Below are 72,089 nucleotides of genomic sequence, written 5' to 3'. Positions count from 1 at the left end.
TTGATAAATAATTGATCATGGTTCACTAAGGAAAGATCAAAAATCAACAATTCAAAAAATTTCTAAATTAGGGTTTTGTATAGGAAAAGTCAACTGAACTTTGATCAGCCATAACTCTCACATGGAACATCAGAAATTTCCCACCCAAAGCTCATTTTGAAGGAAATTTGATTCTCTACAAAATTGTCTCTCACATGCTAAGTCCAAAAATGTTTCATTTGAGAGATATGGACTAAAACATTATAGGTCCTTTTCAAAAGTCAACAAAAAGACACCTTTTTCAAAAGGACATAAAATGAGCATGGAAAATAATTTTGATATGAGACCAAAGACACTGGTTAGAGGACTCTCTAAGGTTTCTAAAAAGTCCTAGAACGCTTCCATACCTAAAAAATTGAGGGAGATAGGCCTTGTCAAAGTTGGGTTATTTTGGAGGGAAAAATGTGAAAGAATTTGAATATTTTTGCAAATGGGCCTAAGATATTTTTATTCAATCTTGATCCACAAGTCATCTAAGGCCCAAGAACCAATTGCCACGAAATTACATGATTTATTAATGAATTTTTATTCATTTAAAAGATGGTTAAAATCAAATAAATCAAAAGGAAAATCAAGATATGAATTAAATACACATGGGAATCAATTTCAATCAGCATTCAAGTCATATATTCAATCCAATTTCGTGAGAAATAAGATTGGTTGGAAAAAGATTGAAATTGAATAAGTTTAGAAAAGTTTAAAAACCAAATTTCTCAAGATTGCAATCTTTGATTTAAGCAAGATTCATTCAGTTTTTGGTGACCTAATGCATCCCTATAAATGCCCAAATGTATTCAGAAGCAAGGATTCGGATTTTTTGCAAGCATTGGCAGCCTAAGGGAATCCTAAACCGAGCTCATATAATTCAAAGAAAATTGAATGTGGTTCTTGGAATTGGAGATCGATTGAAGAAGTTTTGGAGATCCAAGCATATTCCTGGAACATCACTGAGTGATCTACGATCATTACCAAGCCCAGACACGTTACCAATCCGCCATAATAAGTCACGGGACTTATGGTGACGCACAGGAACCGTGGGTATAGCCCCCTGGAAAAAAAGCCAAATGAAGAAGATGATACAGTCTGGGCGCGAAGGCTGTTTGAAATCTGGGATTAATCTTTTTTATAATATATTATACTATGCGTACATCTTGTTAACAGCTAGCTAAACATAGCCCAGTGGTGAAGCAGCGTATTAAAGGCGTTCGTCTGCAAGGGCAGGGGTTCGATCCCTGCCTCTTGCGTTTTGTTTCCTTATTTTTTCCATGGTAACATTACTTGCAGATCCAGTGTGTTAGAGCTTCGCACGCATACGATGCTCCTTCCGTGTTCCAGCCGTCAAGATCACATCAGCTTCAAATCCAACGTCTCCAGTCATGCCAGCGCATCATATACTCAGGGAAGCACCACACCATAAGATTCACGCTAAGTCCCTCTTAACTCCCTTTTTATTTTTTATTTTTTATTATTATTTGTTTATTTGTTTCATAAATACTTATATATCTTTTAAAAATTCTTTTTAACATAATAGGTAATTAAAATATTTATTTACTTATATTTGTTATTATTGGATAATTTTAACTATTTTAAATCAATCTAATTTATTTATAATTGTTGGTTTAATAAATCATGAAATTTTATATAAAGGCCATATATTTAATCGAAAATTATTTTTCACCGATTTAATTAATTAGGTTGAAAAACCAATAATTGATTAAATTTGATATTTTTATCCGTACCCTAATCAGGGTTTACGACGAATATTCTAATACACTGAACCTATTATTTTTCTGTGTCCTTTCCAGGTTTGCTTTTCCAATACACTCCGACTATGCGCCACGCCCTTCATAAAGTTAAGTATTAATTTATTTCAAGGTCTATTTTGTTTCCGTTGATTTTAGGGTTTGCCCTTATATTTCTTGAACTGTGCATACGTTCACCTATCATCTGCCTTTGCCATTTTTCAGGGTAACTTTGAGCTTCCTCCGACTGTCAACCATGTCAGATCAAATCCAAATGCAAAGCTAAGTATTGTTTATTTATTTATTATTAATTTCTTTATCCTTTATTTTATTAGGGTTAACCCTAATTGTCTCCGAACCGATAATGCACTCACCCCCTCTTGTTTGCCATTTTTCTTTTTCAGGGTTTGTCAAATGTCAAAGCTACGCCATTGGTAACCCTAAACCCTAAATCTCTTCTTTTATTATTACTTATGTCAAACCCCGTTGGGGAATCCGCTGGTTTCATTTTCCCCCTCCCCTTATTGCTTTATATAACTGCGTGGTTAGTAATTTAGGGAGTGCAGCTCTGAATCAATTAGAATCACTAATACAAGATAAATAACTGAACTGAACCACATGATTGTTGCACACACGCACGCTTTTATGGTAATCCCTCTGTTGCCTTGTTGCCTGTTGCCTTGTTGCCTGTTGCCTTTGTTTTTTGCAGAATAAGCCAAGTCCCTCGAATACGAGGATACCTCAGCCATGTTGCCTCGATAAAAGGTCACGACCCTAAATGATGCTTCCTTCGATACACAAATGACCTCGACCCTCGGAAGTTGCCTACGGAAAAAGGCTGAGGTATCTTCTGGTTGCCTAAACGAAAAGGCTTATTCTGATCCTTGCCTTAGACTACCTGCCCTTCTATGGCATGGGACAGTCTTATGGCAAAGGATAATTCGACGACCCTTCAACCTCCAAATGAAAGGCTTCCTGTCCTCTATGGCAAGGATAGACCCTTTCCTCCTGAAAGGCTAAAAGAGACCTATCATATAAGTTTAAGGTAATTGCTCTTAACTGCCTTGCTCTGGCTAAAACTTTTTTTCATATTCTTTCTCATAAACCTTCAAAAGGGCTACGCTCATTTACGAGCTAAAGTCCCTATTCTTTTTCTTCTACATTTCTGAAACAAAAAGAGCAAAGCAATTAAGAGCCCATGGAAAACCATGGATGCAAAGGGTGCCTTACACCTTCCCTTTGCATAATTACCCCCCGAACTCAAATCTTTTTAAAAGGTGTTTTCCTGTTTCTTTTAGCCTTTCCGATATTTGGATAAAATAAAAGTCGGTGGCGACTCTTGCTTACCGCGACATTTTGATTAAAAAGTCAGTTCACCGTATTACACTTAGTTTTGAGATGATCTCGTTTGTGCTCCAGAGATGGACGCTTATGTGAGAGATACGTGATGACATAGATGAGTATCGTAGGTTGAGTATAACGGGTTGGTAAGTGTATGTTTGTGAAGAGTGAATATATTTACATTCCTGATAAGTTATTTCTCTTCTAAGAATGTGTTTATTCTTTTCTTGTCTATATCTTTGTTTACTTTTTGCTCATTCAAACCCAAGCTCGAAACCGTAGAAACTGTTGAATGGCATCTCTCCATCTCTGAGGACGATAATTCCCGGATCAATATTTCCAAATATTTTTTCGTTGCTTGCCCTATACTGCATTCAACACCTATAGAGATTCAAATTCTAAGACTGAACGCCTCACACAAGATTTTATTAGTTATCATCAAGCAACCAAGAATAAAGATACATAAAAAATGCCCATAACTTCAGTAAGGGACAAGACTGAGCAGGCGTTTTAACTAACGAACAAATGACATTGCCCAAGATTGATGGGTAACCTCTTTTAAAAGGTGGAAACATGTGACAAGAATCACCATGAGTGAAGACATGACGTCACTGAACATAATAGTCAAAGATGATGATGATCTGATAATGACCATTAGTATCATGTACTAATTCTACCAAATTAGCTTATTCTTGGTTAACTTTTTTGTCTAATCACCTCATATTCAGACAATCACTTGGTCTTTGATTTGGAACTACAAGTTACTTAAAAACATTCATTATTTTGTTTGGATCATCATGCATGAGAATTTTCCTACCAACTATATACGAGTCACTCATCACATATCAATAAAGTCATCTTGTTATAGATGTGGTGCAACTAATGAAACCATCTTACTCACTCTTAGAGATTGCCCTAAGGCCATGTAAGTTTGAAAAAAATAGTTTTCCATCTCACATTGATTTCTACGAGGATGATATATATGAGTGGATGAAAATTAATGTGATCGCCAATCATGGCCCTTTGCTTCTCATTTATTGTTGGATGATTTGGAAATATCGTAACGAATCCTTCAAAGACAATAGTTGCTCTCTCTAGAATATTCTTAGCCAAATAACTATTCTTTTACACTCTGCCAAGCAGAATTTTGGTAGTTCTAATAAGATATCATCTCCCGAACTTGTGTCTTGACACCCTCCTCCAGAGAATGTGACAAAGGTCAATGTAGATGGTAGTTTCATTGGTAATTCAGGGCCATATTTGGTTGTCTTTTAAAAAACTCTTCTGGAGATTGGATCACAGGTTTTGAATAAAGTTGTGGTTTCACCTCTAATATTAATCTCGAGCTTCATGCCATTTCTCATGGCTTTGATATTCCTTGGAATCATGATTTTGAAAATGTGATTTGCAAGTCTAACTCTTAAAAGACAATGAAGTTTATTCTAGAGGGTGTGTCATCTACTCATCCTTTTACGTCTCTGTTGGATTATATCCAATCTCTTATTCATAAAGAGTAGCAGTTTGTCCTTGTACACACTTTACAGAAAGATAATGCTAGTGCTGATTGAATTGCTCAATTGAGAGTCCCATCTATTTAAAAACTAAAAGTATTTGCTAGTTACTTTGTTTCGAGAATTCAATTTCTAATAACTTTATTTTTTGTTGTTTCCTTTTTTTTTTTGTCATTGAATTTTTTTTACTGATATGAAATTACCACAACCAGCTAAAAAACATTTAATTGTCAACTAACTACAAATAAGAACAAGAATAAAAAAAAAATGTTAGTTGCACCAAAAACACACATAGTCATTGTCACAAACTATTGCTATACACCCACATCTCACACGTGGGTGGTGGGCATGAATTCAAAAGTTAACAAAGATACTATCATCGCTAAATACAAAAAACAAAGATTAAGATTAACTACTCTTAGTTTCAACGATTTTGATATTTTTATCTTTATCTTTCTCTTAACTAAATACATCATCTCTCATCTAATTAATTTATTTCCTAACTACACCAAAAATACAAAATATTATAGAGAGTCAATCTATTCTCAAAAACAAAAGACAATACCTTTATGAATAAATATAACTCTAATATAAAGTTCATAATGGATATGTATATTTTTGTTTGCGTGTTGAGTCTCATAATATTCGTACTAATTACATCTATGAACCTGCGTGAAGTGTTGGTGTTACGTGAACAAAGGTATAGGGTTACCCTATGTTTTGTGGAGAGAAGTGCACCGCGTGAATGTTGTGGACTCATCACGTAGGTGATACGTAATTATTATGCTCCATAAATTTGATTCATCGACAAAATTTCGACACGTTCAATTATAGTTTTCATGTTGTTTTGTTAGATTTAATTTAGGTTGATGTAGTAATCTTCTTCTAATCAATTTGAAAAATGATTTTTTCTTTACCCACCTTCACCCCCAGCGAAAAACTCATTTTACCCCGCGGAAATGCATTTCCGAAATATTTTTTTTTTCAAAATTTTTCCAGACTTCGGAAGTGCATTTCCGAAAAAATCCCAAAAATTAGGATTTTGACTAATTCGGAGATGCATCTCCGAAACAACAAAAAAAATCTAAAAAAATTCCAAAAATTAATTTTAGGATATTAATTAATTCACATATCATAAATTTGATATAATTTATCAATAATGAATAATAATAATTATATATTTTGATATAATTTATGAGTTATGAATAATAGTTATTATATATTTCTATCCTAATTCATATTTTAAAATTTAAAATAATTTTAATTAAAAAAATTAAAATAATTTCACTTACAAAATAAGTTATAATTTTTTATTTATATATTTATAATAATTTTTATATATTTATAAAAAAAATTAAAAAAATAGTGTTTTAATTTATATATTTATATAATAATTATAATAATTATTATATATTTATAAAATTTATTATATATTATATATTTATATAATAATTATAAAAATTAAAGAAATGAGTGTTTTAATTTATAATAATTATTATATATTTATATATTTATATAGAGGAGTGCTCAAATTACACCAATATATTACACTTATAATTACACTCATTTATAACCTTTGATATTATTTTAATTCACTGGTTAGAAACAACAAGTTAGTGATTCATGATTCTTACTTAAAATAGTTTTTTCTACTTTTGGTAATATATAATTTTTATCTTATCAAATCATAATTAATTCTTATAAAATTAAATAAATCTCTCCAACTTTTTCTAACACATAAATAAATTTTATTTTTATAAAAAATACGTGCATAAATAATAAACAATTAATTAAAGTAAATAATAAAATTGTTTTAATTTTAAATAGAATAAAAACTAATGCTCAAAATGTGCATAAATAATGAATAATAAACACATAAATGTTACAATTATATTTTTTTCACAATAAAATACAATTATATATTATATATTTATATATTTCACTTACAAAATTAATAATTATGATTATATATTTATATATTTCTATTCGGATTCATAATTAAAATAATTTTAATAAAATAATTTTTAACTTTAAAATTGTTTAGGAAATTTTGATTCCCCTTAATTTTATTGATTTACCTTCGTTTTATTGATTCACTTTCATTTTATACCTATTAATTGTATTGATTCACCTTGATTTTAATTTTTTAATAATTATTAAATTATTTCGGAAGTGTATATCCGAAACATTCCAAGACCAATTTGGTCTTGGAATATTTCGGATATGCATCTCCGAAAACACCTCTCTCTCCTAAAAATGGGTGTTTTCGGAAATGCATCTTCGAAAACTCAAAAAAGGGGGTGTTTTCGGAAATGCATCTCCGAAAATACTTTTTTTTCGTGTTTTCGGAAGTGCATTTCCGAAAACACTTTTTTTTTCCAATAAAAGTACGTTTTCGGAAATGTATTTCCGAAATAAGAGGTATTTTGGTAATTTCGCCAGAGGTGGGTAAGAAGGTTAGGAGGTGAGTAAAGAAATTTTCTTGAAAAATTGAATAAATTTGTATTTTGATATCTAAATGGCTCTTTTTGGTTATTTTTATTTTCTTTCATTTTGATAATGTTTTAGTATTTATTTTAATATATATAAATCTTGTAGATATAAATTTAATATCACATCTCTTATTATTTTTATTACTATTTATGCATATAACAAAATTTATAAATAAAATGAAATCTATATTTTTAATGCCGAATTTAATATATAAAAGAAAAAAAAATAGTTTATCAAAATACAAAGAACAATGTTATTGGTTAGTACAAGAAATACCAATATGATAATATAAAACACAAAAAAAAAAAAATACACCCAAAGCATTACAAAAGAAATTTCAAATAGAACTTAAAACAAAAACAAAAAAATCTCCATCTCTATAGGAGAAAGACTAGATCTCAACTCATCTCAACCACAATTGAGAGAAATAAGGTGTCATTAAAAATAAACATCAAGAACACTCCATCACTAGAAGTAGGTCAGCAATTTTAGAATCTCTATTAGTTTAAACAAAGGATATGGTTCTCTAGTCAAACAAACAAAAAAAATACATGGGTTTGCAATAGACATGCAAATATACCATTTCCAAATCATAAAATGTCCATTCCTTCCACATCCTTCACATTTGTTGACGAATCAGAAAAAGTTATATTCTAAAAATCTAAATGAGTCAGACAAAATAATTCAAAATCATATCAAATCCATCCTAACTCTCAACCTTTCATCCAAAGAGATAAATGAGGTTGCACCGCTTAAATATCAGAACCTCTTGCTAAAGAAAAAAAAAGGATCATAGTCGTTAATCGATTTCTCTACTATGTGTGTGTACGGATAATGGGCTTAATGTGATTGCGCTTGAATGAAAAGAGTGAAAGAAAAAAAGAGAGATATAGGTTGAGTTATAATGGCATGATTCGAATTGGTTTGTATAAGGAGGGAGTTTTTGAACATTGTGTCGTTACGGTGTCCTTGGTTTTGAATATCTAGTACCTATCGATCTAACATTAGCCTAGTGTAACACCCCAAATTCTACCCGAAAAATATAATAAAATCAGAGTATAAATTTCAAACAAGTTCATTTGAGGTATCACATATTCGTCATTTCAAAAACAGTTACGGCTTATTTGCCTTCCCTCATAGATACATAGCACAAAAATTTAAAACGATAATCAAATCATTACTAAAAATCACTTTGTTTAAATTCAATAATTAACTTGCAGCGGAATCAACAAACTTCATAAATATTCAATTCAAGTCGTAGCATCATTGCACGGTAACTTTAAGTTACAATTTAAAACATAGTTCACTTAAAAATTCAGCAAACAACATAATAAATAAAACAATCTCTTTATCCCCCCGAGTGCTACGTATCAGAGCAAGACACCAAGTCGAATAACAGCAACTAAAGACTTCATAAAATCACTTCAAACTTCCACCGCTATCTTGAGTACCTGTCAATTTCCCATGGTAGGGAAACATCATTCAGAAAGGGTGAGATATCTACCAATATAAACAAACGCATGATAAACAATATATTAGAATTTAATCATACGAAATTATCACGTTACAGCTTTCAGACTACATTTATAATAACAATTAACCTGAACAGTTATAATTAACAAAAATAAATAACAACAACATATTAATAGTTATAACAACTATTTCTCATCTTCCAGACAATACCTGTCACAACACGTCATTAGTATAACAATTTATAATTACAACTCCATATTATCACAATTTAACAACAACTCAAGTCACATCACATCACAATTATATCACACTCATGCCACATATAATGAGACTCTACAACTGCACATGCATGTGGTACCCAGGGCTTCAGCCCCCATCGCCAATTGCCAGTTAAACAGAGGCATCAAGGCATAAGCCTTCGTCACTAATTTGCCAATCCAGGCCGTCGCCAAAAATGCATATGTATATGAATGCAACAAACACACACAACAAACAACATCATCGTCACAAGGCATAAGCCTATACCGTCGCTATACTAATAAATAGAGGTATACATCGTCACTGAAACATCCTTCAACTTCGCATAAAACAACAACAATTATCACCACAACAACAACTAATTTCATCGAATCAACACGACAGAATCACAACAAATAATCAGGAATAATTTCCTACGAATTTAACCCCCACATATCATTCATCATGAGTCCGGTTATAGAGTTAGAACCCCACCCCTTACCTTGTATTCGGAGTCCGTTCTACAATTCTACCGATCGAAGCCATCTAGCCTTAGCTCCCAAACATTGCCTCTTTTAATCAGAATCAAAAGCTGAAAATTTTCCTTAATTTGCAGCTACAGTGCGATGATGATATCTCACAACTCAGACCTTATTTTGAAGATCCCAACGGTCAAAAGTTAGATATAGGTGTTGTGAACCTACCCACAAAATTTGGTGATGATCCAACGGTTAACGAATCGGGGATCTTCGATTTAGTGAGACTGCTGCAAGAAAAACGGGAATGAATTTCTCTCCTATTTTCTCTCTTCTCTACAACTTCCCATAACCAATTCCCCAAGACTTTTTCTCTTCTAATTAGCCTAATCCTTATCTTAACCTAATTTCATTAAACCTATTGGGCCTAACATTCACACCCCACGTTTTACTACCACCATCACTTAATTAAGTCCATATAGTAAGTCTAGTATTTCTTCAATACTATTTCTACAACTTAATCAATTAATTAATCGACTAATTAATCATAAAAACCCATGTCAACAATTCTCAACACTCCACAAATTCAATAATTAAATTCGAAATAATTTGAAATTATTTAATTATATAATTAATTAAATACCGGGTGTTACACCTAGCATCCACGTATGATTAGGAGTCGTGTCGTGCCTTTGTTTTAAAAAAAAAATGCTTAATCATTTTCTTTTACCGTGTTGGTTGATTGCTTGAAGACAAGCAATGGTTTAAGTGTGGGGGTATTTGATAACGCGAAAATGTATCACATATTTGGCTTGATTTATATAGATTATTTCCCTATTTTATTTTAATTAAGTTGCTTTATGTTGGTATTATGCTGGTATTTTAATGTGTTTAAGGAATTTAATGTTTACAAGACTTGCTTGAGAAAAGAAGTAAAAAACGAGAAGAAATGAAGATATATATATATATATATATATATATATATATATATATATATATATATATATATATATATATATATATATATATATATATATATATATATATATATATATATATATATATATATATATATATATGATGTGAGCCCCATGCCACATTTAATATCACATAATGTAATGATATCACATATAATGTGACACTAGTCACATATTTGCCAACCATGACGGGCGGCAAGGAGGCCGTGGGACAAAGTGACGAACGTCACTTTACCTTGACAAACGGCAGGCCATGAACTTAGGACCTTGATAAACGGTAAGTCCAATTTCTCTTATTTTAATGGCCACGTAACTCAAGTTTGGAGCAAAATGGCTCAAACCAACTTTGATCAACGCACTTCCTAGATTCTTGCAGCCACTCAATCAACAATGAAGCATCCAACAGACCACGTTGCTCCTATATTTTCTCAACCTAGCAGAGGAAGCATGAATATAAATAGACAATATTTTACCAGCAAAATCTTCTCCTTTGCGTTCTATTTTTTTCATAGTTTTTAGGCAGTTTTTCTACCATGTAAAATTGGTAGTTTCTCACATCGAGCAACTACCACACCATTAATATTAGGCCTACAATTTTGACACGCTTTTATCAAATCTTGCCGTCATTAATATAGATCCTTCCATTTCATTTGTTCTTGTTCTCAGGTTCTATTTTTACTCGCATTATCATTATTATTATTATTATTTATCGTTTTGTTTAATTTAATTACCATGTTGTTCTTAATTGTAATCGTTATGCTTTATTCATGTTCAATTAGTAGTATGTCTGGCTAAATTACCTAGATATTGGTATGTAAATTAATCTAACCAAAGGGATCCGAAATAAATTGGCCAAAATAATGTTTAATTAAAAATCACTTTTTTCTGGTTTAGTGTCCAATTGACAATATTAAATGTTTGTTACGAGAGTAGAAACGGACTAAGGTTTAAAATCAACAGAGCAAGAGTTTAATATTTAAAACCAGATAGTGGATACTAGGCATTAGGTTTAAGGTCAGCGAGAGCTTATTAAAACTAATTAGATATTTATTTGTTTTCAAAAAGTGTTTTTAAACTCGACGAGACAGCGAGAGCGTACGTTAGGGAATATTAGCATAATCTAAGTCAATAGAGCGAGAGTTTGAGACAAGGGTTTTTAAGTAAATAATATTTACATGAAAAGGGCATTTTATTAATTCTGTTGTTTTCAAAAAACGTTTCTAAATCTGATGGGACAGCGAGAGCGTAAATTATGAGTTAGGATCGTAGTCTAAGTCAATAGAGCGAGAGTTTGAGAGGAGGACTTTTATACGAACATATTTAATGAAGATTTTTGATTTGATAAAGAACCTGACCAATGGAACTTTGGATCACCTAAGTTAGACGAATTACATACCGATGTCTGCGCATCAATATATTATCCAGATTTAAGATTTTAGTTTCCCCTTACAAAATAATTAAAGTATTACTAGCATTAGCTTTACATAGTAACTTTAGATAACGGTAGATCGATTCATAGTCCCTGTGAATTCGATATCTTTTAAAACTACACGACACGACTGTGCACTTGCAGTTTTTCGACTAATAGACACGTAAAGTCGCGATCAAGTACCCCTTATTCTCTATATCTATATATCTTTGCTATTCAAAAAAAATATTATCATTAAATTATTAAAAAAAAAATTACATGATCAAACAAACCAGAGCAAATTAGCATTCAAAATTTGTCCTCAAGGTCTTAGATTCAAATTCTGCTAAGCCCAAATTGCCTACTAAAAAAACACTCAAAGTTTGCATCATTTAAAAATATCAAACAGCTCAATCTCATCTCATTGCATATAGCAATACAGTTTTTTCAACAAAAATCAAGTGACACATCTACTATATAAGATGATGTTAGCATTTTTAGTATCATGATCTTAGAGCATCCACATCCATGACATTTATTTTTGTTTCTTAAATGAATCTCACTTAATTTTTTTATATTACTTCACATTTTTTAATAAATTAAACCATTCAATTACATTTTTTAAATATCCATATATTCATTTAAAAGTTAAAAAAAAATATTTAAAACACAGTGGTGTTTTTTTTATCAGTGACTTTATTATACCACCCATTAAAAAATCAATTATCCAAGACACTATAATACAATAGAATTTATCAGTGTGAAGCCACTTTAAAAACCACGCCATGTGCATCCTCTTAACATATTTTTACCCAAGATCATGAGCTTAATATTAAAATATCAATTTTTTATTGAATAGCTCAATGTCATCTCAGTGCATCTAACAATGCAGTTTTCTAACAAAAATCAAATGTTATATCTACTATATAACATGATCTTAGCATTTTTAATATCATGATCTTACCGTTTTATGACCCAAGATCATAAACTTAATATTATTTTTTACTACATCTTGATCTTAATATTAACCCGCATACAACTTATGATGAATAAGCTTCATTAAATTTCAATAGACCTTATATATAAATATTTTAAACACCTGCTTTCTTGGTATGAATCTTTACAATTTAGTATAGTAAAGTAGTCTACTAGAAAAGTAAATTAATAGTCTTTTCAAAAAAATAATTAATAATTAAATGTAAAGTATTTAAGTTAGTTGAAATATTTTTAATATCTAATTTTATATTTACATTTTTAATCAAATAACCTTATATGTGTATTATTTATAATTGTGTCATATATCTCCAGGTATAGTTATAGTGTTATTTTTAAAAAATAAAATAAAATATAAGTATATTAAAGCAATAATATAGAAAAAATGTAGTATTAATTAGGTTGTACCATCAAACACCCAACCATTAGTAGCATCATACCCTTATATACTAGTAATAAAAATAAAGAATAGAAAGAAAATAAGATTTTGAACCTAAACCAAAGCTCAATGTGATTGATAAGGGGTATTGATTTATCTATTATTTTATTATTTATTTACGTATCTTCAAATATAAATTACTTAAATAAAAATATATAAAAATCTCCCTTTAATTTTAAAAACCTTTAATTTAGTTTTCTTATCAATCAAACTAATCATAAATTAAACCAACGTCGTATATTTGACACATTTCTCCACCAAATAATTTTTTATGAAAATTGAGTTTTTCTTAAAAGAAGGTATGTTTTATTTTTAATTTTTAAATTTATATAAGTTATTGGATTTTTTATACATATAATGATAATAATGTTAACATTTTAAAATTTATAAAAGATAAAATTATTAAAAGTAAAAGAGAAGATACACATTTATTAGTTATTTAAAATTAAATTAAAAAGTTTATTAACAACTTTTCTTAAAATATATATAATAATAAAATATAATAAAATTGATTTGATCTCTTTTTTCTATTATTCCACCTAAATTTTAGGTTAAAGAGTATAACTATTTCCTTCTAATTATAAATTTCTTTACCATTTTTTATTCATCATCAAAAATATTTTATTCATCATCAAAAATCATTCTTTGTCATTTGTTTTAGTTTTTTTTTTCTCTTAAACTCGAATATCTCTCGGTACTAAAATATATTCTTTTCCTTTTCTTTTCTCAATTGATCAGTTTTTAAGACGTGATATGTTCCTCACCTCAATAATTTTATATTGACTTTCATTAGGTTAAATTTATTACACGCCACTTATATATTTCATATGTGTTTAATGCACAAGAGGGAAATTTAAGGATTAATTTTTCTTGTTTAACGGATGGCTTCATCTTTACCACTTTGGAAACACAGCATGAAGAGTTTACTGTATGTTTCTCAAATAACATGGAAACCACGTGAGGCGGTAGAAGTTGAACTATCTTATCATAGAATCCATGTACATTATACAAAGCTATTTTTTTATGTGATGTGTCTTTATCAAATATTGTATTCATCAAAAGAGATTACTTAAGTTTCTTTTTTTAAAAAATAAACCAATTATATTTCAAATTTGTCATAGAATGGAACTAAATTTGAATTTATACTTATAAATAAATCAGGATTATATATTAAAAGTCAAATAAATCAAAAAATATGAAAAATATAAAAAAGTATTTATTTTTTTGTCAATAAATAAAAACCCAAAAAAGAAAAGATAACCCCAAACCAAAAGATACATGCCTCAAACCTAAACCTTAAATGCTTCTTTGCCCTAAGGGTTACCAGCTGAGTCGCCAGCTGTTACAACTGGATTTAAATTTTAAATTTTTTAACTTAAATTAGAGAGTCCTAAGGATAAGGGTAAATACTTGATAAAACCTAATTAAGAGTTTTTAGGTAAGTTGAGAAATTAGGATTAAGGAAAGGTGTTAGGCACCCTTAATCCTTCCTTAAAGTTTATGATGTCTCTGGGGTGATATAAATAATTTGTAGTAAAAAGAACAATAAGGTAAAGAACAAAACCCTTAAACCTACGGACAAATTAGATTTTAAAAAAAGGGACTCACTTTGATTTCTCAAATGTCTACGTACGTCCTTATTGGAGGATCAGAGTAAACGTAGTTCGTAATTTTGTTGGTGTTTTTTATGGGATTATATGCATTTTATTTGTATTTGAAATGATGAAATGTTTTAGTAAATCGTAGTTCGTAGTTTGCCGTTCGTAGTTAACAAATGCGTTGAACATCTCCTAGCTGAGAAAGTGACTTAACTTTATAGATCAATATCACAAAATAGGAAGTGAAGTTGTGATATAACACATCAAAACAATGGAATTAATAAAACATAATATCCAAATCATCCCATAACAAGATTCGTGATCTTCACAAAAAAGGAGAAATTATAGGACTTTCATCACAACCTGATCTTATTCCTGAAGAAGAGAAAAAGGTCACTCAAAGTCAAATTAGTGTTTTCTCAGAGAGAGAGAGAGAGAGAGAGAGAGAGAGACTCATTCTAAATTTCAGTCTCAGACACACCTTTAATTCATTCATCTCCAACCTCAAGGGCTAAAATAACATTCCTTCCACTCTTATTCATAACAGAGGCATGAAAATAACCATAGAGTTGAAATCGCCACCCTTAAGGCACTTGGATTTGAATATTTGAAACAATTGAGAATCTTTGATCCTGAGTAAGAATTAATGATCCGCATTGGCTCTAGATCTATCCTTTATCTCCTCTTCAGATAAACTTCTCTAACCAGTCAAAGAATCCAAATTACTCATCTCCTCTCTTAAAGACTCAATCTAAAAAATCTAGGTTTCCAAAAACGTGATTGATCCACTTTTCGGAGTTAATTTAAGATATTTGAGTTTCTCCATAATCACAAAGGTTTTCTGGCCATGAAAGAAGAAACCAAACCAAAAAGAGTGAACCAACTCAAAAAAAAGTTTGTGAGATAACCATAAGTTGTTGAAACTTAAAGACTTAGAACCCACAACTGATTTGAATACTTGAGAATAATAGGATAATGGTATGAAACATCTCTAAGACAGGCTCGTTGAGACATTATCCTACAATGATCCCACCACCCTAAAAACACAAGCATCTGATCAAGTCTACTAGTCGCTCCTATGTTTGGTTGGAACCAAGTGAAGTTCCTCCCTAAAAGAGATAGATTAATCAAATCTATGCTAGCCAAAAATATCATTAAAAAGCTGCACAATCCGGGATCATTTAGTAATTGGAGGAAGGAACCAATTTCCCCTATCCTCTTAGCAGGAGAGTCGACCAAATTAAAGTCTCCCAACTCTAGTTGCCGATTTCAAATCATTTTAGCAAATTAAATAAAAAATGGAAGAGGAAAATTGAAATTGTAAAATGCACTTAGGTTTGCCCAAAAATCCGATTATGAGCTTGAGGTGATAGCAATGTTATATAACGGTTGTGTATAGCAATACCGAAGTAACATCCACTACGCCAAATTTAAGCTGTAGCAGCGCAGCTACTAAAGCGCTTTTAGCAAAAGCGCTCTCGTAGGGCTCGATAAAAACAAAATTAATAAACAAGGAAAAATGATGCAAAAAAAGCGCTCTGGTAGGGGGAGTTATGAGAGCGCGTTTAAAAAGCGCTCTGGTAGGGGGGTATGAGAGCGCTTTTAAAAAGCGCTCTGGTAGGGGGGTTATGAAAGCGCTTTTAAAAGCGCTCTTATAGGGTGGGTGCTACGAAAGCGCTTTTGGGATAAAAGCGCTCTGGTAGGGGGTGTTATTAAAGCGCTTTTGAAAAGCGCTCTGGTAGCCCATTTAAAAAATTATATATTTTACAAACACACGCGTTTTGTTTCAGATCTTTCTTCTTCCTTCGTTGCTCCGCCGTCCTCTCTCCGAAACCCTAGAAACCTCCGCCGTTCTTCTTCCTTTCAGATCCAAAACACACGAGTTTATGGTGAGTTGAGGTTCGTGTTGTTGCTGAGTTCGGTTTCGATTCTGAATCTACAAACCAAAACCGGGTGAGACCTTTCTGAGTTTATTTCTTATTCTCTCTTCCTCTCTCAAATTTCTGAAGGGTTTGTTTGATTAGGAAAGTGATGAACAAATGTTTGGGTTTGATGAATGTTTGTCTGGTTATGTTTGATGATGATTTGTGAATGGTTTTGTTTCTGATGAATGGTTTGTGTGTATGAGAAAGATGAACAATTAGGATTTTGGTTAGTGTTTGCGGCTGTGTATTGTGATTGTTGTTGGATGAATATGAACAATGTATTTACAGTTTCTGGAGAGGTTTTTCGAAGATGATGAACAGAATTTTTTTTAGGGTTTTTGGTTGTTGGCTCTACGGCTCTACGGCTGATTTTTTTTAGGGTTTTTGGTTGTTGGCTCAATTGACTTGTTCTTTTATCAAAAACTATTTTTATGTGCATGTGGTTGTTAATTGATTTCTTATAAATTGGTTTCTGTTCTGGTATAGCACTATTTTTATTAACTATTTTGTCTTTTGTTCGGAGATGAGGAAATTTTTGGTTGATAGAGAAAATATTGAGAATGTGAATGTTGTGTAAATAATCACGTTTTTCTATTGTAGGTTGAGCTTCAAACAGTGGATGGACTGGTAAAGGATAGAACACAATGTGCCCCTGCCGATTATGTTCCACAGAATATGAATCAAGTAATGTACCCCGAAGTCTTCTGTGGCAGGATCGTTCGGGGTACAGTTATTTGATTCATATTCTGTGACACAATACAACATAGCTCAGGTGACTACTGGTTCTCCACTAAAGCATCAATACAACATAGCTCCAGATAATACAGGAAGCGTACATTGGTTGCATAAGAACTCGGAAGTTGTTTCCCATTTAGTTGTTTTGGTTTAGAAATATGTGAATTGGTTTAGTTGTTTTGGTTTAGAAATATGTATATATGTATTTTGATTTACATTAATGGTATATAATATAATACTTTTTTTGTATATAATCGATATCGATTATAATGGTATATATCGATTTGAAATGATAAATTATAGGTTCATGAAAAAATACTGCCAAAAAATAGTAAATTACAGGTTCTAAAATATTGCTGCCAAAAGTGCAGGTTTAGAAATAATAAAAAGCATAAAAAAATTAAAAAAAAACGCAACATACGAAAGCGCTTTTGGAAAAGCGCTCTTATAGGGGTGGCTATCAGAGCGCTTTTTCCAGAAAAAGCGCTCTCATAGGGTGGGTATCAGAGCGCTTTTTTTGAAAAAGCGCTCTTAAAGGGGGGGCCTACCAGAGCGCTTTCTGAAACGCTTTTGTTACCTACGTCAGCGCTGGCTTTCACAGCGCTTTTAAGCGCTCTTAAAGCCCAAAATAAGCGCTGTCGTAGCCCTTGTACGGTGTAGTGATCGTTATTAAGAAACCATTTCAATATTAAAAACAAACTAAATATATACCATAAACTAAAGGAAATTCAGTCTATTACTCTTTCTGTGATTATTTTGAACTCCTCTATATGTTATGCAGCCATATTCTAGGATGATTTCTTCCAAAATATACATGCAAAGTCCAATATTTGTTAGGTTCAAGAGATTGCAACAAACATGATTTGAACAATTCTAGAACTCCAAGTTATCTAGTTGCAACATTTTTTTTAAGTACCGTAACAACTAAGGGTTGAACAATTTTAGACCTCAAATCACAATTGCGTTTGCAATATTGCATCTACAATACTACTGATGTGATCGATTTCGCAATCATATTAAATCAGACATAAGATCGTAATAGAAATTAAATCATACAATTTTGACCGTGTTTATTTAATTATTTTTTTCTCAAAAGTCAATATTTCACAATCTCAAAACTCAATTTTCTTTTAATGAACTGAAATTTTTTAACTTTAAGCATTAAAATTTACATACGAGCGTATCAGTATTGTAACGATAAAAAAAATATTCATTGATTCAATGATGATGAGCTACACATGACATGAAATAGACGAATAGACGAGCATTTCTCGCAGCGGCTTGTATTGTACATCAGTTTCATAACTAAAACATTGCATGAAATAACTCAATACATAAGTTTGGCTAGCTATTATTGATATATACTCATTAGTCTCCAAAAAAAACAGTCAACCATTATAAACTCTTGAAGGAGGTGACAGTTCTTTAAGTGATAGTTAATAGATTCCAGATCCTTGATGAAATTGCCAGACAAATCAAGCTTGCGGAGTTTGGGAAGTGCCAAGAATGGATCATTATCATCTAGCATTAAATCATAGTAACTAGAAACATAGGGATTAGTGAGAACGAGTTCTTCGAGTAAAGGGAAACACTCAGCAATGAAGAAAAGGTCTTTCTTGTTGATATTATACATTCTGGAACATGAAAAAGAAGTCAAATTCTTCATCGTTTTGGACAAAGCTCGTAATCCATTTGCAGCGATGCTGTTGCAGGACAAATCTCGCAGGTCACAGTTGAAAGTGGAGATTTGGATAAGAAGGGCATCGAGGTCACATACTCTAGATAAGCGAGTCAGGTCGAGTGATCTGAGGTTAGGAAACCTTTGGAAGATGCGAGGAAGGAAAGGGATGGTTTGATCGGTGATTGTGAGAGAGCTTCGGAGACGGTTGGTGATGTAGAGAAACTGTTTTGAGACGACGGAGAGAGACTTGAAAGTCAAGTGGTCGCCATTGAGAGATTTGAAGACACACTCCCATAAATCATCCGGTAAATATGAACATGCTTCTTCCGTCATTTTTCTTCTTTTTGATGCTTCTGAAACCTCTTGTTGTGCAGCCATTTTTCGTCTTTTTGATGCTTCTGAAACCTCTTGTTGTGCAGCCATTTTTCGTCTTTTTGATGCTTCTGAAACCTCTTGTTGTGCAGCCATTTTTCTTCTTGTTGTTGTTGTTATTCTCATTGTAACACTGGATTTTGATGACGATGATGAAGATGGGTTTTTTCAAAACCTGTAGCAAAATATTTCATTAAAAACCACATTTAACAGAACAGGAAAGAAAACCCTAATTATTATAATCAACAGAAATTTACAAGTCTCAATTCAAGATTCAATAATCCAAAATCGGAAACCAATTTTAAGACGTTTTTTATGAGATTAATTAATACTAGAGAAATAAATTATACAACCACACCGTATAATTATACAACCACACCGATATAATTATATTATTTGTTTTTTTTAATTATTTTTATAATCAATATTCACTTTTTTCAACACATGTTTTGTTGTATTTTTTATGGTGTATGTACATGATGTAGGAATTTTAGTGTAAGCATAGCAATATAGCAATGCTCTTAATACTAATCACAACCATCAATCATTGTCAGAAATCAAAGAAAACCCTAGCGTTCAATGGATAGAGAAACAGGCTCAACAAACAAATAATCAAAATCACACCAACAAATTTAGCACAAACGCAAAAACGGCTCAACAAACCTTAATTGATTCTTCGATCAAACTATCGGTATTCCTGAAATACCCTGGCGGTGGGAAAGAAAAGCAACAATAAATGTTGGATCAAAGAGTGTCTTCGATTGAAGAATCTGATTGATTTTGAGAAGAAGCAACAAAAAAACCCTAAAATATAAAAGGGGCTAAGCAGAGAGAAAATCCTAAGATCTGAATGGCATGTGACAAATGAGAAATATCTTGGGTAAGGCTTTGTATTTATAGCCAAACTAACCGACTCACAGCTTCAATTACGCGAATGACTCCTTTTCTATTACCATCATCTATATTCTCAAATATTTTTTACTTATATAAGATATAGATTACTAATGAATTAAAATATGTTTATGTTTTTTTTTTTATATTTTAAAAACTACATTAAAAAATTATTCAAATTTAAAATTTTGTAAGTTTTCTTTTCGTTATAAAAACATTGAACTTTTGTAGGTTTTTAAATTCAATTTAATTGTTTAGTTAAATTAATATTTTTTGTATATTTATTTAAATAATGTAAGGGATGTAAATTTTAATTAAATAACTAAATTTTTTACAATAAGAATAACTTTTTACAACTTTGACTATTTTTATCAATGTTTTATTAAGAAAAATCAGGTGCATCAGTTCCATATTAACAAGTATGTAGAAAAGATAGTAAAATATAAATATTATTATGATTTGTCTTTAAATTATATTTTATCTTTTATTTAAACTCGTTTGTTTTCAATCATGTTATTTTAAATATAATTAAAATATTGATTTGATTTTAATTTAAAATTTGTTCAAATCTAAACTTAAATTTTAAGTCAAAACAAATCCTTTAAATTAGTTTTAATTGACCATCAAATCTAATTAATCATTATACAATTTCAGGTTAAAAGATAGTAATTATATTTTAAAAAATTCTTCAAATATTTAAGCCTAAGTTTTCTCACTTTCGAGGTCTATTTTTTTTATTAATAAAAAAATAACAAATTCACATGTTTCTAGGAATAAACTACCCGTTCATTGCGAGTGTTAGTAGATAATATATTTAAATTTTATTTATTTTTATTTTATTATAATAATATAAACGTGAGAATTTATTTAAATATAATTTTAATATATTTATTTTATTTTATTTTATGTTTATTTTATCTACTTTAAAGTTATGTATTAGTTATTTTTATATTTATATTTATAAAATTTATGTATCAGTTAAATTTTTATGAATAAAATAACAATATATTATTATTAATTGTTATAGTTAAAAAAAATACTTTTTTATATCACTTTTGAATATAAATTTATAGTAAATAAAGTTACAAAAATTATTAACAATAGTAGTTAGTCGTTGTAAAAATTATAAATAATATTAGTTGAAAGGAATAAAAATTAGGTTTAATTATAATTCCTGTTTCTTTATTATTAATTTTTTTTCGTGATTTTGGTCTCTCTATTTTAAAATCTGGAATTTTAGTCAATTTATTTTTGTTTTATTTGAGGATTTTGGTCTCTGTAAATTCCAAGGTAATTTTTAATGAACACTGACACATCATCAATATGAGCATCATTTCAATTAAAATTGTCTTCAAATTCAAATTTGTAGGGGCCAAAATTTTCAAAAATCTAAAATATAAAGAATAAAATTCTTGATTTTAAAATAGGGGAACTAAAATCCAATAAAATGGATAATAAGAGAGTCAAAATTGTAATCAAACCTAAAAATTAATTAATATCCTTGCTTACACACAAAAAAAAAACCTAAAAATTAATAAAGCATTTGATAGGTGAAATAGAAAAACATGAGAAATTCTGGAGAGAAAAAACTAAACATACTCTAAACTAAAGGAACCAAAAGGAGATAAAAAAAACAGTAAACCATGATGATTGATAACAAAATATTGCATCAAATAACACAAATACATAAGTTTGTCATTATCTATATGTACTCATTAGTCTCCATAAAAAACAGCCAACCATGATGACCCCTATTGAAGGAGGTGACGGTTCTTGAAGTGATATTTAATATATTCGGGTGATGAAATTTTCAGACAAATCAATATTGTGGAGTCTGGGAAGAGCCAAGTATGGATCATTACCATCTAGCATAAAATTATAGTCATTAGAAACAAAGGGATGAGTGAGAACGAGTTCTTCAAGTAAAGAGAAACAGACAGCAATGAAGAAAATGTCGTTCTTATTGATAGTACTCATTATGTAACATGGAAAAGAAGTCAATTTTTGTATCCTTTTCGACAAAGCTAGTAATCCATTTGCAGCCATGTTATTGCATGACAATGCACGCAGGTCATGGTGGAAAGTGGAAATTTGGGTAAGAAGCGCATTGAGATAAATATTTAAATCTACTCTTAAAGAGAATATAATTCATCTCATATATAATCGAATCGACTCATGAGCCTAATGAGTTGAACTATATATAGTTCAAGTTTAGTTCATTTAATTAACGATCTTAGTTTTTCGCTCATATTCAACTCAATTGGATCATGAATCTAGTTCAATGATTTAATTGTCAAACCAAGTTTTAAATTAATTTTGAGTTGGTTCGTTTCATTGTAGACCCTAATGGTACTCCTGCCTGTAGGCAGAGCCGTCTCAAAATTTTAGAGGTGTTGTGTAAATTAGTCATCGTTTTAACCTTCATAAAAAAATTGAGGCTCTATTTAACTAAGTTTAATTATGACAAACCATTTTTCCATAAGAAAATTGAGGCCCTACATAAGACACTGATAATCCAATCAATTTTTCCATTTCTGCCTAAATCTTCTTTAATATAATACCGTAGAAAAAAAAAAGGTGTTCCAAATATTCCTTTAATTGGAAGCAAAGAACACAAGTCACTTCATGGTTTGAAATGCAAATACATATTCTTCTTAATTGGTCTTTGGTTGGAATCTTGTTCAAGAAAACTGTTAGGAAGCTGGAACCCTAAACATTGGTGCTTTCATTGAGAGGATATGAAGAAAAGAAATGAAATGAATCTTTATTTTCTTAGTTAGTTTTATTTGTCTCTTTTATTTTACAGCTTTTCCTTAGTTTGTTAGGGTTTAGATCTTGCTTCCTAACAAAAACCCTCTGCGTAAGGGCATTTATCTTTATTAGAGCCTGACTTTTTCACAAATTGCTGAAGGCCTCGACCTATTCCTCTTCTGTTTGTTCCTCTTTGTTCCTCGTTGTTTGCCTCAATTATAAAATCATAACTATATTTGGTTGAGTAACCTTCTTCCAAAGAACTTTATCTGGTGTACCTAATTTTGGGCCTTTATTTGCTAATAAGATGAGAATTTCCAACCGAAAATTATACCCCGTACTCCTACATTTATCCCAATATCCCTACAATTTAAAAAAAAAACCAATTTTGTCCTTTTTAACTTTTAACTTTTTATTTTTATTTTTTATTTTTACTGTTTGTACGGACACCAGAGTGACTGGAACATGTACGTTGCTTCAACCGGATATCCAAAGATGCAGAATTCCGGTAAGTAAATATCCAAAACCGGACAACCCAGGCTTGGGTGTTCCGGTTTCCATTTTTCTCAATCGGATATCCCACTAATGGGTGTTCCGGTTTGTTGTTTTCTCAATCAGATATCCCCTTAGTGGGTGTTCCGGTTCCTCTTTTTTTTCAATTTTTTTTCGTTTATTTTTAAATTTTTTTTAATTATATATTAAATTAAATTAATTTTATATAATTAGGTGTGGATCCTCCTTTGATGAAATGCGATGTAAATCAAACATGTGTGGATACAACTGATGTTTTTGTAACTTATCAAAAATTTGCTACAAGAGAAGAGGCGATAAGTTGGATTAAGGAGGTTGGAATCAGGAATAAAGTGGCAGTTATAATAACTCGTTCAGATACCAAAACAGGCAAGAGAGGAAGAAGTGATAAATTAGTATTTGGTTGTGATAGAGGTGGAAAATACAAAAAATAGATAGCGAAGCCCAAAGTGGTAGTAAGAGATGTGGTTGTCCTTTCAAAATTAGGTCAACACCGTCGAAAGATGGTTTTGGATGGAAGATTGATGTAAAATGCGGAGTACACAACCACGGCTTACTTGATAGATTTGAAGGTCATGCTTTCGTAAGTCGACTAAATACAGATGATAAGCAACATATTGTTGATTTAACAAAATGCCATGTTCCACCAAGACACATATTATTGTCATTGCAAGAGCGTGACCCGGAGAATGTCACTCGGATCACACAAATATACAAACATAAGAGTAATATACAAAAAGACATAAGGGGTCCCAGAACAGAAATGCAACAATTGTCTGATGATGCTGTGAGTAATGATGAAGCTCATGAAATATATATATATATATATATATATATATATATATATATATATATATATATATATATATATATATATATATATATATATATGATAACCTCGGGTCTGATGGTCCTTCGTCATAGATAGGAACTGGTACCTCCATCGGCTGATCACCTCGTGGTGCTCTCAATAGAGGATGCGACACCATATAATACCACGCCAAATAATCATCGTCTGTCTCATATGGTATGGTGGCAAACGCAACTGGGGGATCATCGTGGGATCGGATCACCTGCAACACACTCTGCATATATGTAGCCCACTCAACATCCACATCAAGTGTGTCTACTTTAGGAGGAGCAATCGGTATGTATTGTCTGTATCCAAACTGACGCATGCATCTGTCAGGTAAATATAAAACTACAGTACCATACCACTTCAAACCACCCCGGTACAAACAAATATCATCAAAAGGACGGTGCTCCCTATGATCCTCAAAAGGGCGCCTGACGATATCGTGAGGGGTCAACTGATCTAACACAACTCGGGTGTCAGCCACTTTTTGCGTCCCCTGCCTATATTCCCATTTCATCGCCCTAGCCATTGGACTATCAATGCCACATAACCCAGAAGTACCTCTCTTTCCAACAGTTGGAAAATACTCATGAATACAACACTGTAACAAAACATTACTATTATAAATTAAACTAAATTATAATAAACTAAATTAAACTTAAAAATTAAATAATTAAGTATAACTAAATCATAAGTAAAATTTTGTACCTGAAGAAGAGAGGCATAACCGTCAAGCTGCTTGCATGAATGAAATGAAGCATCCCCTAAGTATCTGTATAGAGTAACCAGTGCAGCTGCCCCCCAGCAATATCTTCCACAAGTATTCAAATCTCTCAACAGTGGTAGATATTTTGCCTCGACAAGAGTAAAAGTCTTGTCGGCAAGAATAGTACAACCTAATAGCACCTGTAAAGTTATTTGCAGCTCTTTGTTGCTCAAAAACTTGCTTCAACCAATCCAATTTATAGTAAGGACCCCTTACAGAAGAAGCCTTTGTAGTTGCATCACTCAGTGAAACACCAAACAACTCAACAGCTAGATGGATAGCATCATAATCGGTGACATCAAAATAAGGATCAACCAGCTCGCCCCTAATCGGTACATGAAGAAGACATGAAACATCATCTAGCGTGATGGTCATCTCGCCGAATGGCATATGAAACGACGATGTTTCAGGATGCCATCTCTCAACAAAAGCATATAAAAGATGTGTATCTACCCTGGCCAAAGTAGTATACTGCAAAGATGACAGACCAAATGCAACTAACCAATCATTCATCTGCCTTGGGAGCATTGTCGGAACCCATCCTATTAATTTGCTGCCATGTGCAGCAACCTTTAAGGTTGGCTCTGGTCGTCTCTCCTGAAAATTATTTGTAATATATGTGTTAATATATAAGTACATATAATTTAAAATTATTCAACATAAGTTTTTAAATTATTGAACCTAAAAGAAAACATTTACGTACCTCGCCCAACCATAAATGACAGGCATCATGGTTTTGATATCTAATCAATAAAGAAATATCAGTCGGTCCTCCGGGAAATGCCGGGTGCTGCGGACCAACCTCAGGTGCAGCTCCCTGCTGTCTCTCGCCATCAGCATCTCGACATTGTCTTTCTCTTTGACGCATTCCGTCGATCGCACCTCCTCTTCTTCGAACCACTAAAAAATAAAAATAAAATATAGTAAAAAATTAAATAAAATGTTATTAACAATTAAATATAATATTAAAAACAATAAAAAATCAAAAACGAAAAAAAAGAAGAACCGGATACCCCAAGGGGGGTTATCCGACTGAGAGATTGAAGAACCGGAAACCCCATTGTTGGGTTATTCGGCTGGTGAAACAAAGAACCGGAAACCCCACTCATGGGTTGTCCGACTGAGGCCTAGAAAAACCGGAAAACTCACTATTGGGTTGTCCGGTTGGTTGCTTTCTTGAAATGTAAGAACCGGAACTGTGATGATTGCGTTATCCGGTTTTGGAAAAAAAAATTCCACTGTATTCACTTTGAAATGAAACTGTTTGAATGAGTGAAAAGTGAAAAAAATTTGAAATTTTTACTATTTATACAAGGATAAATTTGTCCGATTTTTGTTTGTAGGGGTATTGGGATAAATGTAGGGGTACGGGGTATAATTTTCTTTCCAACATTCTGGTTTTGTAACTTGCCAACAAAAATCTAGGGATTTAAAGGTCTCCCTATTGTCATATTTCATTGCACGAAGTTCCCATATCTTCCACTGAAGCTCATTTCTTCTTGCTTCCTTCAAACAGATCCAGATAAAAAATTTAAGAGAGAAATCTCCACTCCAGTTAATAGACTAAAAAGGACCAAATGTTCCCTTTCCAATCTTAAAGTGAGTTCTACCTACAAAGTCAATACCACAATTGTCGGAGTTGAAATCTAATTTGGTTAGATCCATCCACCATGTGGAGACATGTCTTCTATTACTGAGATTAGATTTAGATAATATTTGATGTTCAACTTCCTCATAGCTAGATTTTAATAAGGCCACCCACAGGGCATCCTTCTCCTCTAAAATCCTCCACTTCCACTTTGTGAATTTTGATTGTTGTGAATTATTGATGAAATTGTTCAGTGAACCGATTAAATTTGCACTGCTGCTATTCCTTTTGTTGTGATGTGTTAGCGATTGAAACGAAAACTGGTATATTGTATTTTGTGTTGAGGAATAAATGTATAGAAGTGAGACTGGAACGTATGATTGGGTACCAATTTGGAGACGGGGGCCTCCATTTGTGGTGAGACCCCCTTTAACTGAGACGCACGTCTCATGGCTTGAGGAAGGTTGACGGGCGTCATGCCCTTAGTGAGGTGGGGAGACGGACGTATCTTATGGGTAGAGGCGGGGGGGCTCCAAGACTTAAGGTGGGCGTCTCCCACCATGAACATTTGAGGTGTGGGCCCCACATTCCTTAAGGTGGGCGTCTCACCCTTCCACTCCATACATTTGTTTCCTTTTTTTGCTGTTATTAGTAGGCAGCTAACTTAGTGCACCATGTATAGTATAATCATGTTTGGATAATAAGGAGTTGTTATGATTAGAATTTATAAAGTGATAAATGAATTAGCATTAATAGTCAGTGGAGATAATTAACAGAATTGAGAATACTTGTGATTAGAGCCATTTTAGCAGAAAATAGAATTTATAGCAGATAAATTTGTGTATCAGAAATATGAATTTAGCATAGAAGTGACGAAGTTGAAACAATATAAATTATTTAACAGAAGGTCTTGATTAACTAGCAGGATCATGTTGAAGACAGTATCGGTTAGCCAAATTAGTAGATTTAAGCAGTATAATTAGTTGCTCGAAATTTAATGAAAATTGACGGGGTAACTAAGATTAAATAGTATATAATTGTGGTTGAGTTGTTTTGTTGAAATTATGTGAAATATGCTGACTTGCAGGTACATCTGGTTAAGTTGATTTGTCCGGTTTAGGGACATTGCTGATTATAGGTCCTATGACCAATGTTGTATTGTTTGTGTTGTTGATGAGTTGATATTGAATGTGTTGTTCTTGAATACTTGTTGTTGATTTCATTGTTGTTTGGAATACATTGTTATTGTTGATTAAGTGGTAGGTGGAACGACCAATGTTGGATTAAGTTGATGCAATTTGTTGCATGTTCAAGTTGTTGTTTTCGTTGTTGTTGTTGTTGTTGTTCTAGTTGTCGTTGTGGTTGATGTTGCATGGCATACATTGCATTGTTTAAGTTGGCCTTGATGGCACCTGTTTAAGTTGGTCTCGATGGAACCACGTTGAAGGCTTACGCCTTGTTGAAATGTCTCGATAACCTGACATCTGTTTAAGTTGGGAGTTCTGCTCCAAATGATACCACATGCATTTGCATAGTTGTGTCGCATTTTGAGTCGCTGTGAAGTTAATGTTGTATGAGTTGTTGTTGATATAAGTGACGTTGGTTTGAGTTGTGAAATAATTATTGTAATTGTTGTGATTATTGTTGTTGCTAATGATTGTTATTATTGTTGTTACAAATTGTTGTTACAAATTGTTGCTAAAGTTGTTGTTATAAATGTCGTTGCTAGTTGTTATTATAATTGTTGTTTTGAAACTGGTGATAATTGTATAATCTGATCTAATATATTGATTATCATACTTTTGTTTATATTTTTCAATATCTCACCCCTTCTGAATGATATTTCCCTACTATGGGAAATGGACAGATACTCAAGATAGCGGTGGACGTTTGAAGTGATTTTATGAAGTATTTAGTGGTTGTTAGTCGAGTTAGTGTCTTGCTCTGATACATAGCACTCGGGACGGGATTATGATTGCATATGTTGTTCTAATTGTCATTGTTTTTACTAAAAATGTTGAAATCCAAGTTGAATAATAAGAAGTAATCACTATTGCTTTTAAGTTGTTTTTAGTTGAATAAAATGTTGGTGAATAATTATAAGTTGAAATTTAGATTTAGTTGAATAAATTTGTGAATGAATTTAAGTTTGAAAGTTGTATTTCGGATGCTATGTATCAATGTTAAAAGAAATATAGGTTGTTTGTGGTTTTAAGTTGAAAATGTAATGCCTCATGTTTGATGTTTTAAATTGTCCGCACTCTGATTTTAATATAATTGTTGGATAGATTTAGGGTGTTACACCTTGGATAAGTGACTTTAAGCACAAGAGGAGGATGAATTGTGGTATTCCAAATTCTCAATTAATTTTAAGATTTTTCTACTTAAGAAATAAATTGTGTTAGTATTCTTTAATATCGGATTAAATTGAACAACAAAATATAAATAGTTAAGTAAATTGCATAAATTAAAACATAAGGGTTTGGAGAGATGACACCAGGAATTTATTTAGGTTCGGCCGAATGTTGGCCTACTCCTGTTCATAAGTGATCTTTTGAGATTTTGTCTACAAACTTGAGCTTTTAAATATTATACCCATGAACCTTGATACAATTTTATATTGAGATTTTTCAGGCTAATATCAATAACCAAACATAACTTTTTTCGATAGAGTTCTAGAACCAACCGAGATTTTATGACTGGTTTATCTCAAGAACCAAACTCGATTTTCCAAGAATATCGCACTTTGAGAACTCTAACAACATCACAACACCAATACAATTCATTCCTCACAAGTAGTTTTTCACTCAAAAGCACTAAGGCAACTTAAGTGAAGAAAATTATTTCTAGAGAGAGGGAGAAAATATTAAATTCCAAAGAAATATGAAACTTAGGAGATTTGGTGCGTAACGAGAAGGGGAGACGTGTAACACCCCATTTCTACCCGGCAAATATTATTAAAATCAGAGTTACAAAATTTCAACATACAAATAGGATGTCACATTTTCTTCTTAAGACAACGGCATTTAATCACATATAAAACGGATACATAACACTTAAAGCTCTCATGAAACGATAACAACATAATTTAGCCTTCGAAAACCAAACAAATTTTAAACTTAAGCAGCGGAATCATAATTTAAACTTAAATGAGATAACATCTTTTTCCAACTGAAAACAACTTCGAAACAACAAGGTACTTAGTGAAATCAACTTAAAATTCAACAACATAAGTAATAACAACAATAAAGCAACAAGCTAGCGTTCATCCCCCCGAGTGTTACGTATCAGAGCGACGATACCGACTCGAACTAATGAAGGTAAACAGCCTTCACTCTAGATTACCTGCACGTTACCAACATAGGGATAACATTCAACAAAAGGGGTGAGAAATCAAACAATATAATCGAATGTATGATAAATACTATATTAGAATTAGTTCATGCAAAAATCACTGCTTCATAGTTCTTAAACAACGTTTATCACCACAAAATTATCAACAAAATATAAAAACCATTTCATCATCACAACAACTTAAATATGCAACCTGAAATGCGACACGTTACGACACACATGCATGTGGTACCAGCAGAGCATAAGTCCCCAACTTAATATTTACCAATTAATAGAGGCATTAACAAGGCATGAGCCTTCAACTTCAAATCTTGTCAATCTGGGTCAACTTACAGAGCATAAGCTCCCAACTTGATTTGTTATATGTGCGACAACATTGTGAACACAACAACATCAACAATTATCAACAACACAACAACAATTCAACATTGTCATAAGCATACAACTTGATTTTTGCCAATAATTAGAGGCAACATAACAACCTTCATCACCACCTGCAACTTCACAAATTAACAGATATCCATATTATCGTAACTTATATATGCTAATACTACTATTAACAAAGTCCTACTAATACTACTAGTGTCTCACTGCCAATTCGTTTCCACTACTTTCTATTACTTACTTACTAATTATATGTTATTGTTTTACTGCTAACATTTCAACAATTACTACCTACTGCTATTTATCACTAACTTTGTAGTTTGTTTAAAATAGCTTCGTTTTTGTTATAGTATCTCTGCTATTTTACTAACTCTGCAATTTACTATTAACTCTGTAATGTATTACTAACTCTACTATTGATTTCTTGTTAATAAGTTATATCTACTATTTTTCATTACATTATCTTTATTTCTAGTATTCAAAGCAGATCCTCAATTAACAAGTTGCGGGCCTACCACTGTGCCCCTTGGCACACACCATCATGCATTGTGCCACTCGGCACCTTCTATTGTGCCCCTCGGAACACACCAGTTCCAACTATGCCGTTCGGCACGAGCACCTGTGCCCCTCGGCACAACGTGTTCTTACGCAGACTTCAGTCTGCTTCTACGCTAACACATAGTAAATATAATTCCACCGATTACAGTCTCAGTCTTAGACCAACACAACATTGAACAACATAGGACAACTTAATAACAGAATTAATCAATTTAATTATCATCTTTATCAACTCCAATTATAGAATATAAACATCACATATGTTAAATATTGCAGACATTGTAAAACAATATAAGACACATGGTAACAGACAATTCAGAAACAACCACAACAATCTACAATATAAGAAAGTTAACTACTCTGGAAAATACCAAATTGCCCCTTGCTTCCATGTTGTTCCACGTGGCTACCTTGGTTGCTATTCTTTACTCCATGTTATGCTATCAATTGCTACTTGCTTTTGCTACCTGCTTTTTTGGACATGTCCAATCCGTCTGTTGTTATGCCTCTTCCACACCCTTTCTCAAATCTCATCCTTTTCTTTTTCTCTTTCTTTCTCGTCTGTGCAGAGCTTTATCTTCTTTCTCCCTATTCTTCTTCCTCATCCTCAACCTTCTCCGTCTTCTTATTCTTCCGCTATCGTCGGGTTTCAAGTTTCGGTAACATCATCACCATCCTCTTCTCCCTCTTTCAGTATATTCGTATCATACCGAAACAAGAATGGTGTGCAAATAAGTAGTATTTTATTTTAGGGTTTCATCTATTTTTCTGATTTCTTCTGATTTAGTGTTTGTTGTTTCAAATTTGGTTGTGTTGGCTTACGCGGAAGGGGGAAGATGCGCCGAATATTGAATCATCGGAATTTCTTTGGTGAAAAAACATTGTTTGTCTGTGGCTTTGGCGGAGTTGGAAAAGGGTATACAAAATCAAAGATGTGAGTTTACGGATCTCATGTGATAGTTATTGACAAATAAGTGAGTTTTCTTTCGGTGTTATTAATGTGTTATTGATTTAACATTATTTCATATCTTATGGATTTGTTTTTTTTTCTTTATCATGTGTTTGTTTGTATTCTGTTTTTGTTTTTATGTTTTTTCCAATTTTTCTTTGTTGGTGTTATTTAACTGTTATTGATTTAACGTCGTTTCATGCTTCATGGTTCTATTTCATACTGTTTTCAATCCCTTCCTTCAAACATGCTATCTGATTGTTTTTTATAGTTTTCTTTTGAACCATGATTATTGTTCGGATATTATTCAAATGGAAACAGGTTGTGAGTGAGTGTGAAAAGCTTCTACTAGCTCTAAAATTGATCAGAGCTTCGGCGAGACATCAAAGCAAAATGCTTTGGGAAAGTGTTAAAAACAAGTTATTTCAAGGCCAAAGTATTGGAGAATCTCATGAAATCAACCTAATCGAAAGAATGGCAATAAGTATAAACTACTTAAGACAAGAGATCAAGGAATGTTTTTTGGATCTTTGTTCATTCCCTGAGAATTAAAAAATCCCTCTAGATGTTCTCATCAATATGTAGGTTGAAATTGTTGATATTGATGAGAAAGATGCTTTTGCTATTGTTGTTGAGCTCTCTAACAAAAATCTTCTCACTTTGGTGAAAGAAGCACGGTACGCTACTCGAAATCGTTCTTAAAATATTTTTGTATTGTTAATTTGCAATGAGGAATGCAATGTATTCTAAACATATTTTGGTAACTTGATCTATCAGTGCTGGTGATACCTTCTAATGCGCATTCTGTCGACACTCTTGGACACTGTTGGTGATACCTATCGGTTTCGGTTGTATTTCAGATTCTTCTTTGCATGCATTTAGAGGTACGCGAAATGATGTAGAATTGTGTGATTAGGTTGCTCATGCTTTTGTGAACAACACATTCATTGGTGGGAGTTGCCTTGGTGATGCCGACGACTGTGCTCCGTAACCTCGCCGACAAACTCTATGAGAAACGCAAAAATGATGCTCAAGTTTTGTCTGTTTCTATCTTCCATCATGATTTTTTTAGATTCTACTTTTTTTTCAGGAGGTAGAAGATAAGTGAATTTGGGTTCATGGCTAAACAAAGCTAAAGATCTAGGTATTGACAGAGGTAAAGATGGAAAGTGCAATCAATATTGGGTATGCTTACAGCAATTCAATCTTTCTCAAATAAATTTAATATAAGAGTATTTTAGTTTATTGTTGATTTATTCAAGTTTCAAGTATGCCTCCCAAGTGTTTGATGAAATTATGCAGTAGATTCTCATGAAGAGTGTATGATGATGAATCACTCATCATGTTTAACGAACGGATTTAACTCTATGAATCGATGCATCTCCAGATTCACTCTAATATTGATACAGAAATATTTCTAGACTAAATTTTGGCAAAATAAAGATGATTCATCAATTTACGTATTTACGTTGAGGAGTGTGTAAAATATGTGAGTCCGAAGATATATTTCCAAAGTCTTTAAGCAATTGCGACATTTCATTATAGTGTGGAAGCACTTATGAGTAAAACTGTCAATATGGGCTACCCAGCCCTAAACAGGCGGGCTCTGGCGGGCTTGGACTTTTCAGGGCTGGGCTAAAAAGGCCCTGTGTATTATGGGCTCGAGATTTACTGCTCGAGTCCGACCCTAGATGGGTTTCGGGCTACCCGACCCTAAATGAATTTTTTATTTAAAAAAATAAAATAAAAACTCCATAATATTTATTATAAATAAAATTAAAAATTATGTTATTTTATACGTAATACATTTTTAAGTATTATATTATTTCTTATAAATACTATAATGTGTGTCTAAATATAATAAATGTCTAAATTATATAAACTAATACTTGAATATTTATTATAAGAGAAAAATTAATATAATGCAATGAAAAAATGTTGATTATATTGATGTATAATATTTAAAAGAGAGAAATTGAATAAAATAGAGATAAAATTTAATTAAGTGAAAAAAATCAATATGCGATTTTAGAGTAAGATAATATAAATATAAATATTTTTTAAAAAATTTATAATTATGCAGGTAGCAGGCTTTATAGGGTTGAGTTAAAAAGACCCTAAAAAATATGGGTCTAAGTTTAAGGTCCAAGTTCTATAATTTTTTGGCCCTGACAGGCCGGCCCATATGGACTAGCTCATTTTAACATCTCTACTTATTATGATAAAAGCAATTCTTTATGATACATCACAATCCACAAACATAAAGTAAGAATGGGTTAGAGGACAACACCATATTTAATAATCATCTAAGGATGGGTTACATGACAACACCATCTTTAAAATATACATAAGGACATGTTTCTTTTAACTTTTAAAAAATGATTTTTTTTTGTTTTATATTTTTCCTTACAAATTTTTTATATTAGTTTCTTCTAAATTGAAAGACTAATTTTGACATCCTATAATATAAATATATATTATTCAAGATCAAAACATAGTCAAAATCACAATTTTTTTAAAAAAATTGTATTTTAAAATTAATTTTTATGAAAAATTATTTGAAATAGCTTCAAAATTAAATAAACTTTTTGAAAATTTGATATTCAAAAAAATTTTCAAAAAATTGATGAAATATCTAAAATAACATTTAAAAATAACTATTCAAACCAAATTTTCATTTGAATCTTTTATAAAAAGTTTCTTATAAATTTTTGTACACACTTATATTACACTATAAAAAAAAAAAAAATTTAAATGCAAAACAATCATGGCCCTATATTTAGACCATGATAGATTCTACAAAGCTACGCCTTCACAATTGAACATCTTCCTATCCCTAAACAAGAAGCAAAACCAAAAGTAAAGTTTTCATGATCATTATGTAGGATTCCCCATAAGCAGCATGTTGCCCTAAATCATTTGTTGCATAGTTAATTAGAGCCATATAATTTGGAACACATGAACTTGCGTCTTTCTAGTTTCTGGTTATATCATTCTTTGTGAGCAAACATTGCTGCATATAAGAGAGCGTGTGAATTTCATAAGATTTAAGAATGCTACACTACATTACCTGCTCAATTGGATACAATACTACCAGTATATTTTAACCATAAATGAATTTTCTTATTACAGCAGCTCCAACAATGGATAAGAGAAACTCCAAAATCAAAGAATATATAGTACATTTAAAACCAATTTGAAGTAGTTTCTAAATCCAATGATCTTCTCTACCTAAGGTAGTAAAATTTTCTATGCACTCAACACAGTACATTTAAAACTCACTGAATATAACTTTAAACAACCAAATCAAGGCAACATGTGATATACATTTTCTAAGCAAATCAAAAGAATGGATTGACCCAAACACAACCCAGAGCACCCTTAGCAATCTGTTGGTGCACTAGAAACAGTAGCTCACAGATTTGACCAAACTGATATATGAACTATCTACACTAGCAGCAAAACATGAGAATGAACGTACATCTGTAGCAACCATGAAAACGAGTAAAAAACAATCGAAGACACTCGCTTCCAATACCCTCAAGCCCAGACACAGCTCCTCAACCTTGAATCCAACCAAAAACTAGTATATCTTCCACCTCCAACTAACTCTTTAAAGTTTCCTGTGAACCACCCCTCCGCAATAGACACCGGTAAACAGGGTCGTTTTTGAGGGTGTGCAAGATGTACTGTAACAAAGGACCTCATAATTTTCAGGATAGATAAATTTGTGAGTAAATAGGACCTCATAATAGATTTGTCAGGGTTAAATCATAACTAAGTAGGATAAATTTGTGAGTAAATAGAACCTCATAATAGATTTGTCATGGTTAAATCATAATTAAGTAGGCCTCGTATTTGTTTTGCCACGGTTGAACCATAGCTAATCAACACAGACCTCTAAAAATTTAAGACGGCTTTGCCAGTAAATATTCCACCGATTTCATATCTCTCCACTACAAGGAACTTAAATTATTACCCTCTTCACAACTTCAGTTCACATGGGGTCATACAAATATAAACATTGCAGAAAACAAAAGAAAAAAACTCAAAGTTGGATAAACATATAACTCAATAATTCAATACATATATTCTCATGAACAAACCACCATTAGAAAATAAACCTAACATGTCTAAGTTTAAAAAGTGAAACATCAATGAGAATCAAACCCATGCTTAAGTCAATACCAAACATGTCTAAGTTTAAGAATCTGGTTTGTTACCGTGAAAACAACGCGACAAAATGGTATTGGAAATGCTAGTATCGTCGATACAGTTGTTCATTGTTGAAAAAGAAATTGTGGTTAATTAATTCCCACTGCTACGACCACAATCAGTATCGCAACAACACCTGTACGGCCGTTATCGCACCATTACGCGGCGGACATCATGTTAATTTCCTCTTAACAACTATTGGCAACTTCTTTACAATATAATTATGCATGACGAACTCTTCAAGAAGTTCACAACACTCCCACACATGGTTATAAAACTCGGAACTGATATTATTACCAGATAAATTAATCTTCCTGAGTTTAGGGAATTTCAACAACAGATTATCATCGAGCACAAAATCAGAAACCCTAGAAACAGAGGGAAAAGTGAGATTGAGTTCTTCGAGTAAAGGAAAACAATAAGCAACGAAAAGAAGGTGATTCTTGTTGATGAAAGGCATTCTGGAACACGAGAAATAGGTCAAATTCTTCATCGTTTTGGATAAAGCTAACAATCCGTTTACCGGCATGTTGTTGCAGGATAAGGATCGTAGGTCGTATGGAAGAGATGCGACTTGGATGAGAAGAGCGTCGATGTTGAGGGTTTGGGGGAGAGGAGTGAGGTCGAGGGAGGTGAGGTTAGGGAAGCGGTGGAAGAGGCGAGGAAGGGAAGGGATGGTTTTACCGGTGATTTTGAAGGAGAATCGGAGACGGTTGGTGATGGAGAGAAACTGTTTTGAGACGGTGGTGAGAGGCTGGAGGGTGCGGTGGTGGCCGTTGTTGAGTAGTTTGAAGATGTGTTCCCATAAGTCGTCTGGTAAATATGAAGATGATGGTTTTGGTGCCGCCGTTGGTTTGGGTGGTACACTGGATTCGGATGATGGTGCTGCCATTGTTAGAGAGTAACTGATCTCTCTAAACTTTTTTTTTGTGCTAGTTTTCGATTATAGATTTGGGTAAAAGTTAGGAATTGCAAAAAGAGTTTAATGGCTGCAGACTGCTCACTGCAGTGCGCTGCTATCCAATCCAATGTAAAACAAATTTACATTGTATATTACTTTAAGAGAAGTTAAAATAAAAATAAAATATTTTGGTTTTTTCTTTACCCACCGGGGTCACCCCAGCGAAAACCCCACTTTATCCCTGTTTCGAAAATGCATTTTCGAAGTATTATTTTTTCTAAAATTCTCCCAGACTTCGGAAGTGCGCTTTCGAAAACACCAAATGGGGGTGTTTTCGGAGATGCACTTCCGAAAACACCTTTTTTCAGATTTTAATGTAATTTGGAAGTGCATTTCCGAATTATACAGAAGTCTTTTTTTTTATGGTTTTTCTAATAGTCCTGTACAAAAGATATATTGCACGTATAATATATACAAAATGAAAAAGCCGAACAAAACAAACGACATATCAACGTAAAATACGAATATAATAAATAAAATGCAAATAATATATACAGACCGAGTCATAGTGTGCGAAATATATAATCCGAATACAAAAAAATAAACCCGAACCCCTACTAGGTATGCCTAACCCTCTCTTCCTGGGACATCCTCTGCCGCCTGTATGCTGCCGCACGACCCGCATCAGTGACGATCCTCTCCGTCACGGCGACTGCCTCTAGACCGCCCTGACCAACGATACCTTGATCCAACGCGTCCCGCCCAAGCATCTCTATCTGCTGGCAGATCGGCAGGAGATCAATGGCGTGGTCATCCTCAGCCTGCTGGTTCTCAAAGATCTCCTCGTGTGCTGGCCTAGGAGCGCCGGGAGCGTCGGGTCTCATTAGAGGATGTGACACCCGATAGAACCATGTGACATACCCCTCCACACTGTGCCTGTCCTGGGTGACCCGAATGCGACGATACTCCTCCGGAACCACATGACGCTCCCGGCGATGATGGTTTTGGTGCCGCCGTTGGTTTGGGTGGTACACTGGATTCGGATGATGGTGCTGCCATTGTTAGAGAATAACTGATCTCTCTAAACTTTTTTTTGCTCGTTTTTGATTATAAGATTGGGGTAAAAGTTAGGAATTGCAAAAAGAGTTTAATGGATGCAGACTGCAGTGCGCTATCCAATCCAATGTAAAATAAATTTACATTGTATATTATTTTAAGGGAAGTTAAAATAAAAATAAAATATTTTTATATATTTATAGTTGAGATTAGTGTGGCAAACGGGCATCCCGCTCTGTTTAGTCTTATCCCGTAAAAGTCCGTCAAAAAATGGAATAGACGGTCATAGTTGAAGGTGCGAGTCTAAAATTTTGGGTCGTCATACAAAAAAGTGAAGTTGGGGCGGGCTAAGCCTGCAGACACTGCACGTTTTAGACCTAAAAATATAAAATTTATGTTAATGCACGTGTCCGCAAAAGTCCGCATAAAAATGGAGCGAGGGCGGGGAGATCGTACTAGAGGGTTAGGGGCTAAAATTTTGGTCCGCCTCGCATAAAAGTGCAGGCAAAACGGACATGCCCAACAGACCGGACACGTTTTGCCATCCCTAGTTGTGATTAAGTGAAAGTGTGAAATAATGTTATATTGTCGGTATATTTTAATAAAATATTAATATACATCTTTGAACGCACTCTAACTCATTACATTGTTGAATCAAATTCTAAATCAATAGGAAAAAATATTATGGAGATACATCTTTGTATGTATTATGGACATGCATCTTCTGACAATATTTGTTCAAAAACGCATCAGAGCCCTTTCTCCTTCCTTGCTCTTTAAAAAAATAACTATAAACTACTTAACTTTCTCAAACTCTCTCAACTCACATTCTCTCAATCACTCAACCAACTTCAAAGTTTCTTCCATCAACTTCAAGTCAATCAAAGAGTTCATCCAACACTAAAGTATATGAGACACTGCAATACAGAAGACAGTGTAAGAACAGAGAATCTCGAGGCCAAGTCTGTCATACACAGTAGTTTATACTGTTTGTACTCTGGATTTATTTTCAGTTATATTCTATTTTGACTTATTTCGAGGTTGTTGTGTACGTTGGATTTATTACTTTATATGTGTTATTTTATGCATATCGGTTATGCATATCGGTTGTATGATCTAATTCATCATAGTATACATTTACTATATCTTCAATTTCATTTAAGTATCACTAAAAAAACTTAAAATTTATTGACTGATCTCATTACAAAGATGCATCTTCAAAAGTTGTTTGATGTGAATACGGAGATGCATCTCCGAAACAATCTTTGGTAAAAATGGACATTTTAGAGAGATCCATGAAGTATAAATTGAAAAATATATTGGGTGTGACTCAATTTTCACATTTTGGCTGATGAGAAAGGTGCGTTTGAAGATGCATCTCTAGAATCTAAGAGACAATTTTAAATTTTTATAGTGTTTTTCCACCACATAGAATATATTAAAAAAATCTAAAATCTAATCAATTAGTTTGAAATTTAACAACAACAAAAAACCAATTTAATTAGAGTTGAGAACGGGTGCAAAAAACTCTAGTATTTATTTACTAATTATGAACGTTGGATGCTAATATGCACCTTACTCTTGTTGTTTGGTTTTTGCCTATTAAATTTACTCTATTATCTTTATTATTAAATAAATTTATTATTTATTTATATTTTTTAACTTTAAAATAACTAAATTTATTAAAAATAATTTTTCATATTTTTTAAATATAAATTAAATGAAAATAATTAAATATTATTATTATTAAAAGAATTTAATATTTAGTTTAATTATTAATTCTTTTATATCAAAAATAAATTTTATTAAAAATTATAATTTCTAAAAATGGGTGCAAGCAAGGTAGAGCAAGAAAGTGTGTTCTCTTTTAAAAGAGAGCGTGAAATGTCAATTGGGATGGTGGTAGATAATGGAGGCAAGATACAGAGGAGTAATGCTTAAATTTATTTCGACCTCTGCCTCCATTTTGTAATCTAATATATATTAGGTAATTCTTTTTCTACCTGCCATATGTATTGATGTAATGATCATGATCCAAAATAATGTACATTTTAGAAATTGTAAAGTTTTAGTCGTCATCGTTACCATCGCTCTCTTGAGGAGGAACATGCAAGTCATGCAGTTTCGCACCTCCTATGGCAATCTATAAATAATGCCACTCTAGTTACAGTTATCTTACATGTTAACTAAGTCTGCTACTTTCACGTTATGCATACTATCAGGAATTTGAATTTCCAAATCATGAATTCGATAACCCGGTAAAATCCAACAATATAACCATGCATCCACCGTCTTCCCATCGCCTAGCACCCAAAAACTATGATCATTAAACTCGGGTTTAACTCTAACAATACCTTTCCATAAGGCTTAATCATTTGGTCTTGCTATCATCGCTTCATCCTCTCCATTTCTAACATACTTTCATAGCAAAAACTCCAATACATCGGTCTCTGCCTGTAACCAACCTGTATCTTCTAGCTCAATCTAGCTATGCGAGATTTATTCATAATGTTCAAATTTCGAAGCCCTAATCCTCCACTCATCTTCGACATTGTCACTTGCTGCCGCCTTCCTACATGCAATTTTCTCTCATTTGTATTCTTTCCCCATAAAAACTTTCGTTGTAAAAAGTTAGCCTCACTCTTGAATTCTGCTAATGTCTTTGGGATTCCTGACAACCTAAAGGATTTGACAAAGGATGTGCCTTTCACGTCACCTAAGCTTGAGTCATCTTTCCATTCTTCTTCCTTTTAGAGGAAGATTGAATAAATTGTATTGCTTCTTCATTTCCCCATCAACCGTTCTTGCAAGAATTATCGTGTCTTATCCAAGTTTGACTTTGATCAAGGTAAATACAACCTTTAAAATGAAGCAGCAAAACCCTTTTCCCAATTTTTCTAAGACGAATGTTTTGATTTTAAGTCCTTTTAGAATTTTGCTAATGGGCACACTAAATTTATGGATGGCCTAATTAAGAAGGAGGGCGAGCACATGAAGCAAAAAGTAGGTGATTTAATACCATGTTTTGCATCCATCTCTTATCTTCTCTAAGTTGTGTGAATCATCTTCCAACCGCAGGATAACATTTACCAATGAGACAGATGAATCTCTAAGTGGAGAAAGAGGACTGCCAACTCAATTAAATGAGTTGTATGATATTTAGTATAAGGTGGAATACAAGACTAATGAGAACTAGATGTCCAAACTCAACAATTCCAAAATTTACGAGGATGTAACAAAGGAAAAAATACGATGAGGGATATATACTAGAAGGATAAAGGTTGATGTAAGGAGGCTGAATAAAAAGTATAGGGGAGTCCACTAAGAATTTTGGGGTGAAAACGAAGGACCTATACACAAAGGTTGAGGATCTAGAAGATTTTGTGGTGGGACTTAAAAAGGAGGTCAAGACCTTGAATTGTATAACTCTTTGTTGGAGAGAAAAGTAAGTCAGTTGGATATTGAGATGACCCTATAGTTTATAGATTATTTTTTCAATGTTATCTCTCAACCTAATTGGTCTTTTTTGGTGTTGACATCTCTCAAGTGGATCTCACAAAGGAAATGAAGGATTACATGTTGTTTAAGTCCATTAATGAAAAGGTGTCGAAGAGGAAAATATCTACATTACGAGTGCTAGAGTTATTGTTATTGCTCAAAAGGATGGCAATGCATGTTAAAGTGAAGGGTGGACTGAAGCAGATGTCGATAAAGATGATCAACCAACTCACATACAGATTCTTCAACATGCTCCAACTAACATTGATAAAATTATTGAATGAAATCCATATTTACCTGACACTTTGAAAGAATCCACATGCCTAATAACATGGTGAACCTCTCGATTAATCACCTCTAGAAAAAAACCATTTTATCCTTGTAAGAGAATTGCACAAATCATCCATAACGAAATTAAGGATCTTTTAAACCATCACCTGCAAAGAAAATTTATAATAGTTAGTTAGTAACCATCTTCTCAATCTTGTTATGGTCATTAATCTCTTATCTTTCAAAATTTGCAGTCCAATGTAACTAGAATCCAATTAATCAATCATAGAGATGTGTGAGATAGCTCAGTTGGTAAGTGCTAATTGAATTAAATGACTGTAACATACTAATAAATTAATATTTATAAAACAACAACTTAAAAAAAATTAATCAATCAAAATTTGATTATAATATATGAACTACCACATATTCTACAAATAAAAATATTTAATCAAGGTGATATAATATTCAACAAAAACATCCATACACTTTAAACAAAAATATTTCAAGTGACAAGATTTCAAAGGTCTCTCCATTATCAAATTTTCGATTTTATATTGGTTCAACCATTTACATATTTTACTATGAGAAAAAGGGTGATGCCCTGACAGTGTAACATATTTTTACACTGTCAACCAATCACCACCCATATATTCAATTAAACCATTTTTTTATTAAAAAAAAACTTAATGACATGACACATTTATGATTTTCTATTGGATGATAGTGTAAAATTATTTTACACTCTCAGTGCACTACCTTTTAACTCTTTTACTATATAAATGCAACATACATAAAGACATCCCATATTTATTAAATAAAATTTCATTATATTTTCATGTAAGTCATAAATTTTCAATTTCTTTTCTACAAAAATATTCAATTTTGTCAGTGGTTACTATAATAATAAGTCAAATTTCCCTCATAATGCATCTCTTAATTTCTCTATTTTATATCTCAATACACAAAAACAACTCACCACCTAATGTCCTAATCTATCTAATACTACAAGTACATTTTTCCATCAATTATATACCTAATCTATCTAACACAATATGTTTAGTCAATATAAATTACTAGTTTACACACCAACATTACAAATTAAACATACCTTATATAACAATAAATGAAATTTATTAAAGTATATATGAATGGTTAAAAAACTTCCACTTGCAATAATTTTATATTTTTTCATTTTCAAAGAGAGAGAAAGAGAAAGAAAAGAAAGAAAGAAGAAGAAGAATCCAAAAGCAATCCCATCTCTTCTGTGTCTTTGCACATCAGAACTGAAGGGAGAGAGAGAGAGAAACCGCACAAATCTATGCACAATTTCACACCGACAATACCTATCTCCATCTCATAAAGGTTCTCTTATTGATTTCACAATTTTGCATTTTTCCTTTTTCATCATAGATTTTGATGTGTTTTTGATCAATTTTTGATTTTTTTTTGTTGAATTCGTTAGGATTGCTTTGGAATCGGCTTCGTTTCTCTTCAATTTCATTTGTGGTGGATCTAATTTGATTAGGTTTTTTTTTTTTTTGGGGGTGGTTCAGACGTTACATGCATATGGGGTACGTTTTCTGAATCCGATTATAGTTTTAGAAAGTTTTGTTCTTTTTGCCTTTTTTTTGCTTCAATTACCTTTTGTATCTTTATGGGTGTAGCTGTTTTTCTTGTATTGATTGTTAACATGTTTGTTCATTTTACCTATTTTTTTTCTGTTGATTTACATGATTGTCTAGAAATTTCATGAAAATGATTATGATTGTCTAGAAATTTCATGAAAATAATTATGATTTATATGATTGTCTTGATTCTATTCAATATGGGTTATGGAGTCCAATACCTGCATTTCTGTTTTTGGAATAGAGGATAGGAAGGTGTGTATGTGTTTCAGTGTTTGAGGATAAGTTTACTAGGTGTGTGTTTGGTTCTGCGAAGAAGAAAATTGATTTTGAGTGAATTGATTATGTTAAATTGATTTGGGCTAAAGTGAGTTGAAGATAAAGCGATTTATGTTTGAATAAATTGCATCAAAGAGAGTTGAAGAGTAAATTTTAGTCTAAAAAGCTACAAATCCTAGCTTCAAGTAGAATCAATTATGAAAAGCATAATCAATACTACTCGAGAGTAACCCAACACATCAAAATCAATTCTACACATCTAGAATCAATTCTGGGTACTCCAAATGTGAAACCAAACATTTAGGTTCTATGGGGGCAAAAGTAGATTTTAACTATAGATTTTTGTTAAATTGATTTTAGTGTAAAATGTTTATTTTTGGGATCAATTATGTTATGTTTTTTTTTTTTTTAATTTAGAGATTAAAGTGACTAGACTGTAGTGCATGTCGATCAAATTGATGTGTTTGGCAGTATTGTCAATTGGGGATCGCGGAGAGTATGATTAATTCAAATTCCGATATGCTGTAGTGTAGAACATATGATTATTTGACAATATTTTATACTAAATAACATATTGCAGAAGGATAGCTAATTGTTCAAATTCAGCTATGGTTATTTGACAACACTGGTGTTTGTTTTAGGAAATAATGAATTATATACGATAATAATTATGATGTGGTACATAACAGAAATTAATGTGATTTGTAACAGAGCAGTGGTTGTGTTGGATGCTATAAAAGGCCCGCACTAGTTACTACTGTGGAAGCACCGTCAAAAGGGGTTATAATAGTAGGCAAGACAGCGGAGAAACCTAGTACATCAGAGGATTTCTGGACCACCAGCACGCATGATATGGACAACAGTGCTGTTCAATCTCAAGGAAGTATATCTTCAACCAGTCTAACTAACCAAGCTGTGGTTCCTCATGGCAGTTCTTCCAACAACCCGCCTGAGTTTGTAAATCATGGTATTCTTCATTGCTTTTGGTGTGCAGATAATTTACTTAAGCATTTTATATTTTTATGTTGTTTTTTGTTATGGAATTTGAAGAATAAAAGGGAATGTTATGGACATGCGTAGTGGTAGCTGAATGCTATTATGCTCCTTGGTCACAAGACTTTAAGGCAATACATAATGTGTAGAAGTTCACTTGGGGGGAGTGTTGTAAATGATGATAACATTAAACTTATGTCTCGGTAATATAGTTGCTTTACATTCTGTATTTCCTTTAGTTTTTTTTTGGGGGGAGAAAAAGGAAAGGAAGGGTTTGGGGTAAGAGCGGTAAAGCAAACAGGTTGGATAGACTCCATACATCTAAACGCCCCCCCCCCCCCCCCCCCCCCCCCCCCCCAAAATACGAGTAAATGAGGGTTTTTCCTCCTAAACCTACCCCTGTCACACACACCCTTATAAGAGCTGACCATCTTTGGTGTACGATAGCAAGATATATCAGATGCATGTTAATGGTCATATATGGAATGATTCGAGTGACATGGTATAACATGGTGATTAAGTTTAGTTTATATTGAATTTTCATAATAACTTTTAAAGGTTTGACTAGTTCTGTTCACATGCTTTCCTTCTGGGCCACACTCATTTGTGAAATGTGGCTAGTTGCCATTTCTTTTCCTATCCCATGCTTTTACTCGTTGAATCTTCTTTCTGATCTCATGTAAGTTATCTTTGTATTACATACCAAGTTTCATGGAAATTGCTAATCAGTTTTGCATTTTGTTGTCTTATCTACGTATCTATTTAAAGTTGTGTGGCAATTTTACAATATAAGATAGTAGCAAGCATATTAGTTATCTTACTTACGAGTGTATCTATGAAAATATTTTTGCCTGCAGGTCTAATTCTATGGAATCAGACTCGACAGCGTTGGGTTGGAAATAAAAAGTCCGAGAATCGAACACAACAATTGCGAGAACCTAAATTGAGGTGAATAAACATCCTTGCCGTTGGATTAATTCTATTGGAAACTTGTTATTTCTGTAATTTCATTTATGTTGGGATTACTGCAAACACATTTTTCTGTAAGCTTTTATTACTTTCTTTCTACCGAAGACATTATAGTTAGCCTGTTATACATTTTCTTTAAGTTGTTTCATGTTGGCGTGCGTGTTGTGAAACTATCCTAATGGGTCAATAAGATATGAACTTCTGTGTGAATCTTGTCAGAACAACTTATTCTCTGTGCCTTGCCAATTTTTTTTGGCTTTGCAGTTGGAATGCAACATATGAAAGTTTACTGACAAGCAACAAGCCATTCCGTCAGCCTATCCCCCTTGCTGTAAGCATCTACTTCCAAAGAATAAGCCATTAATTTAGTCTCTAAATTGATGGTTCATTCCCTTGTTTACAACCATGTATGCAATTTTGATTGAAAAATAACGATGTGATTGTTTGCTTCTATGAAAACTGATTAATAGGAAATGGTAGATTTCCTTGTGGACGTTTGGGAACAGGATGGCCTGTATGACTGAGCCGACGAAGGTTGAGGAAGTGCGGTTTCGTTTATTCGATCCTTTAAATAATTTTAGATCTTGCTTCTTTAGAAACAGGAGGAAGGGGAATGAATGAATAGGTTGCATCTGTATATCAATTGTTATATGCCAAAGAGTAATTTCTCTCAGCAGGTGTTAAGATAATTGTATTATACTTTATTTAATTGATTGCCCTGGTTTCCTCTCTGGTATCCATAAGAGGCAAGTTTTGAAAATTTCCTTTTGTTTACTGCATGCTGCACTTCCATTTCTTATGCATTTCTGTCAAATTTGACCAAAAATATGTAGGAAATGGTCTCTTCCAGCACCACCATTTTTGACTTGGTTTTCATATTCATGAAACATGACATTTAAAATTCATATTAATATAAACTTTATCTCAAATGAATATTTAAGTTCATTATAGATATAATTAGAAAATTCAGAAACAATATTATTATGTACTTAAAAATTAAGACAATATAGGATCTATGAATCACAACTGCAATGTGTTTATATATTTGAAATGGTATGAATTTTCATTTTTAACATAAAAAATGTGTTTGACTAAACTATTTGACAATTCACTTGAAGTAATTAGTGACTGAAAGTTTGCTCTTAAGTGAGATGTTACATCTGCGCTTATCTGCACAAAATCAATTGAGCTGGTTTAACTAGACAGCACATAATCTTCATTTCATTTTTTTGTTGAAATTTAAATCTATATTATATATTTTAAAAGAAGCCTTAATTTGAGTGAGGCCCAACATTCTAAAGTCTAGCATGAGGCCCATAAAAAAAGATGTGTAGAAGATGCTCAAAGCTTCATGTATTGATTATGCTTTACCACTCTAGAACACTCTTTGAATCGCATCATCATAGCCAATGTAACACTGCATTTTCTCGAATCTATTAGACACTTCTCTAAGCATCCAACATATCCTTATTTAAGGTGTCTCAACTCCTTTAATTATTACAAGTAGCAAACAAAACATAAAAAGAAGTTAAACATTAAGGTAAATAGAAAATGGCTTTGGCACGTTTGGTTATGAAAAATTTAGAGCAAAGGGCATTATCATCTGGAGGAGGTTCCTTGCAGAAGCAATATCAATACAAGAGGTTGAGTGATAAAATTAATAATAATGAAAAGTTGGTTGCAAGGTTTTCAAGTGGTGTTGGTGATAAGGTGAAATCTGAAGGAAGTAGTGAAGTGGCTGTCTCAGAAGGTAATAATAATAGTAAGAAGTCAAGGTTGCTACCAAAGAGGAGAGGTAGAAGATGGCTTTCTAGAAACCTTGATCGTGACTTCTCTCCTACTCCTTTTGGTACTTTTCTCATTCTTACTTTTTCATTCTCTCTTTTATATATATAATCTCAGCCTTTTGATTCTTAGACATATGATCTTAATATTTCAAAGTATTTGGTTAGATAAACATGATAATTATTTAGTATTTTTTATTAGACAGTGCAAAAATCGAATTACACTTTTAATATATATACTTTATATGTGACTCTTTTAAGAAAATCAAAAGAATTAAAATAATGTAAAAATAATAATTTTGTTGAAGAAAAGAGATAACTAATTAATATTTTTATATGACTCACATTAAAATGAACACACATCAAATTTCTTGTTTTTCCTCCATGTCCATTCACAATTAGTCAAAGGAAAACTAATTTTCATTCATAGTAACTGAATTTCTAGTAATTTTGGTTTGAATCTAACAATGGTCACTTTAATGTCCGTATTTTGAATTCATAAACAATTGGTCAAAAATTCGATATTCATATTCAGCCTAACAATATTGATTAAACTATAATTTCGTGTTTGGTTTTCAGGGTTATTTCCACCAAGTCTTGGAAATGCACTAATGCAAGCGACTGAAAACATGAACAAACTATTTGAAAACATGAATTTGACACCATGGTCGTTAACCGGACGAGTCAGAGAAAGTGACAACCATTACAAACTAAAGTATGACATGCCAGGAATTCCTAAAGAGAATGTGAACATCACAATTGGTGATGGAGTTTTAACAATAAAAGGAGAACACAAAGAAGAAAAAGGTGATGATGATGATGATGATGATAATAATGAGTATTGGTCATCTTATGGTTATTATAATACTAGTATGGTTTTGCCTGATGATGCTAAGGTTGATGAAATTAAGGCTGAGTTGAAAGATGGTGTTTTGGTTGTTACCATTCCTAGGAGTGAGAAGGTTAAGGAAGATGTTAAGCATGTGAATGTAGAATGATGAAGGTGAAGGGGATTGTGTAGAGTGAGGTGAAGTTGTAATGGATTTGTGATGTTTGTGACTTGGGAGTTTATGACATTATATATTACTTGCAGGGTGTGTAGTTTTGAACATCATGAAGAAATAAAGTTTCTTACTTATGTTAAATATGAATCATTTGTTTCTTATTAATGAAAATACAACTATGAATTAAAATGTTTTATGTGTGTTCTTTTAACTGGAACAAGAAGTCTAGAAGCCGTTGGTTAGGATCTGTCTCTCTACTCTCATACCAATGGTAAGAAAATATGTGTATCCAACATTATTATAACATTAACATTAATAATAAACTATAACTAAAAGAATAAAAATAAATAGTTTTAAAAGAGATACATGTAGGAGAGTGGCTATCAGCTTATGTGGTACCCGCTCTCAACAAAAGAAAATACTAAATTTGCTTAAATCCCTTATAAATTTGTTCTCTAGATTTAAGAGATACACTAAAGTCATTAAACCATCTCTGTGGGAGATAATGTGGTACCCACTCTATCAGCTTACTCCCATGAACTGCAATTTTTAGCTTTTTCTTCAGTCCTCACTCGTGAAAATAATTTAAAATATAAATTATAAAATAGAAATAATAATTAAAAAACCTAAAGTGATTGATATTTATTTACTTTTATGTATCATAGGTGACGAGTAACATGTTGCTCGTAGCATACTAGAAGAAACGTACCATACAATCTTCTTGAAAAAACAATGCAACTTCTCCATAAGTGAACCTACATGCTCTTGCTCAACATTTGTCGCATGTTGAGCTCTTTGCCCTATGTCTCCATGCGGAATAATTTTACCCTCACATATTTGGTGTGACGTTACACCAAAATTAATTTTTAAGTAAATTAGAAAAAAAAAGTCAATATTAAATGACTAACACCCAAGACTTCCGGTGATTAAACATTTGGATTCTCGAAGAACATAAATAAAAGACATTCGATTAAGGAAAATATGTGGGCCAAACGTCTTATATTCAAGTTCTCTGATTGGTTAATTTTTTTGAATAGGACCAGATCACTTATGCGCAAGACTTCGTGAATATAATATGGACCGGAGAACTTGGTATAAAGACTTTCAAAAATATAATATGAATCGGAGAATTTGGTAGAAAGATTTTCAAAAGTATAATATAAATTTGAAAAATTGGTAGTAAGATTTATGATGTCTAAAATGTTCTCAACTTTTAATATCGGATAGAAAACTTCAAAATGGAATAAAAATGAAAAATTTCAAACATAAACAATTTATGCATGTGTATTTTTTATGTTGGAGGACTGGTTGCGCGAAGAGAAATCGAGCGCCAGAATGGTTCAACAAGTTTGGTGTCCGATTTGAGAATGACTCGCATTATACCTTTTTGGAAAGCGAATCAGCCCACGAGTCCAACTTACTGTTTTGTAGTGATCTATGGATTTTTAAGCCATTGAAATTTGTTTCTGGCCCGAAAATGATATTTTTTCTACAATTTCAACAGTTTCTGTTTTATTTATTTAATTCTGTTTTAGATAAAAGGCGTGTTAGGATTTCTTTGTTTTATATATTTAAAGACCTTTGACATTACCATAAGGATTATCTTTCATTATCATAAAATTTTATAATAAAATTCAAAGTTTTCTTCTTTGTGTTGGGTTCTAGCTTTCTCTGACAAGTTTTGCGCTTGCAATCCTGTGTTTTTATTCTAGGTTTAGTGCTTGATATTCCCTAGGATTTTCGACTGCATCAGTTGGTACCAGAGCAGATTTTCTTCTGTTCTTTTCGTAGCTTGACAACCATGGTGAATCAACCGAAAACCAAAGCAGATCTCGAGGGAATTACCGTGGTTGTTACGGTGATTCTAACTACTTTGACTGAACATATGACAAATTTAGCAAATCAGACGAACAACGACAATTACAACAGGAATCAGCGAAGTGACAGGAGAGGAGAACATGTTAGGGGTGTTAAATTTTTGGATAACTCAATTTCCAGTCTAAGTCCACCATCCAGAATGGATCAAACAATGCATCAAACAGGGACAGTAAAATTATCAGGCCAGCGAAAGCCATCTCCTTTTATTGCTTTCTTTTCTTAGTTAAAAGCTTCCAATTTAGACAGCTTCCAGAAAAGCTCCACACCTTACAAACTTGAGAGTAACATTCCCAAACTAAAAAAATTTGAGACAATTTCTTTTAAAGAGGCAAGCTCCAAAGGGGCAACAAAGAATACTGAAGTAAATTATGGTGATGATGAATTTGGTATATATGAATGAGATGCACAAGGGCGTTTATGAAATGTGAGTCTCACAATCAATTGCAAAAATCAGCTCGATGATAATGGTATTTCCGCTCAATTTGATTCTTGTACTAAAGTGATTGAAGATCCTTTTACGATTGCTATAACTTTGAAATCTCAGGAGCAATGTCTGTTAAGTGAAAATTCAAAGCTACTAGCTTCTAATATGCTTGTAAGCAAAAGTAGAAATAATGACATGGATCAAATGGTGGAACATTTACAAATTAATTATGTAAAAGATGAAAATCTTGATATGGATGTTTGTCATTTTTTACTTGGTATACCTTAGCAGTTTGATAATGATATCATTTATCGAGGATGAAATAACGTGATGATATTTATATTGTACACACATGAAATTGTTATGGCTCCTATTTTACACTTTGCTAAGAATCCAGGAGGAAAGAAGTCTAGTTTCTTGGTGATGATGCAAAGTGAAAAGGAGCTTGATGAGACTATTAAGGAAATTAAATTTTTATGTTTAGTACTGACTAAAAGTGTGATAAGTGATGTAAAGGAGAAAACAACAATTCTAGAAGAAGTGTTAGGGGTCATAAAGAATTTCAAGGAGTTGACCGCATGTGATCTACCAAATAATTTTTCTCCTATGCGAGATAAGCACATGAAAGTTAAAGTTTCCAATGTGGGAGAATGATGTTTCTGCATAAGAAGATGTTTCTAGTTGGTACCTACAACAAGTTGCAACCAGAAGAAGCTCTTTATCAAGAAGAGAACTAGGGGGTTGAGTTTATTAGAAGTGAAGTAGAATAATATAGGAGGGGTGATAGTGCATATTGAAGGACAAGTCACACGTCGGAACGGTTCGACAGGATTTATGCAAGTTTGGCGTCTGATGTCAGAATGACTCGTATTATACCTTTTCGGAATGAGAATTAGCCCTCGAGTCCATCTCGTTGCGTTGAAATGACCCGTAAATTTTTAAGCCATTGTTTCCGACCCGAAAACAACATTTTATTATTTTCTACTATTTCAACATTTTAGTATTTAATATTCTTTTAGTATTTTCGACTGCTTCAATTTTGATTATTTATATAAATTATAGGGATGGAGAGATAATCGTTGGGATAATGGGGTAAACTTTCCTATTAATTATTATGAGAAAGTCTCAAGTTAATAAAAGAAGTGTTAAAGTAAAAAATTCTGAATGATTCAATGCACAGTACATAAATCAGGGAATCTGGGTGGATCCACAGTCAGTATGGGCCTTAGAGTGGGTCGTTAAATCAATGCAAAACGTTTTTGGAATAAAAATGTGTTTTAGTACTAAGCATTAATAATTCTCAATTCAATTAACACTTATTTTAATTTATAAAAATAATTATGCCAAAAGTAAAACATTATCAAAACAAATATTTTTATAAAATACATTTCAAATCACATACTTGTTAGAATTAAAATACTATACAAATAGATTGTTAATGACTAAAACTATTATTTATTTTGAAGTCTTATCAACCTTTGCCCTACCTTTCTGGACTTGGCTTTAACTATGAAGTACATGCATTATTGTCCTCAACTATGTGGACAAGATCGAGATATGATCTTTTACTTTGGTTGGATTTAACCAAAAGGTGTACTTTTTATTTTGTTGCTCCAAATAATTTTTTAAGTGGAAGGCAGAGACTAATAGTTCAAAAATACAAAGCTCGATATTAGGGTTTGACATATGTTCGAAATGGCACACCTATAATCCAATATCATTACAATTAGGGGGTGACAAAACGAGTTCGACTCATCAAATATACTCGTTTTATTTGTATTTTTCGACACGAGCCAAAATTTTGGGTCTTGGGTCTGCATCATCTAGTATGTTTATCTCGTTCCGCCTCATTATTTTGCGAGCTTTTATGAACGCATGTTATAACAAAAAGTTTTGTAAATTTTAGTCTTTAGAGGTGCAAGATCTGCATACATCTCACCCATCCTATTTTTTTTGGATAGACCAACGTACCCTCAAGTATGCCCATATCACTTCGTCCTGTTTTTTTTTTTTTTTACTTTTAATAGACGGCCTAAACGTTAAGGTCATACTCATTTATCAACAAAAATAGTTATTTAAGCTTTCGCGTCCCGATATAGAATATTTGAATTAAATTTGAAACAATAAACTCCCAATGAAAATATATGTATATATTACAAAAGTGGATACACATAAAATACAAAAAAATATAAATTAACCTCATATTTTCTTGATTCATACATGAATAACTAATGGTAACAAATAGTGATGGCAATAATAAATTAGGGTTGATATAGCTTATTTCTACAAATACATCTCCATGTTAGAAGGTAATAGGTTTCATCTTGATCACCACGAGATAACACTTGGAAACCCTTATTTCTTTTTTTATTATTTGGAATAACCAAAGTTGCTGTACAAGGCCTACAATTCATGCACTTGTTTAAACAAGAAGGAGGCCTTGATCCTATCACCATTTTCCTTCCTTCCAAAGTCTCATTTTTCTCCAATATCACTGATCCACCTGTTCAAGCATATACATGAGAAAAAAGAATAAAGATCTTAGTGGTAAAAAATATTCCATCTGACTCATAATAACTTATAATAACTGTCATATTTATTAATTTCACATGTTTTTAAAAAATAGTATACTAAATAAATATTGTGATTTTATTGTATGAAATATTTTTATTAATTATTTATGTATTTTCATCATTATAAATTGAAAGTTAAAAAATGATATATAGACATAAGATTGATTAAAGAATACAATAAATAATGAAAATAAAATTATTATAAATATAACCGTATATTACTATGAGATATATGGGAGAAGTTGATTTACATATATTAACTAAAGAAAAAAAATGAATCTAATATGTAATTCCATACAATAATAAAGTAAGAGAATAATTATTATGCACAGTTAATATAAAATATTTTGTAACTCAAGAGGATTGATCTAATGGGAGGATGTTTGGGTCTCAAGGGGTATGCTCCCCTTAAGGTCCTGAGTTTGAAGGAGTCTAGGACAAATTTTAGGATACTACGTATTTGATACATCAAATATTGATTAAACACTTTGTTAAAAAATAATTAATATTAAATTGAAATTAAAAAAATGTCATTAATTTTATTTTATATTCTTTGCAAAAGTCTTGCTTATAGGCTAGTGTCCAAAATAATTAGCAACAAAATTAAAGATGATATTTTTTTATTTAAATTTTCCATTCACAAATTAATTAAAAAAAAAAATTCTTGTAGTATATAGTATATATACAAACCAAAATATGAATTAAAAATTGATAATTGAAGAATAATAAAAGAGAAAAGTTTCTCAAAAAAAAAAAATAGATAAATTCTAGCTTTCAAAAGAGTAGAAAGGAAACAAAAAAAAAAAAAAAACCTCCAAAAAAGAAAATAATAATCTCAAAATTATGAATGCAGAAACACAACTATTTGGAATTGTGGAGAAATAATTATCAACAGAAGGTTGAAACAGTTTTGTTTAGCTTGAATAGGTTACAAGGTTGATGATATGTATATTTACCTGATATGGAGAAGAAAAAGATGAAAAGCACAGTGAATATTGTTGCAAGTTTGAGTCCATGTAGATGATAGGATGTAGCAGGTAGAGCCATATGTGATTGATGCAAGAAAGTAAAAACAGTGAGGAGGTGTTTGTTTGAGAAAAGTAAATGAAGTGTTTTTGTGGTAGAAAGAAATGAAGAGATTTTAAATGTGTTTGACAAATATGTTTCCTGTGTGAGAGACAGTGTTCTGATTCCATGGTTTTGTTTTTCACCAATGAAAAGTGAAATTCATACACACAGTGAAAAAAAATGTATGTTGCTTAATTCAGTCCTTTTGGGAATTTGGAGAATAGACTTTTGGATTTATAATAATCAAACATTGACTGACTCTCATATGTGGAGAATATGTGACCCTACCTCCTTTCAATGCTGTTTTTACATTTACATATATGTCCTTTCATTAATGAGAATGAGATGGTTCATATTTTATAAAGATTTTGTTTTCTTTTTATCATATTCGGGAGGTAGAGAATTTTAGGGTTAAATCATAGTCTTTTGGGATTATAGACTTAAGTCTACAAAAATTTATTGTCACCGTCAAGACTATAGATTTAATCAAAAGTATAGTGTGACTGAATAATTGAGTTTTGTTGCGATGTTATGATATTGTAGCATCACAAATCGAAGAAAGCAAAGATTATTAAGTCATGAGGCGAGAATGTTGCACACCTATGGATAAAGTCGACATAACACATTGAAGAGCATGAGGCAATAATCAAACGTGAGACATCACATTTCCTTGAAATGGAGAGAACAATCACACCTTACCTCCATAAATTACATAATGAGGTATTTTTTTTATGTAGGAAACTTTCTTATATAGACAACATTCAATTAATCAAAGTTTTTTTTATGGAATTAATCAAAGTTATTTTGTACATTTTATGTTCTTTATGTTTCTTTATATTTTATGTATTTCTTATGCTAGCAGTTCAATTTAGTTTACAACGAGGTCCAACAGTTCAAGATTTAGAGATCAGGCAAACTAATTCGAGTGACAATTCTCACATGTATATTACTCAAAGAGTCCGAGGTGATAATTCCTCCACAATTTCTCATTCTATTCTTCATATTTTTTTTAGTTCTCTATATTTCTCAACTAGTATTTAGAAACTACAAAATCTCAATTGTACTAGCTACTATATATTGTAGTTCATATATTAACCCATATTGAAAACGTGGGCACGTGTACATTTTGTCCACAACATATTTGAAATAAAGGAAACGTCTCAACAAAGAGTCAAGTTTGGCCGCATATTCTCCAACATTCCTACCTCCCTAACGCATCTTCATACATTTATTTAAAACATTTTGGAAAATACTTGTCGAAAAAATTCTTTTTGAATGACTCCCAATTGACTTCCTTGTGAGAAAGTCTCATCATAACTATGAAATTCCTCTACCAATAGTCACTGTCTCCTAACAACTAGTAAATGACATAAGTAACATTTGGTCCCTCAAGATAGTTGATCACTTCAAAGATATTCTCTACTTCTTAAACCCGTAAGTCTGCCTTATCAGGACCACCATCTCCTTGGAACTTAGGGAGATCATGATGGCAAAAATTAACGAGTCCATGAGATCCAACAATACGGATTTTTCTTTCCCTATTTTTTGGATCCATCTGATTTTTAGTGTTGGTCTGAATAGTGATAACAACTTTTATATTGTTTATTACTTGTGTTATCTGATCTATCCTACGATAATTTGGAATCATATTTGAATGTGTGCGTTTTTTAGGCATCCTTATTTCTGTAAAATCGACCACTCATTTAGCAATCTCATCCTAATTTGGAGAAGATTTCCCATCAATTCGAGAATGCAGCTACTCACACACATGTAAAAGTAACATACAACTTACAAACAACAAGTCCTAATAGCTTAACCCTATTATTTACCAGACAACTAATTTCCAATTTAAAAAATAATAATAATATCATACTCTAATACCACAATGTAACATATTGATTTTTAAAACACAAAAACACTTCGACAAAAATAATCCATATCGTCATTTCAAAATAAAATAGAGTAATATTTTCAAAATTAAAATTTGTTGACAAATTTAAGAGTTTTAAGAAGAAGAAAAAACTAACTAGGTATAAACATAACATAAACATTCCTCATATGTTAAAATCAAAGTATTAGGTCATAAATAATTACAACCTGGTCATCAAATATGTAAATCAGAAATACACCACAACCAACAAAGCCTAAGTCAAAAAGGATTGTATGCCTTTGAAGATATGTCTTTGGTGTCTCTCCATCTCTAATCTCTCTAACCATTTATTCTCATTCATGAAAATAGTTTATTTTAATTATTATTCATTTGTCTTTCTAATACACCAAAGATATCAAAAGCACAACACAGTAGCAGCCAGCTACTCTCCCAATGTTAGGATTCTAAAATTAAAAAAACACTTATAACTGTACACACACTATATATGAAGCAATAGTTGATAGCAGTTTCCTTTTTGGGTAAACCAAGGTTGGCAATTTTCGAAAAGTGTTAATATTTCAAGGGGGGGCATACTGAAAAAGTTAACTTCATTACTAAGTGTGTTTTGTTGTACATGTGGGGGGCTTAACTCTCACAGAATGGTTCTGTATCAGTTACAATAGTGATCAAGCCTGTGAAAACAACATACATGCTGTCAGTTAGGTCTAGAAGGATGTGATTTTGAGATGAGTATGGTAATATTATTATTTGGATTTTATTTAGTGAAAATCTCTATTTTTCTAATTTTTCAATATATTTGTGGAGGATTTGAATGGCCACAAAATAATTCACCCTATTTATTTTTACTATTCATCAAAAAAAATGTATTGTTCATCATTATTTTGCAGGTTTTTATTTTTCTGGAATTAATAATTCCTGTTATATGCTTTGAAAAAAAACAAAGCATATAACTAATGAAAAAAAAAAGACAAATTTATAAAAAAAAATCACATAACAATTAATTTAGGAGTAAAGACTAATACAATCGATTAATAAAAAGTTTTTTTGAATAAGAACTCATTTATAAAATATTAAATTAGTACCTAGATTGTACCTCATGTTGACAAGTAATTACACAAGTATTTAACTCACGGTAAATTAACAAACTCGCACCTCCAAATCTAGTTTGAGCAAGTGTTAATTTGTTGTATAAATTGCATTCCAATCATATATCCTCGTCCAAAATCCAAAATATTTTGAACAATCACTTTAGAATTTATATGAAGTTCAATAGCTAAAAATCCAAGCTCTTTAATTAATCTTAATCCTTTTAGCACACCCCAGTAATATATGCACTACAGGAACCCAAATATCTTGTGAAACCTTAAACTACTCACTTGTACAATCTCTTAAAAGACTAACACATCCAGCTTTTAAGTAATTCCTACTAGCTCTATCTGTGTTGAGTCTCACCCGACCCGAAGGAGGAAGAGCCCACCTTATTTACTTAGCCTTTGGAGCCAACTCCTTATTTACTTAGCCTTTGGAGCCAACTCCATCTTACTACCATGCAGCTCCACTACCAGAAAATACTCATGAGCAACTTTAGTAACATGCCGCCACACAATTCTAAGTCTTAAAGAATTCTCATCATGTTATTCCTCATTCCTGGGAGGAGATTGTCCAAAGTTCCGGGCACGATGGATCTCAACTAATACCAAAATCCAAACGCAAATTAGTACCCCCACTCCTTAATATTACTAATGAAAAAATATCCTCTTATATCCTACTTAATCACATTAATCTTAATAGAAAAATACGTAAGACATGTATAATAGGTCTCACCTTTGTTGCACATTGACTACATAAAGACTCTCCTAGTTGCATTTTTTTCTCTCATTGGTCATTATGCTACCATGATACACCACCCAAATTAAGGGCCTTATTCGTCCATGAAATTTAAGCTTCCATATCAACCTCTAACTATCCTCGCCATTTTGCTTGCCAAAATTACACATATTCTTTGGTATCGAATTATGATCTGGGAAATATTTCATACCTTTTTGGTATCGAATTCTACAAGAGTGGTAGAGGCATGATGTTGCATCAAAGAAGATATGCAAGTAAAAATACTCAAAATATTTAAGATGGAAGACTGCAATGCGACTTCGACATCTGCGGAACCAAGACTGCAACTATCGAAAGACTCGGATGAAGATGATGTCGACCCAACACAATACATAATACTTATTGGATCACTAAGATACCATTGTCACACAAGGCTTGTTCTAGCATATAATGTAGGCATGATGAGTAGATTTATGTAGAAGCCAAAGGTATCACACGTAGCAGCACGAAGAGGATATTAAGGTATCTCAAAGGAACTCTCAATTATGGCATTTTGATTCCTGCAGCTAATGAAGGAAAAGAATGCAAACTAATGGGTTACACCGACTCAAGTTGGTGTAGTGATGTTGAGGATAGAAAACTCACAGTTGGTTATGTGGTTATGCTAGGTGGTGCACCACTTGCTTGGAGCTTAAGAAAAGTACCATTTGTAGCATTGTCATCGTGTTAAGCAGAGTACATAATGGCTTCTCTTTGTGCATGTCAAGCAACGTGGATGGTGAATTTGATCGAAGAGATTAGAGCAAAGAATCATGGAGCAATTACCATGAAGATCAACTGCATGTCTGCTATCATTCTGTTGAAGAATCCATAAGCATATGGAAGAAGAAAACACATCAAGACGAGGTTCTATTATCTTCGAGAGCAAGTAGCGAAGCTGAACTAGTAACACTGCGGAATTGAGAATCAGATTGCAAACATCATGGCAAAGGGTGTGGAGGTCGAAGTGTTTAGAAGATTAAGAACAATGATGAATGTAGAAAACTTAGACACAATGAATTAAGTGGTGTGTTAAGAATGTAATTCTCTATGTCAAAGCTGGTATCTCAAAGAGTCTAGGGTTGTTGAAATGTGTTGTGCGTCAAAAATGTATAGAAGTCGAAATGTTGAAGAAGCTAGCCTCGACAGAATTTCTACTTAGCATTGTTTTAGTTAGTTTGTTAGAGACTGCTAAGCAAACAAACAATCTCAACTATAAATAGTGAGGTATCCAGTCATTTGTATGGAGTGGATAAAAGTGAAATAAAAACTTCAATTTTGAAGGCAGAGAAAAACCGTAGAGAATTCTTCTTCTTCTTCTTCCCTTTTTCTCCTAAACCCTAATTTATCTTTTCTTTCCCAATTCATCTTTTATTTTCTTCTTTCATAATTATTCTTCACTGGAATCATCTTGCAACTAAGGCGTGGTTGATTCACTCAAATGAAGAGTAAAAAACAAGAAGCAAAATCAATCAAAAAGATTGAGTCTTATTCATCTAAATTGATTCGAAATTCTCGAAATTTTGGATGTAATTCCAACATAAACTGTGATTATTATTTAATCAGACGTTATATTTAATATTTAATTAGAGGCTATATTTGTTGAAATTCATTACTACTATTTTAGTGTTTAGGGGAAAAATCACTATTGAATGAATGGTACCAAGAATGCATAAGACCTGCCTGGTTGTAGTACATGTGCAAAGCGCTATCTCCCAAAGTTGCACGGATCGTTAGGTTGATGAACCACTCCAAATTCAAGAGCCATCAGCCATGGTTCAAAATCAAATCTATTGAATATACAAAATTGAAGTACATCTTGAAAACGAATACAGGTCAAAATGTATTTAAAGTTGGATAGTACTCCCTCCGTCTCATAATAAGTGTCCCATTTGTATTTTTTCTTTGTCTCAAATTAATTGTCCATTTACAATTCCAATGCATCAATCATTATTATTTTTCCACTATTATACCCCTATTTAGTAACTTTCACGTTATTCAACTACTATTAATAGGGGTATTCTAGTAAATGATATTAACTTTTTTACTAAAACCAACACATCCAATCATTTTCTTAAAAACCGCGTATTGTTCAATTAGGACATTTATTATGAGACGGAGGGAGTAAGATACTAAAAAGTTGGTAAAATAAAGATCTCGAGATCTTCTTATACCGGATCAGACGGCTCAGTTGATGTTGTTCTGAGTGCAGGTGTACGGAAAAAGGTATTTAAGCAATACACAGTACCACTACACTACTACTAATAAAACTGTTTTAGCAATGTTTGCACTTACACACGCATGATTAAACTGTACATGCATGATTAAACTGTTTTAGCAATGTTTGCAGTTTGCATTTGTACTTGCATGCATGATTAAACTGTTTTCAGCAATGTTTGCACTTGTAAATTCTACATGCATGATTTAACTGTTTCGGCATTGTTTGAACTTGTACATGCATCTTTAAACTGTTTCTGAATACATCAATCAATACTTGTTTTTTTATTTTACTATCACCTCATTACTGTACTCTTTCTTCAACTTTTCTTTTCATTGTCTAGTCTTTTCACTCTTCACCACCACTAGTACTCTTCTAATTCTTCACATAATAATAATAATAATGCACCAACAAGCAACAACCCCTATTCTTCTTTTCTTTATTTTATATAAATAAATACTATATCTATATGATATGTTTAATCAATTAATCAAATTATTTTGTTTAAACTTGATAAAAATAATCATTTTTTAAAATAATTAACACGTATTTGAGTTTTAGTATAGCTGATTTTTCCCTTTTTAGATAACTTAATATTTGAGACTTATGTGGCAACACTTTCTTTATTTCTTGTATTGTATTTTGATAGGCTTTTTTATAAAAAAGATGGATATACACTTTTGTGTATATGAGATTTTATGTCTTGTATTGTATTTTGATAGGCTTTTTTATAAAAAAAAATGGATACACGCCTTGTGTGTATATGAGATAGAACATATCCGGATATTGAGACCGAAGGTCATGTTCATAAATAGTGTAAAAAGATTTTTTTTTTTCTCTTTAAAATTGGTCATTTTATTTTATATTGAAAGTATTTATGCTAAAAGTATTAGAGCATCCACGCCACTCAAAATGGTAGTATAATTTTTTTTTTATACTTTTTAATTTTTTAAACTACTTCACTATATTTTCCAAACATCAATACCACTCACTTGAAATTCTAAATTGGTTCCAATTAGTCTTAAAATATACTTCAACTCAATACCTTATTGGATAAAATAGAAAATCTTTCCACCTGTCATACAAAACCAGGGTGTTCTTCATGGCACCTCTGCACAATTTCTTATCTCCTTGTACAATGTTTTTTCTGAAAATTCTGACACAACATTGTTGATATTTGTGTGGAACCGACCGATGTGGGTGCTCTTATTTGTCAATTAGTATAGATTAATAATTAATATAGAAAAATTTCTGTCCAACTCCCGGAATCATCGTCTTCCTTGCTTCATTCAATTTAAGACAGGAGAGATTATGCCATTGCAATACTTTTGTCAAAGTTATGAGGAAACCACATTTCTTAAAGAATGTATAATGGTGTGTCTATTTCCGCCACAATAAGTGCATATTTTTTTATTACCAAGAACGAAGAAAGACCAATTTTTGTAACATTTTCGTTGTGTTTTCACTAATTTGTAATAGAATATTGAAATCATAGTAAACTGAAACTTTGAATTTTCTTTTATGTTGACTAATCATTGAGAAAATTTTGTTGAGATTAGGTAATAGATTCATCAACAAAATCAGAGAAAGAACGAGATCAATCCAGTAAGAAATGATATTTAATGAAACATTCCAATTTTACAAAATTATTTTAATTGATTTATTTGTGATTTTTGTATGATTTAATTAACTATTATGTTGTGGTAATTAAATGAATATGATGCTTGCGCTTTGTGTCCTTGAGGTGGGTGTGTAGAGAAAGAGTTAGAAGTTGATAGAATTAATCTAGAATTATTTTAAATAATTAAAATAATAGTAGTTAATTGATTTATTTAATTAAAAATGAGAAGATGGAGAATTTGGGTCAAAAGTGAAAAATAAGAGAAATAGAAGTGGGGAAGGAGTGAGGGAGAATTAAGCGAGGGGAGAAATTACAATTTTGTTAGCGCAACAATCGGGCGAGGGTCGAGCAAGGAGCATTGTTAATTTTCGGGACATTCCGCTTGAGCAACACATCTTTGTGGGAGACACACCACTTCTCCACCTAAAACCTTACACTCCCCCTCAAGTGTGAGTCTACAATTCTCCCCCTCCATGTGGAAATTCCTCTTCCACATACACTTGACTCTCTTCAACTACAAGTAAGTCGGTACCTTTCTCGCGCAACAATCTGGGGAGGGTCGAGTCCCAGAGCATTGTTAATTTCTAGGACATTCCGCTTGAGCAACACATCTTTGTGGGAGACACGTCACTTCTCCACCTAAAACCTTAAGGTGATAGGTGAGTGGGTTCTCCCACTTATATATGCTAAGGTCACCACATTCATATTCAATGTGGGACTATTTTCCCCATACTCACACTTGCATTATTCTCAACAAATTTTAAATAGATTAATATCCTAACTATTTAAAGTTAAGCATAATCTAGGTTTAGGAAGGGTATTTTGACAGTACGTGAGAATTTGGCTTACAGAGGGAAAGGAATAAGGAAGAACTTGAAGGTTAGGGAGTGAGGGAAGAACATTCAAACAAGAATTTTATCAATTGCTACTAGGAGATCAAGGTAAGGGGAGATTTCTTGTTTAATGGGTGTTATAATATATGATTTTGATTTTGTCGTTATAATTGTTGTTGTATGCTGAATTTAGTATAATTTTGTGCACCATTATATGTGCACAATTTCTGTTTTAGAGTTGTTGATGAAAATACGTCATTGTTGATGTTTGAAGGTTTATGCATAATCTTGATATTGAGAATTTTTACGTTGATCGTGTTAAATGATCGAAATAACATGTAATAATTAATGTACGATTGTTTCGATAATTGTTTAGGCTAATTTGGGTTATAAGAATAAAAAATCGAAACTTACATAAGGCTCCTATGCAGAAATTGTGTTTCTGTATTTTTGAAGCAGGTGACAGGCGTCACCAACATAGGTGACAGGCATCACCAACATGACAACCAGGCCGTTATGCGCCTTTGGATCGATGACGAGCGTCATCACCATGACAGGTGGGACGTCATGGAATTCAGGCTCAGTTTGTGGAGTCGTTCATCGCATAAGTGACGTTTTGATGTTTTGAGTCGATGATAGGCGTCATCACCATGACAGACAGCCCGTCATGCATTGTAATATAATAATGGTTAATACTCCATCTGTCCCAAACTATAAGAGAAATTCATTTTTTTGATTCATTGAATAATTAATGTATCAGGTCTATAGACCTGATACATTAATTATTCAATGAATCAAAAAAGTGAATTTCTCTTATAACTTGGGACAGAGGGAGTAAATATATATAAAAGATACACAAATTAAAAAAATTATAATTATAATTATTATATAAATATTAATTTAATCTACCTGTACCTTCATACGAGTCACGCATTGTGAAATAAATTGTAAATAAATTTAGTATAGTCATAGTTAATAAATGTATATAAAAGATATTCAAATTAAGTAGCATCGTTCAATCAAAAATATATATATTTTAGTAAAAAAATGAGATAATTAAATAGTTATCTACTCGTGCGTTTACAGGAATCGCGCAATGTCGTTATAAATAATAAATAAATATAGTATACTTATGGTTAAGAAACCTATATAAAAGATATATAAATTAAGTTGTCTCGACCCGTCGAAAATATATAATTTAGTAGAAAAATAAATAAAATAATTAAATAGTCATCTACCCATGTGTTCGCTCGTTTGAAATAGTAAATAAATATAGATTAAATTTATGTAAGATAGAATGTAGGCTTATAAGTGTGGCCTATCTTATTCTCACTTCTACTTAACCAGACATTTTAGTTTGTTTTAATTAAGAGTGTGTTTAAATGGAGTATTTTAATTAGGGAAATTAATTTTTTGAGGGAATTGAAAATGACTTGACCAAAATTTATTGTTTGGATAAAAAATATGAAGAATTGTTAAAATGATGTAAATTTATGATGTATTTTATTCGATTTAAATTTAAGAAAATTCAAATGACACCAAAAAGTAAAGAATTTGAAATTGCTCCTCAACTCTATATAATATGTAAATATTAAATTATTTATTATTAATTTTTTAAAATTTGAAAAATGGTCCTCGTATTTTTTTAAAATTTAAAATTCACCCACAAAAATTATAAATAAGTCCTTAATAATTTTCAAATTTGATAAATTAGTCCCTTCAAATTTTTAAAAATTGCAAGTCGTTCCCTATTTTAATTTTTTTTAAATTTGGCTCAAAAATTTTAAAATTTATGAAAATGATCCGAAAAATCTATCAATGAATCATTTTAATATTTCATCCAAATAAATGAATTTAAAAATGAATAAATTTCAATTAAATCATTTGAATTACTTAGAATTTTGAATTCCTTAAAATTTCTCAACTACCTCATCCAAAGACACTCTAAGAGTAGATGAAAAATTGTTTATTAGATAATATTTTAACACTTTTATATTTATATGATGAATATAATTCATTATTCTCACTTATACTTAACAAGACATTTTAATTTGTTTTAATTAAGATTAAATGAAAGATTGCTTATTTGATAATAATTTAATATCTAACAAAAAGTACATAATTTAATAAAACAAAAATAAATAAGAAAACATAAACTCTATCAAGTGATTTGGCACCTTTTAACATCTTAGTTTTGTTGTTGATAGATATAGTAATTGTTGCATCAAATTGATCGATACCTTAGTTAGCCTACAATAATATGTTCTCCACGTAACCTTCAATTCTTCATCACTCTTCAACTCAATACGTTCGTATTTCACCATTCCACCGGTATCAATCCATGGTGCAAGAAACTCCATCTTATTCACCTTTTTGTTTTCAATATGGGGTAGCATATTATTCAACTTGAATCTCATAATGGTGAGACATGTGGTGTCCTTCGGAAGCCGAAACTCAACAGGAGGTTTCACCTTGTTGAATTACACTTTTGCTTTAAACAAAAAGTGAGGAATCGTAAGATAACACATGACCTATATTTTGACAAAATTTTGACAAAAATAATATAAAGATTATAGAAATATACGAGGGTGCGAAGTCAAACTATTGGGGTGGTGGGATAAATTCGAAAAGATAAGGTGGCAAATTTTTTCCAACATGATTATGAATTGAGCCCAAAGATTTAGTCCAAAAAAACACACACAAAAAAAAACAAACAAAAATTCATTCAAAAACGTAACAGAATCGGAATCATTCATTTTGGTTACAATCTGAAATGCCTCGAAATGAAACTTCTCAATCTCCCACCACCACCATTCTTCTTCTCCTCTTTCTCCACTCTCCCTCGTTTTCCAACTTCCTCTTTCTCCCTCTCAATCCCTTCTCATCTTCCATTTAATCCACTCCCTTCTTCTTCCTCCACTTCGCTCCGTCGTCTTCGGTGCCGCGCCGCCTTGCCGGATCCTCCTCCGCCGCACAGCTCTGACCAACCACCGGGTAACGATTCAATACAACTTCAAAGTAAATTACTCAATTACATACTTTTGGTTTCGTTGGCTTTTAACTTTATCTTTGTTTTTGTTTGTGTTTTTTTTTGTATAATATTATTTGCACGAGCCACGACCTTAGTTCTATGATCAAGTAACTTTTTCGCTTATGCTCTGTTTAGAAACATGAATTAGAATAGTTTGTGTCATGATTTGAGTTTCTTTTGGTTGAAACTGAATGGGATAAGAGTTAAGGGAAGTTCAACTTGGACCACACATTAAAATTACTAGAAACTTTAACTAAAATCTCTTTAGCACCGATACATCTGAAAATATGTGTCTGTGTCTGTATCTGAAACCGACACCATAAACACCGACACTTTTACGTTTGTGTCAGTGTCAGTGTTTATGGTGTCCGAGCTTCGGAGACTAAAACTCACAATATTCACATAAAGTAGAAACTCGTGGTCCTCGTTATTCTAAGGCCATGCTTGGATTAATGGAGACTGAAATAGAGTTGAGCGAAATGGAACATAATGGAATGAAATGGAGCGTAGCAGAATGAAATGGAGATTTCATTTCTTTGTTTGAGTATTTTATATAGGTTGAAGAAAGTTCATACCATGCCTGTTACTTTTTGAGAATAAGTTTCTGGAGTATAACATGATTAGCGGATTCATTCTAGAAAATAATTGAAAGTTCTGAAAGTGAACAACCAACTTGCCACTTCTGTAGATGCCAAAACAGTTCAAAACACAAACTGGCTAAGACAGGTTTGACATGTTGGTTATGGCTCAAGTTGTGAGAGTGTGCTTCTCTCAAGGCTTTAGGTTTGAATCCAGCTAGGTGCTAACAATTTTTGTGTTGGGGTAGTCCATACGAAACTTTAAAAAAATAACTTTACGATGCAAAGTTTTTATTTGAAAGGATCTGTTGTTGTTAAGTGTTGTTAATAATGGATTGCTGAAAATATCGGTTTCTTCAAATTCTCCAGCACTACCGTGCTCTTAGCCGCTATAGCCACTATTTGATAACACTTGTTACTAAATAGTATATTGTAGGACAATAGTGATTTGTTTAAATTCCAGTAGTCTAGTCACTATTTGATAACAATGTCTCTTGTCTGGTGTAGCATAAAATCATGTAGATATGTTTAGTTTTCAATGATCTCGTATGAATTCCTCTTCATGTTTTGTCAACTTCATCTGTATTCTGTTGTTGACATTTGAGAAAATGGAAGGGGTTGAGCGTAACCACATACATCCGGGTTGTGTTGGCGGTTGCCGAAATGCTTTGTTGCTAATAGCGTGCTATAGCGGAACAAAGTAGTAGTGGTAGGGTTCGGTGCGACGCACGTTATTGACCCGCAAAGTCACGATCAACAATAGTGGTTGTAGCGGGTGTTGCTAATTTTGGTTTTGACAAGAGCCTTTTTTCTTTTGTGGAGCAGATGTTGGTGCATCCTTCTCTAAATTTCAAGATAGAGTACAGATCTTCTTTGCTGTTCTTTTCTGGATGTCTCTATTCTTTTGGGCCTCAGCTTGGGATGGAAGGAATAGACCAAACAATGGATCTAAATTTAGAAAATAAAATAGTAAGCATGTAATTTGTATATATATTGAATTATTATTAGAGGGACAGAATTATACATCAATGGAAAAATAATTGCAATGTGTTGGATGAATATTCTGTTTCTCCATAAATTTTTTTCTCTGAGAATATTTTGCATGCTAGAATAACTCAACTCAGGTAGTTTTTTATTACCGGCACGTAGTTGGTCCGAGTGGTAAGAGACTCGAAGGGATCTTACGAAAGTTGATGCAAATCATTAATGTAACAAATAGTTTTTGATGATTATTTAAATTGATAAAGCGTCATATCTATAAAATTATTAACTTTATCCAAGGTAAATAACGGTCCGTGACTGTGAAAACGGACGTGACAAAACGGTATTGACTAATGTAGAATGGAAGGAAATTTTTGTTCATTTTTTCAAAATTTCTCCTATTTCACTACATTTCTCAAAAAATCAACAATATGTATATTAAAAAGTTATGTTCATTTTTTCTGTTAATCATCTCAATTAGTTCTAACTTTTTCTTCATCATTACAATATATCTTTCAAGATGGCTGATTCATATTATTAGCATTATCAACTAACTGAAAAGTGCTATCAAACAAGTTGATTCCAAGAATTTCACGAATAATATCATGAAGAGTATCACAATATTCATTTACTGCAATGTCTCTCACTCCATCACCAAACTACCTTACTAATCCAAACGTTGGTGTCGATGTCATGTGCTTCCATAAAAGAATAACTCTTTTCTAATTTATCAACAACAAATTCGAATAAAATATATAATTATCAACACGATTTTGTACTGGAATATTATTGACACGATACAAATCATGTTTGGTAAGAATTATGGAAAACAATATCAACTACAACACAACTAGGGGTGGCAAAACCCCGCCTTATGCCCGCCAAAAAACGAGCGGGGCGGGCATGCCCGCCAAGTAAAATGGGCATAAAAGTCATGTCCGCCCCGCCAAGATGGCGGGTTGGTGGGCGGCGGGCTTACCCGCCTATTTTTATTTATATTTTTTTAAAAGATTAATATGTTTTTTTTATCTTTTAATTAAACTTTTCACTTATTTTTTAAAACAATTTTTTTTAAAAGCAACTTTTTAACAAATTTACTTAAAAAAATATTACATATATTTATAAATAAATGTATAAAATAAACCATCAAGAATTAAAATTACTAGAATTAACTAAAAAAAGAGTGAATTTTGGAGGAGAGACGGGTTTTGGCGGGCGGCGGGTTTTGGCGGGCGGCGGGTTTTTGCGGGGCAAGCTTTGGCGAGCGGCGAGCCTAAAATCCCAATCCAACCCACCATTTTTTGGCGGGTGGCGGGCTGGCCCGGCGGGCCACGGCCCGTTTTGCCACCCCTAGCTATGACTGCCCTGTTTTAGACTCTATATCTATATTTTTTTTGGTTGCTTCCTTTTCTTTGCTATAACTAATGGACTAAAAAATGTTCTTGATGCATTTGCTTCTGCTTGCTTCCTTTTTTGTATCACCTTTGACTTTTGGTAGAGGAGATGTCTTCAACCACGATCTGAAAGTCATCTTACTCTCTTTTAGCTCATCAAACAAATATGAAGCATCCATTGGAAAACATCCATACTAGAATGGATAACAAATATGAAGCTCTATATTTAAGACATGAATCGATCACGACTATTCTCACAAATTTAATGGTTCATTATAGACTGCAACAAACCACCATTGGTCACACATCAACACCTTCTTCAAGTATACCTATAAATACTTAGTTCCCTTGGTTTATGGACATGTTATTACACCTAATGTTTCACCTACTACCCCTATTTTTATCCATGTTATGCTCATCCCTACTATAAGAAATACTACAACACAACCACCACCCATATTTCCTCCACCACAATTTATGGATCCCACTTACATCAATCCTCAACTTCCTTTTTAAACTAATCTCGCTATAATATTCTCAATTTTCATCAATAAACCTCACCACAGATTCCTCAGAATACACAAAAAAAAAAACTCAATTCTTACACTCAAATTGGAACTTGTGGTGTTTGATAGTTTTGAACCTTTAGAATTATTATTTCAAGCATAACATTTTTATAATTTTTATCAATTGTCGCATGAAAAATCGTTTTCCATCATCTGCATTATACATGAAGGGTGATGATGACTTACACTTATTTAAATGGATGCTCCATAATCATCAGTTGTTAAAATTACGATTTGGCCTTTCAACATATGTTAATCATCATGCAAAATTATTTAAATTGAAACAAGAGGGTTCTGATGTTGATTACCAAGCTAAATTTGAGAAGTTAAGAAATCAAGTTGTAGGATTGCCTCAAACAGTTATTTTTATTTGTTTTATTTCTGGTTTAACACCTGAAATTAGAAGGCTATTCAAAGACTTGTTTCAATTTCTCAAGCAATTGGCCTTACCAAACTCATTTGATTCAAGTTAATAGATGACAAATCGAAATTCAAAAAACCTAACCCTTATCCCTTTAACCACACAAACCCTACCTCCCAAAAACAACCATATTCCATCGTTAGCCTTAAGCTCTCATGCACATCCCAACCACCTAAATTACTTATAAGATATCTTTTATAATCTCAACTACCAGAGATGTGCAAAAGATATTTATTATAACCGTGATAAAAAATTTATTCCTAACCACAACTGTATTTCTAGTATATTTTATTCCTTTTTGGTTGAGGTAGATACACAAACAATAAAAGAGATGACAAACCTAAATAATGTTGATGAAATGTTAGAGATTGTTACTCCTGACACATATTTTTAACTCTCACCTCAAATTTTGACTAGCTAATTCTTCTCTCAAACACTAAAATTTCGGGAACTAATTGGTGGTCTTCATGTGATGCCATAGAAGAATAACTATTTTTAACAAATATATATATGACAAATGGATAACAAGATAACCATTACCCATTTTTAAATGGTAAAATCAATTCTCTTGACATTTCACTCCCGCCCAATTCTAAATATTGAGAAAGATTCAAAGCCACACTCTCTTAAAGCAGAGTTATCCCATCAAACTCGGGGGGCAATTTTGGTGTATCGAAACGATTTTACCTTTTGTTGGATACATCTTTGAATTAGTTTTTTATATTCTTGAACATTGCATGATAAAGATATTTATATGTTTATTTCTATAATTAACAATAATCATAATATCAGAATAAAATCTTTGAAGATCGCTTTCCACATTTTCTACTTTCCAGCCTCCGGCAATGGTTGCTTGCTACATTATTGGCAAATGTAATATAACAACAAAATATGTCCATTAATACTTGAACCAGGTGATGCTATATTCTTGGCCTCACTTGTGAAGGTGATTGCACTAATTCGAGACCGTCCAATTTTTCAACTCACAACAAAAAAAAACTGCGGGGTAGGTCCCTCCATTTCATGTATTGCAATATTCATAATCACGCTTATTGGATATACAAATATTTTTTAGGTTAGCTTATTAGATAGGTAAATTATGCCCCCATTCACAAAAACACACTTTATTATGAAAATAAAATTCACTATTATGTTAATGAAAATTCTGGCTGAGATTGATCCATTAAACATATTACAATATTTAATTTTGTATGAGTTTGATCTAATATAAAAATGGCTAGTAAGATAAAAACATGAAATTTTGAGAGGTGCACGTTCTCATGATCGATGATCGAAGTCTTTATCATTAGGTCAACTCCTAAGAATTATATTCAATCTCACATAATTTTTGTTCATTTATATTATCATAATATCTTTAATTAATGACTTAAATGTACCTTTGGTCCCTGTAAATTAGCGAGTTTTGATTTTTGTCCCTGTAAATTTTTTTTGTTGGTATGAGTCCCTATATCTTACTTTTTGCTTGCGGTTTAGTCCCTAAAGCCAAAATCCGCAGGAAAATCTGCAGGTTTTCCTGCGAATTTTTTTGCGGATTTTGATTTTATAAAAGTGAAATATAGGGATTCAGACACAGAAAAAAATTTACAAGGACGAAAATCAAAAACTTACTAATTTACATGAACCAAAAATACATTTAAGCCTTAATTAAAAATATAATTTTAAAATTGAATATTAATTTTTCTTTTTCATATCATTTCTTTTAACTTCACTCATTCACTCTCAATCAATTAGCTTTCTCAATGTTTCTCTTTTCTTTTTTTCTTAATCAAAGTACTTGTCTTTCACTATAAGTATTTAGCTCTATCTTCTAATGCTTGTTTCAATTTGTACCACTTCTTTCTCACCTTCCCTCATCCTTCTATCTCAATTGGCCAACTTTCATATTATATTACACACCTCATTGATATTTTGTTTTATCTTTAAACTTGTTACTTAGAAGCTCCTCTGCTCCAATTCAAAGTTCACTATTACTATATAAATTCAAAGAGTCCTCTCTTGAGCCAGAACACACTCTTAAGCTTCCTAGAACAATATCATTTTTAAGTCTAAGCCAAAACAAG

At 32.2% G+C, this 72,089-nt stretch overlaps 7 protein-coding genes across 10 annotated transcripts in view; 4 read left to right on the top strand and 3 right to left on the bottom strand.

Moving 5' to 3' along the window:
- Nucleotides 1-18,460: 18,460 nt before the first annotated feature.
- On the bottom strand, nucleotides 18,461-20,286 carry LOC131606140 (uncharacterized). The gene is made up of 2 exons (XM_058878418.1): nucleotides 20,104-20,286; nucleotides 18,461-19,615 (listed from the first exon to the last, which is right to left on the bottom strand). The coding sequence occupies exon 2, from the start codon at nucleotides 19,564-19,566 to the stop codon at nucleotides 18,739-18,741; it is 828 nt and encodes a 275-aa protein (XP_058734401.1). The 5' UTR covers nucleotides 19,567-19,615; nucleotides 20,104-20,286; the 3' UTR covers nucleotides 18,461-18,738.
- A 14,493-nt stretch (nucleotides 20,287-34,779) lies between these two features.
- Nucleotides 34,780-37,299, bottom strand: LOC131601167 (uncharacterized). Of its 2 annotated transcripts, none has more exons than XM_058872929.1 (2): nucleotides 36,292-37,299; nucleotides 34,780-35,081 (listed from the first exon to the last, which is right to left on the bottom strand). In XM_058872929.1, the coding sequence occupies exon 1, from the start codon at nucleotides 37,173-37,175 to the stop codon at nucleotides 36,456-36,458; it is 720 nt and encodes a 239-aa protein (XP_058728912.1). In that variant the 5' UTR covers nucleotides 37,176-37,299; the 3' UTR covers nucleotides 34,780-35,081; nucleotides 36,292-36,455. The 2 variants fall into 2 exon arrangements, with proteins under 2 accessions (XP_058728912.1, XP_058728911.1); XM_058872928.1 differs by lacking the exon at nucleotides 34,780-35,081 and adding an exon at nucleotides 35,234-35,757.
- Nucleotides 37,300-43,179: 5,880 nt separating this feature from the next.
- Nucleotides 43,180-46,637, top strand: LOC131601166 (uncharacterized). 2 transcript variants are annotated; one of them, XM_058872925.1, is made up of 6 exons: nucleotides 43,180-43,373; nucleotides 43,474-43,582; nucleotides 44,632-44,882; nucleotides 45,766-45,856; nucleotides 46,142-46,208; nucleotides 46,348-46,637. In XM_058872925.1, exons 2-6 carry the CDS (start codon nucleotides 43,572-43,574, stop codon nucleotides 46,399-46,401), a joined length of 474 nt encoding a protein of 157 aa, XP_058728908.1. In that variant the 5' UTR covers nucleotides 43,180-43,373; nucleotides 43,474-43,571; the 3' UTR covers nucleotides 46,402-46,637. The 2 variants fall into 2 exon arrangements, with proteins under 2 accessions (XP_058728908.1, XP_058728909.1); XM_058872926.1 differs by having other exon boundaries at nucleotides 43,182-43,373; nucleotides 44,627-44,882.
- Nucleotides 46,638-46,792: 155 nt separating this feature from the next.
- Nucleotides 46,793-48,806, top strand: LOC131601165 (26.5 kDa heat shock protein, mitochondrial). Its single transcript, XM_058872924.1, has 2 exons — nucleotides 46,793-47,726; nucleotides 48,241-48,806. Exons 1-2 carry the CDS (start codon nucleotides 47,429-47,431, stop codon nucleotides 48,657-48,659), a joined length of 717 nt encoding a protein of 238 aa, XP_058728907.1. The 5' UTR covers nucleotides 46,793-47,428; the 3' UTR covers nucleotides 48,660-48,806.
- Nucleotides 48,807-53,177: 4,371 nt separating this feature from the next.
- LOC131606139 (EPIDERMAL PATTERNING FACTOR-like protein 8) lies at nucleotides 53,178-54,650 on the bottom strand. The gene is made up of 2 exons (XM_058878417.1): nucleotides 54,497-54,650; nucleotides 53,178-53,470 (listed from the first exon to the last, which is right to left on the bottom strand). The coding sequence occupies exons 1-2, from the start codon at nucleotides 54,585-54,587 to the stop codon at nucleotides 53,229-53,231; spliced, it is 333 nt and encodes a 110-aa protein (XP_058734400.1). The 5' UTR covers nucleotides 54,588-54,650; the 3' UTR covers nucleotides 53,178-53,228.
- Nucleotides 54,651-65,780: 11,130 nt separating this feature from the next.
- LOC131606138 (uncharacterized) lies at nucleotides 65,781-67,707 on the top strand. 2 transcript variants are annotated; one of them, XM_058878415.1, is made up of 2 exons: nucleotides 65,781-66,055; nucleotides 67,472-67,707. In XM_058878415.1, exons 1-2 carry the CDS (start codon nucleotides 65,821-65,823, stop codon nucleotides 67,609-67,611), a joined length of 375 nt encoding a protein of 124 aa, XP_058734398.1. In that variant the 5' UTR covers nucleotides 65,781-65,820; the 3' UTR covers nucleotides 67,612-67,707. The 2 variants fall into 2 exon arrangements, with proteins under 2 accessions (XP_058734398.1, XP_058734399.1); XM_058878416.1 differs by having other exon boundaries at nucleotides 65,782-66,031.
- Nucleotides 67,708-71,833: 4,126 nt separating this feature from the next.
- Nucleotides 71,834-72,089, top strand: part of LOC131601163 (uncharacterized) — a 13,847-nt gene continuing 13,591 nt past the window's right edge. The window contains exon 1 of the mRNA XM_058872923.1: nucleotides 71,834-72,089. This exon is cut by the window's right edge and continues 294 nt beyond it. The gene's annotated coding sequence lies outside the window, so the exon portion shown is untranslated.

The sequence above is a fragment of the Vicia villosa genome, linkage group LG5, assembly GCF_029867415.1.
Source record: "Vicia villosa cultivar HV-30 ecotype Madison, WI linkage group LG5, Vvil1.0, whole genome shotgun sequence".
Taxonomy (NCBI): Eukaryota; Viridiplantae; Streptophyta; class Magnoliopsida; order Fabales; family Fabaceae; genus Vicia; species Vicia villosa.
The sequence above is the reverse complement of the archived record's forward strand: the minus strand, read 5'-3'. Positions and strand labels throughout refer to the sequence as shown.

What these genes read in the sequence shown, in the direction of transcription:
- LOC131606138 (XM_058878415.1), top strand. Translation starts at nt 65,821, where the DNA reads ATGAAACTTCTCAATCTCCCACCACCACCATTCTTCTTCTCCTCTTTC. An exon ending in CGATTCAATACAACTTCAAA is followed by an intron (nt 66,056 to 67,471) that starts GTAAATTACTCA and finishes TTTGTGGAGCAG; the next exon opens with ATGTTGGTGCATCCTTCTCT.
- LOC131601167 (XM_058872929.1), bottom strand. Translation starts at nt 37,175, where the DNA reads ATGGCAGCACCATCATCCGAATCCAGTGTACCACCCAAACCAACGGCG.
- LOC131601166 (XM_058872925.1), top strand. An exon ending in GCCTGAGTTTGTAAATCATG is followed by an intron (nt 44,883 to 45,765) that starts GTATTCTTCATT and finishes TTTTGCCTGCAG; the next exon opens with GTCTAATTCTATGGAATCAG. An exon ending in TTGCGAGAACCTAAATTGAG is followed by an intron (nt 45,857 to 46,141) that starts GTGAATAAACAT and finishes TTGGCTTTGCAG; the next exon opens with TTGGAATGCAACATATGAAA.
- LOC131606139 (XM_058878417.1), bottom strand. Translation starts at nt 54,587, where the DNA reads ATGGCTCTACCTGCTACATCCTATCATCTACATGGACTCAAACTTGCA. An exon ending in CTTTTTCTTCTCCATATCAG is followed by an intron (nt 53,471 to 54,496) that starts GTAAATATACAT and finishes ATGCTTGAACAG; the next exon opens with GTGGATCAGTGATATTGGAG.
- LOC131606140 (XM_058878418.1), bottom strand. Translation starts at nt 19,566, where the DNA reads ATGAGAATAACAACAACAACAAGAAGAAAAATGGCTGCACAACAAGAG.
- LOC131601165 (XM_058872924.1), top strand. Translation starts at nt 47,429, where the DNA reads ATGGCTTTGGCACGTTTGGTTATGAAAAATTTAGAGCAAAGGGCATTA. An exon ending in CTTCTCTCCTACTCCTTTTG is followed by an intron (nt 47,727 to 48,240) that starts GTACTTTTCTCA and finishes TTTGGTTTTCAG; the next exon opens with GGTTATTTCCACCAAGTCTT.